This window comes from Phyllobates terribilis, unplaced genomic scaffold, assembly GCF_046119375.1.
Source record: "Phyllobates terribilis strain yellow unplaced genomic scaffold, ASM4611937v1 Scaffold_17__1_contigs__length_24005725, whole genome shotgun sequence".
Taxonomy (NCBI): domain Eukaryota; kingdom Metazoa; phylum Chordata; class Amphibia; order Anura; family Dendrobatidae; genus Phyllobates; species Phyllobates terribilis.
The window spans coordinates 14116531-14187999 of record NW_027362777.1 but is presented as its reverse complement, the minus strand read 5'-3'; the positions used below and the strand labels follow the sequence as shown (position 1 = coordinate 14187999).

General features: G+C 45.7%; 2 protein-coding genes across 6 annotated transcripts; both read left to right on the top strand.

The window, feature by feature from the left end:
- The first annotated feature begins 20757 nt into the window (after nucleotides 1-20757).
- Nucleotides 20758-31468, top strand: LOC141176099 (uncharacterized). 2 transcript variants are annotated; one of them, XM_073660091.1, is made up of 6 exons: nucleotides 20758-21506; nucleotides 21636-21812; nucleotides 21896-22019; nucleotides 22103-22200; nucleotides 22398-22488; nucleotides 25434-31468. In XM_073660091.1, exons 1-6 carry the CDS (start codon nucleotides 21414-21416, stop codon nucleotides 27122-27124), a joined length of 2274 nt encoding a protein of 757 aa, XP_073516192.1. In that variant the 5' UTR covers nucleotides 20758-21413; the 3' UTR covers nucleotides 27125-31468. The 2 variants fall into 2 exon arrangements, with proteins under 2 accessions (XP_073516192.1, XP_073516191.1); XM_073660090.1 differs by having other exon boundaries at nucleotides 25431-31468.
- A 2903-nt stretch (nucleotides 31469-34371) lies between these two features.
- LOC141176098 (uncharacterized) lies at nucleotides 34372-50273 on the top strand. 4 transcript variants are annotated; one of them, XM_073660086.1, is made up of 8 exons: nucleotides 34372-34448; nucleotides 35185-35265; nucleotides 35466-35616; nucleotides 38926-39105; nucleotides 39189-39312; nucleotides 39396-39493; nucleotides 39692-39782; nucleotides 46544-50273. In XM_073660086.1, exons 3-8 carry the CDS (start codon nucleotides 35539-35541, stop codon nucleotides 47785-47787), a joined length of 1815 nt encoding a protein of 604 aa, XP_073516187.1. In that variant the 5' UTR covers nucleotides 34372-34448; nucleotides 35185-35265; nucleotides 35466-35538; the 3' UTR covers nucleotides 47788-50273. The 4 variants fall into 4 exon arrangements, with proteins under 4 accessions (XP_073516187.1, XP_073516190.1, XP_073516189.1 ...); XM_073660089.1 differs by having other exon boundaries at nucleotides 34373-34448; nucleotides 35466-35688; XM_073660087.1 differs by lacking the exon at nucleotides 34372-34448 and adding an exon at nucleotides 34891-35026.
- The last annotated feature ends 21196 nt before the right edge of the window (nucleotides 50274-71469 follow it).

Here is a 71469-nt window from a genome sequence, read left to right as displayed (position 1 = left end):
GCACCCGTTATGCCCCTTATGCAGTATGTATGATGCCCCCCACAGTGTAATGCCTCCCATTATGCCCCTTATGCTGTATGGATGATACCCTCACACAGTATAATGTTCCCACAGTATCGCCTGAGGTCCTGCAGTTGGAATACGTCCTGAGGTTTTACAGTTGGAATAATCCCTCTGGAGTTGGTTTTCCCTCTGCCTGCTCCTCTACATGTACACCCTTGAGCATGTATACATGCATGTAGGGGAGCAGGCCTTACTAGATATCGAGGCTTTGTACAGTAATATATCGCATGAGGATTATATCTGAGGAGTAAGATGTTTATAGAAATCGAGATCAATAGAGTGTAGCAGACATAATGACTTCATGGACCATCTTCTAAAATTAATTCTTACTCATAACGTCTTTCTTTTGACAGGAAATACTTACCCGAGCTCAGGGGTACTGCGATGGGGAGCCCCTGTGCCCCCTCATTTGCTAATCTATTCCTGGGCTGGTGGGAGGAAACCAAAATACGCAGGGATGATTATAAGTGGTGGCAACCATATATTGGGGCATGATATAGATATATAGACAACAGTTTTATCATCTGGTCAAGAACGAGTGAACAATTTCTTGAATTTGTCAGGGAACTCAATATCCATAGAGTGGGCCTTAGATTTATATCAGAGTTTAATTATTACCAGTTGCCTTTCCTTGATGTACCAATCAAGAAAGTACGGGATGGGAGCCAGGGCTGTGGAGTCGGTAAGCCAAACCTTCGACTCCTACTCCTCAATTTCCATGACACCGTCTCCGACTTCACGACTCCGACTCCCTCATACATGGCTCATGTTTAAGTGATAAATTCACAGTAGGACACATTTTTCTCAGCTAAAGTCTAGACCCTTAGATCAGGAATAGGAAAGACATTTATAGGACATTTCATAACTTTCCCAAATTCTTATGAAAAAATATTCCTCACAAACTGCATTGAACTATTGTACCCAATTTATTACATATTTTAGGCGTCGGAGTGGGTCCATTTTATACCGACTCCAACTCCGACTCCACCAAAATCAGAGTGACCATATCTTTAATATCCTCAGAAAACTTTAGGATGTACTTGTGGCCGACCTGGACCTGAGGGTGCTGTGTGATCTACTCCCACAATAACTTTCAGAAAGGGTTGGTCAATTAGGCACCGTTTAATGCATAGTTTCTAAAAACACCTGCACCCAAGGGGACATGGCTAGATAGAAGAATCTGTGGTTTATTTAGATGTGTAGAAAGTTGTACATGTAATTGAATGAGACCATGTAAATCTTTCTCGAGTTCCTGTACAGGTGAAACCTTTTTCCAGAGGGATTATTCCAACTGTAAAACCTCAGGACTTGCATATGTGGCCACATGCCCCTACCTCCTAGATTATGTATGCACGACCAAGAGGCAGTCTAAGAGGAGTGTGGAGGGGGCATTTGGGCGAAATACGCCATGGTTGGGTGTCACGGGTGTGTCAGAGGTGACAGACAGTCGCCCTGCAGGGGTTTGCAAGAGATCTCCACATTTGGCAATGCAGACAGCTGCCTAGATGGGAGGCTGTGTTTAGGACCCAGATTCTACCTCCATTTAGTCTGGGTGTATGTATACCTGGTGTGTCTATGTTGGCGTCGCCGGGTATACTCATTTCTACTTGGAACTTGGCTGAAGCAGCATCACGTCCTCTTTGGAGTCTTGAGGCCGTGTGCCCTGTTGGAGTTTCTTCTAAAGCGAAGTTGTAATTCCCCTGTGTTGTCTTCCCCTTTTGTCTTTAGAATGCTAGCGGAGGTTGACTAGTGCTCATCTCCTTCCACCCCCAGCTATAGCCTTATGCCAGGGATAGTTGGGCGAGGCATGTGATGGGCGACAGCTGTGGAGGCTGTATAGGGATGTTAGGGAGAGACAGGGTGATGCTAGTCCAGATTAGGAGGTCACCTCTTCCCCCTTTTCCCTAGTATCTGGTCTCCCTTTCTCCTCTGTGTTGCACTCACACCTGGCGTGACTCTCTGCGTTGCACTCACACCTGGCGTGACATCAGGACACCCCATTAGTGAGACACATGAACAGTGCACATTGAGGTGAAAGAAGAGACATCTCCTTTTGCATCATTGAAGTGGTTAAACCCAATGTGAGAGGTGGTGATCTTAATAGATGTATCCTCAAAAAGGAAAGTGAGTGGATTTCCAGACTGAATTCCCTAGGCCCTAAGGGACTGAATGAGCTAATTTCCTATGCCTGTTTTGTATGAATACAGACCCATTCCGGATTACATTTTAGGATTTTATACTCTACCCATTGCTTCTCAGTTCCCTGTGAACGAGGTTCACATATTGTTTTACTTCATCAAGAGATCTGAGCTTCTATATCAGAATTATTTCTTATCAGTTATATCCCAATTTTACTATTTAGTAACTAACAAGTGTGGTGATCTTTCTATATCTCTAATTATGCAATAGTGGTCAAATATGACCATTTAGGAGTATACTGTGGGCCACCATCCCATATATTTTGTAGTGATAAAGTAGATCCACATGCCGATTGCATGATGGGAGGATGTGCAATACTTATTTTTAGTCTCCCATGATACTGATTTCAGAGAGAGGATTTTTCTGTTGGTGGAATGCAATCCAATACCATATGTGCTCCGGTGTGGAACGCAGACATCTGGGCATGCGCAATCGTGGACAATGATCTTAGATGCACGCCGGTGTGGAATTATAACTACGGGCATGCGCAGTCACAGGTATGAGTTGCGCGGCGGCAATCAGTTTATCTGGTGTTTTAGCAAAAAGCACGTCACTTCCGGACATGTACACTAGGTGATGGACATTATCGAACCTCTAGCTCATGAGAAGTAGTTTTAGGCGCAGTATATTATTGTAGACAGACTCTATTCTGTATATCCTGTGACAATTCACCTCTAGGAATGGGAATGAGCCTCCTAGTCTGGGAGGGGTTTTGGATGAAGTGGGATATTTAAACATGGACACCTGGCTATTAGGCACACTATGCTGAACATCATGAATTATCATTCCTCTATCAAGCCTCCTAATGAACCTGTTGGGAAAATGCGTTGAGGCGGATTATTGAAACATTCTCTGAGTACCATACCCTTTCCTTTATACATATTGTAGGGGTTTTACTCACTGGGGCACAATGGGAGGAATACAGGAGGCATGTTCCTTTAAAATTTCATGTGGGTTTATTACTTCATAAACCCAGAAGCCAAACAGAAAAGCAAACAGCCTTTAGATCAGGCAAACAAAGTAAATGTCCTTAGCAGGTCTCTGCTCAGCCAGGCCTGTGTGGCACACAAGCTGGGGTAGCGTCCAGTGTCCTGGCTTGGTCTGAAGACAAACATACACAGGAGGCCTTCTACCTCCAAACACAGACCATGGGCCAAACAGCCTTAGAATCATAGAATCATAGAATGGTAGAGTTGGAAGGGACCTCCTGGGTCATCTGGTCCAACCCCCTGCTCAAAGCAGGATTCACTAGATCATCTCAGACAGATGTCTGTCCAGCCTCTGTCCAGCCTTCATTTTATAGGCTGTTAACCACACCCAGAGGTGAGGTATGTGGGTAGCTGGACCCGCCCATTCTCTCCTAGCTACCCGTAACCCGGCTCCCAGGTGCACCAAACGATCCTCTTAGTGCTTATGTGCCCTAGAGAAACCCTCCGGGTTACATCACAGAGACCAACCATCTCTGTGACACATACCTCCCATCGACTACGCGACCATTAGCCACCTTACATACCCCCCCCCCCCCTCTGCCTAAGGCCGTGGGCTTGACACCTTTTACTGCCAGACAGGGGATTCTCGAGAGAGAATCGGCATTACCATGTAGCTTCCCTGCTCTATGTTCTACAGGGAAGTAGGAGTCCTGTAGGGCTAAAAACTCGAGGTTGACTCTGGCATTTTTTCACTTTTTTCCCTCATCCATCTGAGTGGAGCATAGTCGGATAATAATCTAAATTTTTGACCTAACAGATAGTACGGTAAGGTGTCCACTGCACACTTTATAGCAAAGCGTTCCTTCTCTATGACCGAATAATTTTTCTCACTGGAGGACAGCTTTCTACTCAGGTAGAGGACAGGGTGCTCCTCCCCGTGTATCTCCTGGGAAAGGACTGCTGCTATCCCGATATTTGAGGCATCTGTCTGGAGTATAAACTCTTTATTGAAGTCCGGGGCAACCAGGACCAGTTGCCTACACAGAGCCAGTTTCATCTTTTGAAAGGACGTCTCCGCCTCTGCAGTCCACTTGGCCTTGGCTGATTTTGTCCCTTTAAGGAGATCAGTCAGGGGTGCCGCCATCATGGCGAAGTTTGGGATGAATTTCCTGTAGTATCCCATGATTCCCAGGAAGGCTCTGACTTGCTTTTTCGACACCGGTCTCAGCCAATTTTAGATTGCTTCTACTTTAGTATTTTGGGGTTTTATCTCGACTCTACCCACTACATATCCGAAGTACTTGGCTTCTTATTTCCCCATGCCACATTTCTTAGAGTTTATTGAAAACCAACCCCACCTTCCTCAGAGCATCAAACACAGCCTGAATCTTTTCCATATGACTCTCCCAGTCTGGACTGAAGATAGTATTGTCCAGGTATGTTGTGCATATTTCTTATGGGATGCAAGGATGCAATCCATAGCTCTCTGGAATTTTGCAGGGGCCCCCTGCAGTCCAAACGGCATCCGGGCATGCTGGAAGCATCCGTCGGGCGCAGTATTCTCTTTGGCTACCTGTGCCATGGGGATCTGCCAATATCCCTTCGTCAGATCCAAGGTGGTTATGTGCCTTGCTGGCCCAAGCCTCTTGATCAGCTCGACGATGCCTGGCATTGGATATGCATCAAATTTGGAAACCTCATTCAACTTCCGATAGTCGTTGCAGAATCTCCACTCACCATTGGGATTTGGGACCAAGACGATCAGGCTCGACCAACTGCTCTTGGATTCTTCAATGACACTGAGCTTCAGCATACAAGCTACCTCTTTGGATATCAACTCTCGTTGGGCCTCAGGTATCAGATAGGGCTTCAAGTTCACCCGCACATGTGGATCCGTCAGAACCTTGTGTTCTGTGACCCTTGTGCAGCCCGACAATTCCGAGAACAGATCCCTGTTCTTCTGCATCAACTCCCGACACTGCTGTTTCTTGGCCTTCGTTAGTGTTTCCGCTATTGCGACTCCTCCAACGTCACCTTCTAGCTTGCCCAGCAAGCATGGAGCTTCCACAGCCTCTCTGTCTTGCCACGACTTGATGAGGTTGATGTGGTATATCTGGTACGGCTTACGTCGTCCCGGTTGACGAACCTTGTAGTTCACTTCACCCACTTTTTCCACCATCGTATAAGGCCCTTGCCACTTGGCCAAGCACTTACTTTCCACCGTAGGAATTAGCATGAGGACGCCGGTCTCTCGAATTGAATTGCCTCACTCTGGCTGACCGGTTGTAGACTCTGGCATAAGCTTCTTGTGCCTGGAGGAGATGTTCTTTTACGATGGGCATCACCTTCACAATCCTCTCCTGCATCAGAGCAACGTGCTCGATGACGCTCCTGTGGGGGGTGAATTCGGCTTCCCAGATTTCCTTTGTGACACCCAGAAGACCCCGCGAATGTCGGCCATACAGAAATTCGAATGGCGAGAACCCTGTAGAAACCTGTGAAACCTTTCGGTTGGAGAATAAACAGATACGGTAGGAGACAGTCCCAGTCTCTACTGTCCCTTTCTATGTCCTTCCTCAGTATACTCTTCAGAGTCTTGTTAAACCTTTCGAATAGGCTATCTGTCTGAGGATGGTATACTGAAGTCCTCAGTTGGGAGATTTGGAGGGCTTTGCATAACTCCCTCATCACCTTACTCATAGAGGGAATTTCCTGGTCTGTGAGTATCTCCCTTTGGTAAGCCTGTTGGGGAAAAAACGTGGACCAACTCACGGGATATATTCTTTGCGGAGGAGTTTCTCAGTGGAATCACTTCAGGATAGCGTGTGGCATAGTCCAGGATAACCAATATAAATTGATGCTAACGAGCAGATTCAACAAAAGGACTGACCAAGTCCATAGCAATTCTCTCCAACGGCACTTCAATAATGGGCAATGGCACGAGGGGACTTCAAAAGTGAGAGGTGGGGGCTGTTAACTGGCACGTAGGGCAAGACCTGCAATACTTAAATATTTCCCGGTGACATCCGGGCCAATAGAACCTTTGTAAAAGATAATGCCTTACCAACACCAGATGCAGCAAGCCTCCATGATAAAGGCGGGGCCAGCACATGTGCAAAATACTGATGCAGACAGCCACTCACTAACCTACCAATTCATGGAGGGGGTGGCTGTGTAGTATTATACATGCACACCGATGGAGTCTGCGCCAGTCACACAGATATGTGCGATGCACAGTTTCTGGCTTGCAGCTTGTTGATGACGCCCATACTATTAGATCAGGTGGGCTGCCCAGCACTATATACGTGCACCCCCACAAGACAGACGCCCCAATTCATCCAGCCAACACTAAAGAGGCCTGGCCGCATCCTGCAAAAAAGATGAAAAATAGTGTAGAAGATAAATACACCACATGAGGTATTGGTCGATATTTTGGCCAAAATACACAAGCTCGCAACCCAAACGTCAAGGGTCCTCATACTTGCGAGTCCTAACTCTAAACATTAAAAATGGTGAACATTGGACATAATTTCAAAAAACATCACAGTATGGCTGTATGCCCACTATCCGTTTTTTAAGCGTTTCCGCAGTGGCAATTCCACTGCAGAAACGCTTAAAAAACACTTGGTAGAAGGTCTGCCATGTTCCCCATTGATAATCCCATGTGCTGTGCACATGCTGCGGAAATTTCCGCTGCGGATTATCATTGCGGAAAAATCTGCAGCACTACCAATTATTTTGCTTTAGCGCGACGTTTTCGCCGCCATTGACTTGCATTGGAACGCATGGAATCCGCATCATAGCATCTGCAGATACGGAATCCATGCGTTTCAATGTGCGGATGGTACCCGGGTTTGGAGAAGAGGAGACTCTCCTCCGGACCCGGGTACCATAGAACCTGTAAAAAAAAGAATAAAATAAAAAATATACATTATACTTACCTTCTGATGGCCCCCTGTGTCCTTAGCGATGCGTTTCGGCTTGCCGGCAGCTCACGATGGTCTGAAAAGGACCTGCCATGATGTCAATTAGTCATGTGATGGGTCACGCGACCGCTGACGTCGGCAGGTCCTTTAGTCTACCGCGAGCTGCCGGTAAGCCAGGACGCATCGGATAAAGACACCGGGGGCCATCAGAAGTTAAGTATATATTTATTTTTTATTTTTTACCATTCTTTCGGTCACCCTATAAAAATCCATGCCGGTTGCATGTATTTATATAGTGTGACCAAGTTGTCAAGCACTTTCCAAGTGATGCTAAAATGGCTTGGAAAGTGCTTGACAACCCGCTTGCGGAAATGCATGTGAAGAACGCTTCACTTCCGTACAATCCGCATGCGTTTTTTCTGCCAGGGAGATGCAGAAACGCTCAGGAAAAAATCCGGAGCATTTCTGCATCGTGGGCACATAGCCTAAAAGATAATGCCTTACCAACACCAGGTTAGATTACCAATGCACTGCAGGATGCAGCAAGCCATAATGATAAAGGTGGGGCCAGCACATGTGCAAAATACTGATGCAGACAGCCACTCACTAACCTACCATTTCATGGAGGGAGTGGCTGTGTAGTATTATACATGCACACCAATGGAGTCTGCATAGGGCGCCAGTCACACAGATATGTGTGATGCACATTGTCTGGCTTGCAGCCTATTGATGACGCCCATACTATTAGATCAGACGGGCTGCCAAGCACTATATACATGCAAGCCCACGAGACATATGCCCCAATTCACCTAGCCAACACTAAAGAGGCCTGGTGGGGTATTTATCATGTGGTGTATTTATCTTATACACTATTTTTCATCTTTTTTGCACATTTTTTTGCACTGTGCTTCACACATATCTGTGTGACTGGCACCCGCCCTATGCAGACTCCATCGGTGTGCATGTATAATACTACACAGCCTCCCCCCTACCAATACATTAACTGGAACTAGTGGGAGCTTACCCGGAGCCGGATCTGTGGAGGGTTGTAGTCTCGTGGCGGTGACCCGGTCCGTGCCCAGGGAATCAAACTAGACGGCAGTCCATTAGTAGTAAATGGTTGATGACTACGCCACCCGTTGAGTGCAGCCAGGGGGCTGCTGCTGCAGGGCAGACCGCTGAGGCCGATGGTGGGATTGTGCAGCGTGATAGTATAACCCCCAACGGGAGGGGTATGGCCTCAGGGCAGCCGACGTGGATGATGGGGGTAGCAGGAACCACTCAGAGACGGTACGGTGTAGTTCAGGGTCTTTACTGGTAACAACAAAAGACCCTCCCGGAGTACTTGCTAGCGGATGGGGCCTGGTCAGTCCTTGAGCAGATGGGATCTCCCCTGGCCAGGCGTAGTTGTAGGCCTCCCAAACTGACTGTACTCTTCTGGCTACCTTGCTAGGAGCTGATGTAAGTAGCCCACGTCCCTGAGTGTACCGTGTGGTGCTCACCCGTATGGCCGGTGACTCGGGGCCTTCTAATGGCTTCCGCTCCACGATGGCGGTGCTGGTCCCACGCGTGTGACCGTGCCTTCGGGCTTCTGGGCCAGAGGACCTGAAATCCCCTGCCTGACGGATTCTGCTGCTGGGCAGGAATTAGTCCCCACAGCCTCGGACTCCGGGTCCGGTAAAAAGTCTTCTTAGTCAGGGCGAACTCTGCAGCTGCCAGCCCCTGACTCCTTGTAACTGCTGTTTCTTCCTATGCTGTCTCTACTTCTTCTCTTCTTCTACTCACTCACCCTGCCTCAGCCCCAGGTTTATATAGGGGAAGTTCTTCCCCTCCCAAGACTGGGCAGGAGGTGTGGCATGCACAGGATCCCTGACTAAAGGACCTCCCACCTGCTCTCAGACATAACATTACGTTACTGTGGCAACCAGACCCCTGGGGTGTCACATTCCCCCCTAGTAAAATTTAGTACTCCGGGACTAAACACATTTAGAAAACATAACAAGGCAAAACATTAATAATACAATAAGAAAACACATAAAGATGGTTACGGCGTGTCCGCAACCGGGTGCAGTCTCTGAAGAAAGCAAGGTGTCCATTTCACCAACACAGGGAGACGTAACCAGGTAGGGGTCTGTTCTACCCCGAGTCCTTGACAGTCTTTAGTCCATCCTGGGTTACGCTCCAACTATATACAAGGATTCCCGGTAAATCCACCAAGGATTCCTAAAGACAACTAGAAATACAAAATTACACACAAGCAACTATAGACAGGTAAACATTATAAAATAGCTTAAACATTTAGATCCTCCAACGTGCGGGTAACTGGCCTCTAGTGGCCCTAGTGGACCTACGGAGCTGACTGTCTGGCCCTGAACTACAGGGTGTAGGAGCTGTCAAGGGTAAACTGGGCAGCTGTCTACCGGCTCTTTGTCTCACTAGGGGTACGACAGGCTCACTATAAGCAGAGGGTTGATTCTCCTGTTCTACTTGTGTGGAGTCTTCTGCCTCCTGGACCGGCTGTTCTTCCAGCTCTACCCGTTGCTCCGTAGGTTCTTGGGATGATGGTTGGAGGAAGGTGAGTACGGGTACCACAACTGCACCATTGACTTGAGTCCAAGACCGAGGGAAGTCCCCGAGCACGGTACTAACCATATCTTCCCTTTCTCCCACGGGTCGATGGTCTTCTTGTTCCTCTTCAGGGTTCCTCAGTTGTTCGGGACACTTCTTCAGGTGGTCCCGGGATACAATGGCTGTGGTTTCCCCTCCGTCTTTACTGATGGTACAGACCTTCGGGTTCTCGTGGCTTGAGGGCAGTACGGTGTACGGGTCCTTCTCCCACTGGTCATCCAACTTGTGGAGCCGTCTTTTCCTCTTCAAGACCTGCTCTCCGGGTACCAGGGGAACAGCGGGAGCATACTGGTTATAAGTCTTCTCTTGTCTTTCCCTAGCCTGACAGAGACTTCGCTCCACGCTCTCCTGTACTCTCTGGTACTGCTGCTGCCTCTCTGTGTCCCAGTCTGTTTCTGGTGAAGTGTCCTCAGGTGTCAGGACTCCCATTTCCAGGTCAACAGGTAACTTACCAGGTCTCGCCCTCATTAGGTAAGCCGGGGTACAGTTGGTGGAACCTACCGGGATGTGGTTGTATAGGTCCACCAGATCGGGCAACTTCTCAGGCCACAGACTGCGTTCTTCCAGGGGCAATGTTTTTAGAAGATCCATTACCACCTGGTTCATTTTTTCACAAAGTCCATTAGTTTGCGGATGGTAGGGTGTCGTCCTTATCTTCCGGCAGCCATACAGATTGCAGAATTCCTGGAAGACCTCCGCTTCAAAGGCAGGTCCCTGGTCCGTCAGCACTTGGTCCGGGTACCCGTGTGGACGGCAGAAGTGCTGCTGGAAGGCCCTAGCTGCTGTTTGAGCCGTTAAGTCCTTGACGGGGACGACAACCAAGAACCGGGAGTAATGATCCACGATGGTTAACGCGTAGACGTAGCCACTTCTGCTTGGGGTCAGTTTTACATGATCCAAGGCTACCAGTTCCAACGGTTGCCGGGTGACGATGGACTGCAGGGGAGTCTTCTGGCTGGCCCGGTCCTTCCTTCTCAGATTGCACGGGCCACAGTCTCTGCACCACTTCTCGATGGTTCCCCTCATGCCTACCCAGTGGAACCGCTCGCGCAGCAGGAACTCCAGCTTTTTCCACCCGAAGTGTCCAGCTCCGTCGTGGTATGCCTCCATCACCATGGCTGCGTCTCTTCGGGGCACCACTACTTGCCAGAGTAGTTCATGCGTCCGGGAGTTGACCATTCTGCGGCACAACTTCCCCTTGTAAAGGAATAGTCGACTCTTCTCCGCCCATAGTTGTTTGGCTTCCTCCGGAGCGTCTGGTTCAAGGCGAGCCTCCGGCCGAGTCAGCATCTCCTTCACCAGTCGGACGGCAGGGTCGCTGTCTTGCGTTTCCGCCCAGTTGTAGTGGGGTAAGGGGTTCAACGTAGCAGCCTGCTTACCCCTTACCCGGTGGGAATACTGGATAGTCCCATGACGGTGGAACGCAGGGAGTTCAACTTCTTCCAGTCCCTCCGGATCTTCTCCTTCGTCCGGCAGGTTGGGCATCCTGGACAGGGCGTCCGCGTTAGTATTGGAGCGTCCTGCCCGGTATTTGATTGTGAACTCGTAGTTGGACAGACGGGCCATCCACCTCTGCTCCAGGGCACCGAGTCTTGCCGTGTCCAGGTGTGTCAACGGGTTGTTATCCGTGTATACGGTGAACCGGGAAGAAGCGAGGTAATGCCTAAAGCGCTCGGTGACTGCCCATACCACGGCCAGGAACTCTAGCTTAAATGAGCTGTAATTTTCGGGGTTCCTTTCGGTGGGTCGCAGTTTTCGGCTGGCATAGGAGATTACTCGTTCTCTCCCCTGCTGAATCTGGGACAGTACGGCTCCTAGCCCGATGTTACTGGCGTCGGTGTAGAGGATGAAGGGCTGGCTATAGTCCGGGTACGCCAAGATTTCATCCCCCGTGAGGGCCATCTTCAGCTGGCGGAAGGACTCTTCTTCTAGCTTTTCCCATTTGAAGGGCGGCTTCTGGTTCTTGGCCTTCCGGGACTGGCCTATCAGGAGGTCCTGCATAGGTGCTGCCTTTTTGGTGAAACCGGGAATAAACCTTCGGTAGTAGCCTACCAACCCTAGGAACTGCCGCACTTCTTTTACGCTGGAGGGGCTTGGCCATCCCTTAATTGCGGTGATCTTATCGGGGTCGGGAGCCACTCCGTCAGCGCTCACCACGTGTCCCAGGTATTGCACCTTTGGTTTCAGGAGGTGACACTTGGAGGGTTTCACCTTTAGGCCGTAACTCGCCAGAGCTTCGAACACCTCCGCCAGGTGTTTCAGGTGGTCCTCATAAGTTTTGGAGTATACGATGACATCGTCCAGGTACAACAGGACCGTCTCGAAGTTTCTGTGGCCCAGACAGCACTCCATTAATCGTTGGAAGGTTCCTGGGGCGTTGCAGAGTCCGAACGGCATGCAGGTGAACTCGCTAAGTCCCATCGGGGTGGTGAATGCGGTCTTCTCCCGGTCCGCCTCTGCTACAGGAACCTGCCAGTACCCGCTAGTGAGATCCAAGGTAGAGAAGAAGTTAGCAGATCTTAAAGCAGCCAATGACTCCTCTATCCTTGGTAAGGGGTACGCATCCTTGTGTGTGATACGGTTGATTTTCCGGTAATCTACACACATCCTCATGGTGTTGTCTTTCTTTTTGACTAAAACTAGTGGGGCTGCCCAGGGGCTACAGCTATCCCGGATTACCCCAGCCTCCTTCATGTCTCTAAGCATCCCCTTGGCGTGTTGGTAATGTGCAGGGGGTACGGGTCGATACCTCTCTTTTATGGGAGGATGATCTCCCGTGGGGATGCGGTGTTCTACCCCCTTGACTCGCCCGAAGTCTAACGGGTGTTTACTAAACACTCTCTCATACTCTTGAACCACCCGATAGACTCCTTGTTTCTGATGTGAGGGAGTGGAGTCAGTACCCAGATGTAGTTGCTGACACCAGTCCTCCATGTCTTTCTTAGAGCCGTTACCTTCCTCCGGGTGAGATGGAGGCAAGGGTTCCACAGATTGTATAGAATTTTGATTAGTGGTATATAATTTGGCTAGCGTGGCATACCGGGGCAGGTACACTTCCCTCTCCCCGATATTTATTATGCGAACGGGCACCCTCCCATGGCGTACATTGACCACCCCCCGTGCTGTCAAAATGGTGGGCCTACTGTCTGAGTAAACTGGTTCTACCATTGCCTGGTAATCTCTACCTCTCAGACCAATAGCTGCCCGGCACCAAATCATCATTTCACTTTTTGGGGGCATGGCAATAGGAAAAGGGTCACACATTCTTACGCTACCAATCTCACCGCCGGAGAGTTCCACTTGTTGCCGTTGCATCAGTGCCCGGATCTCTTTCTGGAGCACCCGCTGCTCGCCGGAGCTGGCGTTCTTGGCAACCTGCTGTAAAAGGAAAATCACCTCTGCAAGACAATTTTCAATTACGTTAGTTCCTAGAGTTATTTTTGGGTGACTCTCATGTTTATCAATATCTACAATGATCAGTCCCTGTGCGGCCAGTTCGACTCTACCGATTTTGAGGGTCACCTCTTTAAATCCGATCTGTGGCACGGGCTGGCCATTGCTGGCGATGATACTCAAGTCGTCGTCAGGGTAGCGGGTAATATCCGAGTCATTCCAGTACTGCTTGAAGAGCACGTACGGGATGGTGGTGACCTGTGACCCGGTATCCAGTAGGGCACTCATGGGAATGCCATCCAGTACCACAGGCAAGACTGGACGTCCTCCCACATATCTGTCGCGCCAGTTCGATGGGCCTGGTGATCTTTTTCCTGGGGGTTGGCCCTCTACCCCAGGTTGTGCCCGTTTAAAGAACAGTACCTTTCCATATGTCCGGGTTGATTGCAGCGGCGGCAGATGGGTCGTCCGTCCTCGCTGTATCGGTCACTGGGTCTTCCTCTGGCCGGTGGGGTCCTCCTTGGTCGACGCCACGGGATGTCCTCCGGTCCGGATGCCAGCTGGATCTTCCCTGGGGTGGAAACCTGTAAAGACTGCACAGTTCGGGTTAGCGCAGCAACGCTCTTAACTAGCTCTTGGACCTGATGGTGTAGGTCTGGAGCCGGGTCATTGTCCAAAGCCTGCGCATGAGCTCCCACAGGCCCTGTCGACAAGGGCGCCGCCTCCTGGTGGTAAGTGATAGCTGGGCGCCTGTGGGTCACAACGCCACCCGGTGCTGGTTCTCGGAGCACCCGGATAGCTCTATCCTTGAACTGTGCAAAGTCCAGATGGGGATCCTGTAAGGCCATTGCCCGCAACTGGGTTCGGTGGGCATTGCAATATAAACCCTCTATAAATTGTTCAGTCAACAGCCTGTCCTCGTTTCCCACCCCATCAGGGTCGGTCTGCTTTATGGCCCTCAGGGCCTCTTGTAGGTTTAGTGCATAGTCCCTTATACTCTCATGCGCTCGCTGCTTGCACCCGTAGAATCTAAGCTTGATCTCGGCTGAGGTGCGGGTATCGAAGGTGTCCCTCAGCCGGGTTAGTATCTCTGCGACAGTCCTCCTCCCAGGTGGCCAAGATTTTACTTCTCTTTTGGCTGCCCCGGTTAGTTGGGCCACCAGGATGCTCACTTTTTGCTCTTCTGTGAGGGGGTACACCTGGAAGAGGCTATCCAGCTTTTCTCTAAAGTCATGCAGGGTATGTGACTCCCCTGAGTACTGGGGTAGCCAAGCTGCTCCCGGGATATAGGGCATGGTGAAGGGCATAACTGCAGCAGCGGTAGCGCTGGCGGGGGTTGAGGCAGTGAAGCTCTCCTCCGTATCCGACATCTTCCTCCCCCCTAGTGGACCGTGGCCTACCTTGCGATGATCCTCTTCCGTAGGCCGCGGCTCCGCAGTGGATCGTCAGGGTTGAGGACCTTCCGTCGCGCTCCTGTGACGTCGGCGTCTGCTGGGCTCCTTCCAGGACCTTACGCAACGTCCGGACGTGAGGCGGGGCTTCAGTTCTCGCGCGCTTTCGGAGTCCACGCCCCTCTTCTTCCCGCGCGGCGTCCTCAAGATGGCGTCCAATGGCGGGAAAACTCCACGGATGGCGGGAAGAAGGTCGAAGATGGCGCCGGATGGCGGGAAAACTTCTCGGATGGCGGGAAGAAGGTAGAAGATGGCGCCGGATGGCGGGAAACCTCCACGGATAGCGGGAATCTTCACCACTGGTAAGTTTGAACAGTCTTTGCTTTTCAGGCACGCAGTACCCGGTGGTTGCGGGCACGAAATCCTGCCGACTACGCCAAAGTTGACGCGCCCCTGGGCCTGTGTCGCGCTGCGCTGCGCATGCGGGAGCTTACCCGGAGCCGGATCTGTGGAGGGTTGTAGTCTCGTGGCGGTGACCCGGTCCGTGCCCAGGGAGTCAAACTAGACGGCAGTCCATTAGTAGTAAATGGTTGATGACTACGCCACCCGTTGAGTGCAGCCAGGGGGCTGCTGCTGCAGGGCAGACCGCTGAGGCCGATGGTGGGATTGTGCAGCGTGATAGTATAACCCCCAACGGGAGGGGTATGGCCTCAGGGCAGCCGACGTGGATGATGGGGGTAGCAGGAACCACTCAGAGACGGTACGGTGTAGTTCAGGGTCTTTACTGGTAACAACAAAAGACCCTCCCGGAGTACTTGCTAGCGGATGGGGCCTGGTCAGTCCTTGAGCAGATGGGATCTCCCCTGGCCAGGCGTAGTTGTAGGCCTCCCAAACTGACTGTACTCTTCTGGCTACCTTGCTAGGAGCTGATGTAAGTAGCCCACGTCCCTGAGTGTACCGTGTGGTGCTCACCCGTATGGCCGGTGACTCGGGGCCTTCTAATGGCTTCCGCTCCACGATGGCGGTGCTGGTCCCACGCGTGTGACCGTGCCTTCGGGCTTCTGGGCCAGAGGACCTGAAATCCCCTGCCTGACGGATTCTGCTGCTGGGCAGGAATTAGTCCCCACAGCCTCGGACTCCGGGTCCGGTAAAAAGTCTTCTTAGTCAGGGCGAACTCTGCAGCTGCCAGCCCCTGACTCCTTGTAACTGCTGTTTCTTCCTATGCTGTCTCTACTTCTTCTCTTCTTCTACTCACTCACCCTGCCTCAGCCCCAGGTTTATATAGGGGAAGTTCTTCCCCTCCCAAGACTGGGCAGGAGGTGTGGCATGCACAGGATCCCTGACTAAAGGACCTCCCACCTGCTCTCAGACATAACATTACGTTACTGTGGCAACCAGATCCCTGGGGTGTCACACATGGATATAATCGAATTAAAATATAATGTAAGCACCAAATTTTTCCATAAGATAGAAAATAATAGAAGAGGCTATGCTTTATGAGAAAATATTTCACATGGGTCAAATTACAAACTTATGGATATAAACCTCATGGGAGGCCAAAGAGTCTACCAATACATTAACTGGAACTAGTGGTACATAAAACAAAGTTCATATTACCAGTTTGAGAAAGCTGTCTCACTCGGAGTTTAGAGAGCTGGAGGTATCCTATGTAATATAAGAATAGGGATTATACTTATAAGGCAACGTAACAGGTCAGCAATGGCTAGTATACAGGTGTAAAAGACACCTATGGTCCCATTCACTCACTAGCGGTATCTTACCTGTGCCTGGGGTGAGAGTGGATAAGGCTGCACGTGATGTGGGGGAAGTATGGAGTGCTGATTATTTTTATATCCAGTGCCGTAATCTCATTGGTGATTCCGGTGGGATTCCGGTGGGGGCGCGTTCTGCGTCAGCAGAGTGTGCATCACTGGTGGTTTGAGGACCTTCAGGTCCTACAGGTCACATGTATTACGACTTCCTGTCACATGACTCGTGACTTCCGGGAGCCGTGGAACGCATATGCGTTCCACAGCCTCCGCTACACATGAATTACGACTTCCTGTCACATGACTTTTGACTTCCGGGAGCCGTGGAACGCATATGCGTTCCACAGCCTCCGCTACACATGAATTACGACTTCCTGTCACATGACTCGTGACTTCCGGGAGCAGTGGAACGCATATGCTGATCAGGCATCCTGGAGTGCAGTGAGATGGGACTCTGGTGAGATTAATGAGTGACCTAAACATGAAGAAAAGAGAAAACAGATGAACGATATGGCTAATAAGTCTTAAATATGACAGATCGTATACAGTATGGACAAATAGACAATATAGGGAAGAGATCTCGGAATCTATTAATAGTATATTTCATGCATATTAATACTGATGATCAAAACAATGTTTCATATTCCCTATTGAGACCTTTGGGATATAGGGTCTGCACTCCAGGATGCCTGATCAGTAATGGATTTTCACTTCCTCATTCTTTAAGGACCGCACTTTCCACGTCCATTTATATGTTGTGATTATTCCCTTGGCACCCTGTGGATAGGTCCCCTTTTCCTTCTAACCACCGTGCACACACTCCCATACCACATTGGTGACTCAGTTCTTCACCCTTGTAATAATACGCTATGTAGTAGCGGAGGCTATGGAACGCCTATGCGTTCCACTGCTCCCGGAAGTCACGAGTCATGTGACAGGAAGTCGTAATTCATGTGTAGCGGAGGCTGTGGAACGCATATGCGTTCCACGGCTCCCGGAAGTCAAAAGTCATGTGACAGGAAGTCGTAATTCATGTGTAGCGGAGGCTGTGGAACGCATCACGGCTCCCGGAAGTCACAAGTCATGTGACAGGAAGTCGTAATACATGTGACCTGTAGGACCTGAAGGTCCTCAAACCACCAGTGATGCACACTCTGCTGACGCAGAACGCGCCCCCACCGGAATCCCACCGGAATCACCAATGAGATTACGGCACTGGATATAAAAATAATCAGCACTCCATACTTCCCCCACATCACGTGCAGCCTTATCCACTCTCACCCCAGGCACAGGTAAGATACCGCTAGTGAGTGAATGGGACCATAGGTGTCTTTTACACCTGTATACTAGCCATTGCTGACCTGTTACGTTGCCTTATAAGTATAATCCCTATTCTTATATTACATAGGATACCTCCAGCTCTCTAAACTCCGAGTGAGACAGCTTTCTCAAACTGGTAATATGAACTTTGTTTTATGTACCACTAGTTCCAGTTAATGTATTGGTAGACTCTTTGGCCTCCCATGAGGTTTATATCCATAAGTTTGTAATTTGACCCATGTGAAATATTTTCTCATAAAGCATAGCCTCTTCTATTATTTTCTATCTTATGGAAAAATTTGGTGCTTACATTATATTTTAATTCGATTATATCCATGCATTTTTCATCCTCCTGCTGTTTACACACTACATAATGGAATTCATTGTATATGGATTATTGCATTAATTATTCGTTTGTTTATACCTAGTGATGACCCTGAGAAAGACCGCCCTAAAGGTCGAAACGTTGGTCTGTTTTCCTTTACTTTGGGCTCATACCCTGTTCTGTGTAACAAGGGGCATATGTAAATAAAATTTATAATTTTTTCAAGCATAACTATTGGAGTGCCGAAGTTTTCTTGATACAGAGTGTACACCTTTTTTCTTCTGAGCACCCACTACAAAACAGTGAGCGACCCCTCATTCTTTTGCTACTAAAATTCTCGTTAGTCACCCCTAACTCTGGAATGGCAGACTCAGGAGGCACTACCTCCTCATCCCCCACAAGGACACAAAAAGGAAACCTGTCTGACTCTGGGTGTGGTGATACCTCATTAGGGTTAATTTTTTTCTTATCTGAGCCAGCGAACTCAGAACCCTTCCCCCACAGATCCCAAAACAAGCAAAAGTCCCAGCCTATAATAATAGGGTGCAACAAGTCCTGAACGACGCCGACCTCGTGGGACTCTGTACCGTGGGCCATTTCAATGTCCACTCTGGCCCGTAGGGTAGTCTTTAGCATCACCATGAATGCACTGAACGCCGACTTTTTTCCCTGTGATAATTTGGAGAGGAAGGGTGGCCCTCATAAGGGTCACCAGGCTCCCGGAGTCTAGCAGTGCCGTTACCTCCCATCTGTTCACCTTCACGTGACATGCTTGTGGCCCCTCGCTGGGTGGACAGTTCACACTGCAGGCCGGATAAGCATAATATGAACAACGTTGTCCTATGCTGCAGTCCATCGGCACAAGGGTCAGGGGACAATGGGCGGCTATATGGCCTGGGCCGTGGCACCTCCAGCAAACAACATCACCTGTATGGACCTTGGGCACCACCTCCCTCTTCCATTTGGACCTTGGAAGTCCCACCACCTTTTGGGCCTCCACCCCCTGTTGGGAATTCCAGTATGTAGTGGGCTGCCTTCCCAAGGAACCTTCAACACCCTGGTATCTCTCGATCAGTCCGACCAGTTCATCCGCATACCGGGGATCACCCTGGGCAACCCAAGGCTGTATGGGCCTCGGCAGGGAGTGCACAAACCGGTCCATCACCACCCACTCTACCAACTGCGCAGGCATTGAGGTCTCTGGCTGCGCCACTTCTGGACCAGGTGCTGCAGGTCAAACATTTGGGATGGAGGTGGTTTGTTCCGGTGATAAGAACCCGCTGTGCCCTGATAGTCATTGTCACCCCCAAGCGCGTGAGAATCTCAGTTTTTAGCTTGCCATACTCTTTGGCATCCTGCAAAGCTAAATCATAGTACGCCTACTACGCGTACTTCTGGGGCTCTCCAAGTCAAGTATGGCGACAGTACCTCTGCCCACTGCTCTTGTGGAAATTTCTCCCTCTCGATGACCCTTTGAAACACCATCAGGAAGGTCTCCACGTCATCCCCCAGGGTCATTTTCTGCAAAGCCCGTCATACCGCCTTCCGGACATGGGAGTCATCAGTCGGACCTAGGGTTGGAGTGCTCGTCCTGTCCTGGATGGCGGTTGCCAGAAGCTGCATCTGCTGATGTTGTTTCTGCTAGTGCTGCTGGATCTGCTGTAACTACAGCCTGTTGGTCTCCTGTTGATGCTGCTGCGACTGGAACAGGTGTTTCAGCAGGTCCTCCATTTTGTCTGGTGATGCTTGCTGGCTTGCGACAGACTTCACCCAGGGCATGCAGTCCACCCTGTAGCAGTCACACGTCTCAGCTGGGAATGCTGCCCGCAAGTCTAACACTAATTGTGGAGGTTTTACTCACTTGGGTGTGACAGGAGGAAAACAGGAGGCATGTTCCTTTAAAAGTTCATGTGGGTTTATTGCTTCATAAACCCAGAAGCCAGACAGAAAAGAAAATAGCCTTTAGATCAGGCAAACAAAGTAAATGTCCTTAGCAGGTCTCTGCTCAGCCAGGCCTGTGTGGCTCACAAGCTGGGGTAGTGTCCAGTGTCCTGGCTTGGTCTGAAGACAAACATACACAGAAGGCCTTCTCCCTCCAAATACACAGACCATGTGCCAAACAACAGCCTCCATTTTATAGGCTGTTAACCACACCCAGAGGTGAGGTACGTGGGTAGCTGGACCAGGTGCACCAAACGATCCTCTTAGTGCTTATCTGCCCTAGAGAAACACTCCGGGTTACATCACAGAGACTATCCATCTCTGTGACCCATGCCTCCCATTGACTACACAACCATTAACCACCTTAGAATACCTTGATACATATCTGGTTTTATGATTACCCCACGGCTGATGAAAGGGAATCTGTCACCCCCTGGGACTTATCTGACCTCTAATATTGGCATACAGGTGATAGAAATGTGAATCTATACATACCTTTATGCCTCATATTAGAGGTCTGTTTGCTGAGAAATGGCTTTTTACTCAGTGAAGATTCTGATGCTTGCTGGCCGTGGGGTAGTCGGTGGAGTGGATTCCCTTTAATAAATACTCACTTAGCCCCATTCTTCGTGCAGATACTAATAAATATTGGACCTATGAGATTTTTACCATATGATAGTTGGATAGTTAGGGGTGTATCATCCATAGCAGCAGCCCACAGGGCCACTATGGTGCCCGTGAAAAAACACAGAATTTGAGCTTGGTTTAAGTTGGTATCCATGCAACACATAAATGCATGTTTGCTATGGCCATAAATCAGAAAAAAACCTATAAGAAGAAAAATGATCATAAACACTGCTGTAAATAAATAAATAAAAACCAAAAGTGCATTTAAATAAAATAGGGTTCTTAGTAGCACTGTTTTTGATCAAAAATAGCATGAAAGCTATCCCACCATGGGCAAGATGAACCCATTCAGGATAGTCCTACTCTGCTTAATATTAAAAACCTTACCATGTATCAAAGCCTCAAACTTCTGTGTGTGAATCAGACATGAGATCTAACGTGATAGAAGATTACAATCCGGGGAAGACGGGAAACATTCATGTAGACAACAGGCGGAGATGTAGTCAGTGAAGAACTCTGGCCAAATATGTTTGTAGAGCCGTAGTAGAAGATGATGTCGTCGTCGTCCTCCTCATGAAGTAGTTATTTCTCATGTCACGTGTAATGAATATCTCCAGAAGTATTGCTAATGCCGATTGCAGTGTCGGTAAATGAGACGAGAATTAGCTTTATGGAAGATGAGTCTTTGAGAAACGTGTTCAGCTACAGACTCCAAGGAAGAAACTGCTTGTTGTATGTGGCCTAAAATATATAGGTTTTATTACTAGATGTAAAGCAGAAAACTAAATACTGTAAAATAATATATCTCCTCATATGTTTCCCCTTATTATCTCCAGTAATTGTATTATTACACAATATCAGATCCTCTCAGTGAAGATCTTCTATTTAAGAGAATTTTCCTTATGGACCCATCAAAGATGGATATGGATAGAGACAAGATGGCAGAGAGGATATTAAACCTCACCCTAGAGATCCTCTTTCGTCTTACTGGAGAGGTGAGAGATTCTGATGACGTCACATTGCATCATTCTTATATATGGGAATAACAGATGGACAGAACTGGAGAGGTGAGGACTCTGGAAATGTCTGTAGTGAGATTTATTAATGTGTCTCTCCATAACCAGGATTACATATTAGTGAAGACCTCTAGTGAGCGCTGTCAGGTCCATGTGTCTGAGGGATGGGAAAGACCCCTGAGCTCAATCACAGGGCCTCCATCTCACCCCTTTATACATGAGGACATCAATGACCAGAAGATCGTAGAACTCACCTACGAGATGATTGAGCTGCTGACTGGAGAGGTGACACTGCTTCGAATGCTGGGACTGTATACAGTAATGCTATGAAAGGATCGGGGGGATGACTGTATCATTGTATGTGTCAGGTTCCTATAAGATGTCAGGATGTCGCTGTCTATTTCTCCATGGAGGAGTGGGAGTATTTAGAAGGACACAAAGATTTGTACAAAGACGTCATGATGGAGGTTCCCCAGCCCCTCACATCACCAGGTAATAGACAGGACTAAATACACACAGCCCATAATTATCTGTATGTAAAGAATAAATTCCGCGACTGTATGTGTTTCTTCCAGATCTATCCAATAAGAGGACAACACCAGACAGATGTCCCCATCCTCTTCTTCCACAGGACTGTAAACAAGAAGATCCCAATGTTCCTCAGGATCATCAGGTAGATGGAGAGAAGGTGTCATGAGATCTCCCCTATGATGTGTAGACGACTGTGAAGGTCTTGTGTTCAGTCTTGTTTTATCCACCAATATTATGTGTTTTATACTTGTGTAATGAGAACGGGGGAGATGGCAGGATTAGAGTTGATCATAGATGTGACTTCTCATCTGTTTGTGACTTTTACAATATTTGTTTCAGGGTGAAGATCTCACCCATATTAATGCTATAGAGGCATATGTAAGGGGTGATGAGTGGTGTAAAGAGGAGATTCCTACATATGGCTACCCAGGTGAGTACTGACCACTAAATGCAGAGAAGTCACAGATTCTTCTCAGTCACCGGCTGTGGCTGCTTTATCGGTTGTGTAGTCCGGCTGTATCACAATCGTGTGATCACCATTTTGCCTCTAAACCACAACATTCTCTTCCACCCAAAACTGTTCAAATGATTTTGGGCATTGAAACCCTTTTCCATAGAACTTACAACCTGGAGGATCCACCTACTCACTGTGATTAGGAGACGCTACCTGCCCAAATCTGTAAACCACAAAGCCAGAAAATCACTTGAAGAATAATATTATGATGGATCTGTAAGAGAAAGTGGAGGGTAATGATGCTGTTGGCTTCCTAGAACCCTGATATCTTATTGGATGAATCTACCTTCTTTCCCTTCTGTGCTGCTGAATGTCCTCATATGGTCCCTACAAGACCACTTCCAGTCTTTCTGGCCAAACTTCACATTTATGATCTACAACATTAAATGTGCAGTGAGGCCAAGTGTGAATTTATGTACAATAACAGCAGAGTTTCCCTTTATCCTGACTGTTCAATTTCTTTTAAAACCGACTAACTTCAAACAGGCTTGTAATAAACTAAACAAGAAAAAACATTACACCTGTGCCACCATATATCTCTAAGCTAAATTTAAGACTCCTCATCTCTGCACTATTATAAAAAGTTCTCTTTGAATGTCTAATATTTCTTCTTGAAACTCATCTGACAGAAAATATTGTCCCTTACGATAGTTTAGATTGCCAAGAGCCACCGAGCCCCATACTCTAATTACCCCAGAGAGGTTTCACCACTAGTTACTCACTATTTACTGATGGAGACTGTTGAGTTTGATCATTTCAGTAGATGTGTTATTGTCTATAGTCACAGTTTTGACTATAGTAGTTAGTTCCCAAAATACTCTGATTTAACCCCTTCCCGCAGCCAGTTTTGTGTTCTTATCAGGGCCTCTTTTTTAAATCTGACGTGTGTCAGATTATATGGTGATAACTTTGGAATTCTTCACAAAGGATAATAGGAAACAAATGGACCTTAGAAATTATTTTCCACCTTCTATTGAATCCGACAATACCTTATATACGGTTGTATACTACTGTCTGGGCACATGGCAGGTTAAGAAGGGAAGGAGCGACATTTAGCTATTTGAATGCAGATTTTGCTGGGATAGTTTGCAGACACAATGTATTGGGGACACTGTTCATGGTCACCTGGCAGCTCAAAAGATGGCTACCAAAACTGGCTTGGCGTTATCTACTCCATTTTCCAGATCCCTGGGTTTGCTTTGCTCATCATCCTTTAACCCCTCTACATGTGTTTGGACTTAGACAGAGACCCCCCTAAGCTTGGGCCACAGTGTTACCTAATGTTCTGTGGTGTGAGATGGCAAGAAGAATAGTCAGATAGCCGGGTCAGAACCAGGGGGTCAGAGAAAATACAAAATCACACAAGAGTAGTCAGTAAACGGGCCGAGGTCACAACAGGAAACAAATACACAAGCTGGGAGCTGAGCACAGAGGACTGAACCAGAGGAGAACAAGGCTGTATCTGGCAGCTTCCGGCAATATCCTTCCAGCTTTAGTAGGGTGTGGTGCTCTCCAAATGGCTGAAGCAGGGAGCAGATTACTCCAGCTGGACAGCACACACACCCATACTGCCAGACTGGATGGGACTACAGGACCCAGGCAACCTAATCTTAGTGGCTGGACAGGGCCTTGGCCGCCCAGAGCTTCTGGTTCTGACGTCTCCTCCATCACCAGCGCCGTCTGCAGGATGAATAAGGCGGCTTCTGGTGACAGAAGCAGACGTCACAGGAGCAGATCCCAGAGGAGATGGGACCCACCATGTGACCAAATTGCAGAAAACCAGAGCAGTAGAAATCCCCATAAAGTGACTCCATTTTGGAAATTATAACCCTCAGTGAATTAATCTATAGGAGTAGTGACTATTTTGACTCCACAGGCCCTTTCCGGAAATTAGCACGCAGTGGATGTTGGAGAGTGAAAATTACAAATTTATAATTTCATTCCCCAACACATAGTGCCCAGATTGTGCTCCAGGAGACACACACCATCAATTAAGTGGGTTCTTCTCACTATAGTAATGTCAGATACATAGATGCACAATGTGTTTTGGGCACACTGCAAGGCTCAGAAGTGAGGGGAGATCTGATTTAGGGAGAGCAGATATTGCTGGATTGGTTTATGGAAGCCATGTTGCTTTTCAAAAGCCTTTGAGCCACTAATAATGTGGAAACCTCTGGTTTTCCATTGACAGATGATGGACCTGAGTGGGGACTTGTTTTTTGTGAGATGAGTAGAAGTTTTTATTGATATTATTTTTGCCTACATAACATTGTTTGGTGGCTTTTTATTCCATATTTTGGAGGCAGACTGAACTAACAGTTGGACACCACGCTCTACTGGTTCATCCTATGAGGTTTTCTATTAGACTGTGAAATGTTATTGTCTTGATGAATAATGATGGCTAACATGGGGCAAAATTTAAAAAAAATCACAGAAAAAGATACAGCCTTACTAACACCAATAATCGTACCAATTCATGGAGGGTGTGGTTGCCTAGTATTAAAGATGCACACAGATGAAGCTTGCATAGGACGCCAGTCACACAGGTAGGTTTGATGCACAGTGTCTGGCTTAGGATAGTGATGATGCCCATACTATTACATCAGGAAGGCTGCCCAGCACTATATAAGTGCACCCCACATGGACAGACACCCCAGTACACCCAACCAACACTAAAATGCTAATGCATTTGTTATCTGATTTGGTGTTGGTAAAGCTGATTTTTCTGTGATGTTTTCTTGGTAAATAATGATACTTTTACATAAAGTACATTTTTACGGAGAGTTTAAGTAGAAATATTCAACAATATAAATTTTAAGGATATGTTATTCATAAATAATAATTGGTTTTATTCTTAGCAGATGACTGTACCAGGAGATCAGAGGAACAGCTGACATCTTCAATTTTTAAATCAGATGATCTTGAGATCCCACAGGATACAATTGAAGTGAATGCCATTAACCCAGATATACCATCATCCTTTTCCAGCAAAGATCTGTCATTTGATCCTTTGAAACAGGACCTGTCTTCTGATTCATTACCGACTACTAAGGAAAATCAAAGTCACAAAATAAGCATTAAAAAACAAATTGCTCCTAAAGCAAAGAAGCCATTTTCATGTTCAGAATATGGAAATAGTTTTTCCCTCGAAAAGTCTTTTCTTAAACATCAAAGCATTTACACAGCGGAGAATAGATTTTTTTGTTTCAACTGTGGGAAATTTTTTAACCAGAAATCAAATCTTGTTAATCACCAGAGAAGTCACACAGAGGAGAAGCCATTTTCTTGTTCAGAAAGTGGAAATTGTTTTACAGAGAAATCAAGTTTAATCAGACATCAGATAACTCACACAGGGGAGAAGCCTTTTTCCTGTTCAAAATGTGGAAAATGTTTTAGCCGGAAATCAGGTTTGGTTAAACACAAGAGAACTCACACAGAGGAGAAGCCTTTTTCCTGTTCAGAATGTGGGAAATGTTTTAACCAGAAATCAGATTTGGTTAAGCACAAGAGAACTCACACAGGGGAGAAGCCTTTTTCCTGTTCAGAATGTGGAAAATGCTTTAGCCGGAAATCAGATTTGGTTAAGCACAAGAGAACTCACACAGGGGAGAAGCCTTTTTCCTGTTCAGAATGTGGAAAATGTTGTAGCCGGAAATCAGGTTTGGTTAAGCACAAGAGAACTCACACAGGGGAGAAGCCTTTTTCCTGTTCAGAATGTGGGAAATGTTTTAACCAGAAATCAGATTTGGTTAAGCACCAGAGAACTCACACACATGAGAAGCCTTTTTCCTGTTCAGAATGTGGAAAATGTTTTAGCTGGAAATCAGATTTGGTTAAGCACCAGAGAATTCACACAGGGGAGAAGCCTTTTTGCTGTTCAGAATGTGGGAAATGTTTTAACCAGAAATCAGATTTGGTTAATCACCAGAGAACTCACACAGGGGAAAAGCCTTTTTCCTGTTCAGAATGTGGGAAATGTTTTAACCTGAAATCAGATTTGGTTAAGCACCAGAGAACTCACACAGGGGAGAAACCTTTTTGCTGTTCAGAATGTGGGAAATGTTTTAAAGATAAATCAGTTTTGGTTAAGCACAACAGAACTCACACAGGGGAGAAGCCTTTTTTTTGTTCAGAATGTGGGAAATGTTTTAACCAGAAATCAGATTTGGTTAAGCACCAGCGAATTCACACAGGGGAGAAGCCTTTTTGCTGTTCAGAATGTGGGAAATGTTTTAACCATAAATCCGATTTGGTTAATCACCAGAGAACTCACACAGGGGAGAAGCCTTTTTCCTGTTCAGAATGTGGGAAATGTTTTATCCAGAAATCGGATTTGGTTAAGCACCAGAGAACTCACACAGGGGAGAAACCTTTTTCCTGTTCAGAATGTGGGAAATGTTTTAAAGATAAATCAGATTTGGTTAAGCACCAGAGAACTCACACAGGGGAGAAACCTTTTTCCTATTCAGAATGTGGGAAATTTTTTGTGAAGAAATCACTTCTTAGTCACCAGAGAACTCACACAGACGAGAAGCCATTTTCATGTTCTTAATGTGGGAAATGTTTTACACGGAAATCAACTCTTAACAAACTTCAGTGAAATCACACAGGGGAGAAGCCTTTTTCATTTTTAACCAAAAATTGTATCTTCATAAAGGGGTTGTCCACTACTAGGACAACTCCTTCTCATTCCTTATGTTTGGCCTTGTTAAAATAAAAACACACATACGCACTCCCTGTTCTGGCGCTTTTTCCATCGCGTTTCCGTAAGGATTTTACATCACACAAGATTGTTACATCACACAATCCTGCTCCCAATCACCGCCACCTTCAGACGTATTGTACATCAACAGGAAGGACATGGCCTGGACATAGCACCAAGAGAATGCACACACTGAATGCACTCTCTTCAGACCGTGTTCCTGGGGGAATTATAAGCAATTTACAGCCTCAAACATGCTGTCCGATATGGGAAAGAAAGAAGAGATCAGAGTTTAATCTGAGGTCCTCCACCTATGTCAGCATGTCTGGTATGCAGCGTTTCTTATGGAAGGTCTTATCTTCCTGCTCCGGAGCTATTACTGCCTCACCTCAGCATGGAAAAAGAAGCAGTCTTAACCCTCATGATGCCAGGCAGCTCCAGCCTGTAAGTCCTGCACCAACTTCTCTCTTAATGTAGGCCTCACAGGAAAACAGCTCCACAAATCTCCCTGTACTCTCACCAAAGCCCCCATGCTGAGCAGTGCTTGCTTCACAGGGACATTTACCCCCCAGCCACAGGTTATTCTGATATGGGGAACAACATAACTGATTTGTATATCAGATTGCGTCTATCCCTACTAAAGAAGATATGGAGCAATATATTCAGAGTCTGGAGACCACATCCAATACTGAAATACGTCCCCTCACTTCTATCCTGTCACAGCTTACTGACAAGGTACAGAGATTAGAGGATAATGTCGTCCAAGTTAGAGGCCATCATGATGCTCAGAAACTAACACTGGATCTTCACAGCCAGTAAATAAACCACCTGTTTAATATGGTTGATGATCAAGAAAATCACAATAATATCTGGATAAGGGGTATACCTGAAAGCATCAATGCACAAGTGATTATGCCAACACTGCGATCATTATTCACTAATATTCTTGGTGATCCTATTGATAAGGAGGTCGAAATTTAAAAGGCGCACCGTACAATAGGCAATCATGGCCCAGATCCTGAGTGTCCAAGGGACATTATCTGTCGCATACATTTTTTCAATGTAAAAGAGGCCATTGTGAGGAAAGCAGAGGAGTTGGATCCTGGTGATTTCAATGGAAAACGCATATAATTGCTCACATATCTATCCTGAATGACACTTGCTAAAAGAAGGGTATTGAAACCATTACTTGATGCCATCCGGGAAAATGGCCTGATGTACTCCTGGGGGTACCCATTACAGCTGTATATTTTCAAAGATCCAAGCAACATGAGACCTATTTGTGATGCCCTGGACATTCCATATATCTGACTGGCCACCTGCTCCACCATTGCCACAGAGAGTTCCAGCAGGTCGCAGAAGGCGTTCAATGGATCAGGAACTTGATGGTGATGCAGCCAGATGGGAGAGGAACCTGCCAATCATATGAGCTCCTGAAATGAATCTTGTCTCCCTGATGAGAGACAGTTTGCAGATGCTTACTTATTTCTTTAAGCATATAATTAGATATATCTAAATAGAGCATTAGGAGCCACTCTTCCGCTATATAGAATGTCTAAGTTCATATAAGATCTTAGACCAGCATATAAGTTGAGTTCACATGATACTACTGTAATATCAGGCTGTATTACATTACTTGCTTTATATTCCATGGTTCCCCCTAATAGGAATCCTAGAACTGAAAGTTTGACTTACGCCTGTAAAGACAACCCCCAGTTAGGGACTTGCATTGGGATCTGCTTGTTTCGCAATTTCCTACTGTTTTGATATATTCATAATCTATACTTCTTAGACACTGAGAGGTAGACGTTACTATCTACCGTCTATACTTCCTCTTTTCTCTTAACCTTTCTCTCTTCCATTCCCCCTTTTTTTCATATAATATGGCACAACTCAAAACTTGTTCATTGAATGTCAGAGGACTTAATGTTCCAGAGAAAGGAGCTCAAGTGTTTTATCATAGGAATAAACAGCACGTACATTTTCTCTTTCTTCAGTAGTCACACTTTAGAGGCGATCATATACTGTACCTCAGATTATTAATAGATATTATTCATCTTGGCGTCCCAGAAAAATGCAGTTTTGAAGTCTAAGGTCCTGAGTATTAGCTGCCACAGATCACTGCCGCATACTATTGTAGAAACACTGTCTGACACGGAGAGGAGGTTCGTGTTTGTTAAGATCTCCATCTACTAAAAATTTTGACTTTAGAAAACTTCTATCTCCCTAATTGTGACCAAATTAAGGCATGCCGTGATTACTTAAACTAAAATATTTTGTGGAGGACCTTATCATCATTGGAGGTGACTTTAATTTTGTCTTGGATCCTTCTTTAGACGCGTCCCTGGGCTGGAGTCACCAATCTAAAACACAAACAAAAGTTTTGCTAATTGTGCTTTGATCTCAACCGGGCGATGTATGGAGGATACTACATCCCGACGTAAAGGATTATACCTACTATTCTCCTTTACACAATATGCATAGCCATATAGTCCTTTTCTTAATTAGCCGTCACTTGCCTACATGGCAACCTACATGTCAGGTAGGAACTGCTGTATGGTCAGATCATGCTCCTGTATATTGTAATCTGACTATGCCGGACTCCACCAAGGATTCAGATGTAGGAACCTAAATGATAATCTGCTGAAAGACTCGCTCTGTGTCTCAGACCTTCTTGAGACTATAGGCTCCTTCAAATATATGAGCATGATGAAACTGCCTTACCATTTAAATGGGAAGCACTCACATGTGTCCTCAGAGGGATAATAATAAAACATAGATAAAGGCTAAAAAAAAGGAGAGAACAGCTAGTCTCCCATTTGCTTGAGCGGATTGATCTACTTGACAAACAACATAAATGATCTGCTTCTCTCCAGGTATATGTAGATCTGCTTAACACTAGAAGGGAGCTAAAGTAGTTTCATGGATGGGGTACTTGAAAATATTGTGTAATTTCAGGGCACCTACTTATGGAAGGAACCAAGTGGAAGCTTCCATTCTCGGTACTAGATATGGGGCCTCCTCGAGAAAATGACTTAAAATGTCGTACACTAAAGTTAACATATAAGGCGCGGGATAGGGGTAAAAATATTCTGTGAATTGGAAAGTACACAAATTATACTCCTTTATGGCACAGCTATAACTTACCAGAGCTACATAAACTAAAAAATGTTAGTGAGTGGAAGGATAGGGGTATATGTTTGGTGTCACAACTCTTGAGGGATGGATTATTCAAGAGCTTTGAACAAATAAAGGCAGGTTTTAACCTTCCGCATAGGGTGTTTTATCAACATCTTCAAATACATCTTGCATATAGTACACAACTAGAATAAACGCCATACTGATTGACATCACCCAATAGACACCATTACTACATCGTTGGATACAAAAGGTCTATTAACCCTTATTTATAGGCAATTACTGGCCCTACATTTGGATAACTATCTTTTGATAGATAAGACATGGGAGGGGGGTGAGGGTCCCTTATCTGAGGAGCAATGGGGGAAATACTGGATTTGACACTGAAACTTTCATTATCAGAGTCACAAAGATTGTCCCGAATTCTTCTCATTCATAGAGTATATAGACCCCCAAGTATTTTATTTAAAATTGAAATACAAATGGAGGACACATGTCCTAGATGTGGTCAAAAGGACGCCCACTTGATGCATATGATGTGGGAATGTGTAAATATTGGTGACTACTGGAAGGGAGTGATCGCTCTTGTACTATCTGTATTTGGGATACAAGTTCAGTTGGAACCTAAAATCTGTATCCTAGGACTCCTGAGAGAGGATGTAGATCCTGACTACCATATGGCAATAGATAGCTCAGGAATATTATTCCAAGCCAGAACGTTGTTGGCACTACATTGGATAGACAATTCTCCCCCAACGATAACAGAACTAAAATCCAGGATAAAAAACACTCTATGCTTGGAAAGTGGAGCTTATATTAAAGGAACGCTCTCAAGAAATCCATACACATATGGGAGCAATGGTTAATTACCCCAGGTATTGCTTCAGAAATACTATACTGGACCATTTGTACATATCCCTGCAGTAAACCAGGAATTTATATCCTGATACCTAAGGTGTCCGCAAATAATAATTGTCTCAGTCCACACAATTGCCCCTTCTTAGAGATATTCTTTTCCTTTTGATGTCGCAATAGGGAAAAAAAAGCCGTCAGGAAGTATTCAGATATTTATGTGCAAATGTAAAATTACTATTCCAAAACATTGTACTATAGAGTAATATTGGGTTTTATATCATTGTAAACCGGTTGTTGTATTGTTTACTGGTTTTCTTTCTTTTTATTTTTTTTTCACAGAGTTTATATGACAAAAACAAAATGTTGGTCTTTCTTTTGTTAAATAAAAATTATCTGATTGAAAAAAAGAAAGGAGCGAAGATCTTTAATAGATCAAACATATACAAAATATCAAGATCGCATGTGAAGGTACTCGTACGAATTCACAGATAAATGTGGTCTCTCATTGACAAGGAAGTTACATCCACGGATGCAAAGGACATACTGCTCCGGCAAAGATTAAGAGACCACTGAACAGTTTTCTATTGGAAAGACTGGTGGAAAGCATGGCAAGAGGAATGAAAGCTGTGATTAAAAATCATGGTTAGTCCACCAAATATTGATTTCACATTTAAAACATGAGTAATTTGAGGTCTGAAAACACTTGTTTCTTTTTAATATTTTGACACTTTATCATTTGCTGCAAATAAATACAAAATTTTTAGCTTTGAATTTCGGAGACAAGTTGTCAGTAGTTTATAGACTAAAACAACAATGTACATTTTACTCTATAATATACCTATAAAGAGAAAAATCAGAGAAACTGAAAATTTTGCAGTGGTCTCTTAATTTTTGCCAGAGCCGTATGTATCCAAAACAAAAGGAGCACGACTGCTATAAATTCCTAACCCCACTGACATAGCTGACGCATTTCATTGCTGTTATAGCTCACTTCATAATATTCATGGAAAATATATACATTTTCTTGAAACAATAATTGACAAATATATTTTGGACACTACCGTTCCTTCCTTACAGACCCCTGAGCAGGAGATACTAGACAAATCTTTCACTGAACAACAGATAGGGAATGATTTAATGGCCTGTCCTATCGGGAAGAGCCCTGGGCCAGATGGATTCAATAATAGATTTTATAACATGTTTAACCTCTGTTATTACCATTAGTGTTCAATAATATCTCACAAGACTCCCCCTTTTGCCCCCCAATCACTTGAGGCTCACAACAGTTTTATCAAAGCCTGGAAAAGAACTAAATGCCTGCCCTAATGTTCATCCAATTTCATTAATTAATATATACATGAAAATATTCTCTAATATACCGTAATTGCACCATGGCTCTCCCACTACCTACCCTCAATTGTTAGCAACGATCAGGTTGGCTTCGTTAAGGGTAGAGAAGTGCGTGATAATACCAATAAAACGTTGTTAGTTTCACGTGCAAAAAAACGGGATCCCAATGTGCCTTGTTTCTTTGGACGCTGAAAAAGTGTTTGACAGAATGCACTGGACTTTCTTGAAGAGCACCTTACGAAAAATTGGGTTAGGCTCTTTCTTGTTATCTAAAATTCTATCCTTCTACACTGACCCTAAAGCTATAGGGTAAACGGCCTTCTATCTGACACATTTTCTATTAAAAATGAGACAAAGCAAGAGTGTCCCTTATCACCTCTCCTATACACATTGGTGATGGAACATTTCGCGGTAGCATTACAAAAAAATCCAGATATTAGTGGAGTTGCTATAGGCTCACATCACTATAAACTAGCTCTATACGCAGATGACTTGTTGCTCTATTTTCAAACCCAATTATCTCATTTCCTTCTATACTAAAGGAATTCGAAGAATTTGGTCAAGTAAGCGATTTTAAAGTCAACTGCTCTAAATCAGAAGCAATAACATAAGACAACAGCTAATTTTTAACTTTCCCTTTAAGTGGCAGAAAGACACACCTAAGTACCTCAGTACACAAATTCCAGGCAACATGGATGATCTGTATAGCTTAAATTATATCACTGTCCTTGAACAAACTCTTTAAAATGTAATGAATTATAACTCCAAACCCTTGTCCTGGTTTGGTTGTATTTATGTGATAAAATGGACATTTTGCCAAAACTTCTTTATATATTCCAGACCGTTCCTGTCTGCGTTCCTCAGACCTTTTTCTCCCATCTCGACAACGCTATTAGGTAGTATGGGGAACGTCGAGGTCTAGGATATGTTTTAAAATATTGTGATGTTCCAAAAATAAAGGGGGGTACTAGTATGCCCGTTCTAAAAAAAATTACCATCAATCTTTGATTCTTATGAGAGCAGTGGACTGGTTCACATCTGTGGAACATAAGCAATGGGTGAAACTGGAAGAGGACCTCTATCCGTGGATACTCACATCTCTACCTTGAATTGACTAAATACATGTACAAACTAAACAATTATCAATACCCATTCAACACTTTTTGAAAACATGGGATCAAGTCTTAATCTCTTCATCTATATCACGTAGGTTGGGTCCATTAATGCCCTTGTTTGACAACCCAGATTTTCCCTCTGCTTCAGGTACGGACTCATTTCTAATCTGGGACTGATCTGATGGGGTTAGATTGAGACACGTTCTCATGGGATCAGGCTCTTTTCCTTCCTTTATAGAACTTCGTGGCTCCTTTCCAATTAGGAGTCTATCCTGCCTGGCTTATTTCCAGCTCAGGTCATTTATAAATTCTCACATGTTACTAGTATAAAAGATGAACTCACTCCTTTTGAACCCTTAATCACGCAAGTAGGTCCTTGTACTAAACTTCTATCTTGCATACACAAAGCAACACAAATGGACACCAGCGATGACCCTCTACCCTTTACTGGGGTTGGGAGAAGGAATTGGGTAGTCAAATTTCAGAGAAGGATAGGCAAAAAACATACATAATGCCAGAAATGTCACTGACTGCGGAGACATCTCCATGTAGCGTCTTCACTCCGGATATCACTGTACAGGAGCCGCACAGTTCACACTGCGCATTCACTGAGGCCCCTGATCATGTGACCCCTGACTCCTCCCCTCCTGTGACCTCATCACAGGTCCTGTGCGCACAGAGCAGCCATATATGTGGTGGCGGATCTGCAGGTGGAGGTATGTGGAGATTCCCCATTACTGGGCGCAGGGGGCATTAACCCCTTCAGCACGGAGACTCTTTTGGGGTCTCTGTGTGGTGTAAACAGTGAGGTAACAGCTGTGGACAGAATGCGGTTTAGCTGGTTCCCGTCCACATTAGATCCATTCAGACGACAGCAGGATGAAGGACAGAAGCCCAGAGAAGTCCTCACACAACGCCATTATTCATCTCCTAGTACTATCACAGTAATGTAGATAGTAGTGATAACCGTCCACATATTCTCTTTATACCCTCCGGTGCGATGGATTTGGCCTCAGTGTCCAGGAAGCTTCACGGTTCAGCAATGCCCCTCCGCCATCTCCCCTCCACCTGAACTATTTACCCTTTCAATGCCACAAAACCGAAAGTTCTTTCAGTCACCAGTGTGTTCTCTTAGGAAATGTGTGGAAATGTTGGAGGGGTTAATGGCCGCGGGATTAGTGGGGTCTCCTATGTGCTCATTAATTCTCTGCCTTATTTACGGGAGGAGCAGCCGACATATCTGACATTACATCCCAGACACTGAATACAATATACTACAAATTCTCTGCTGCAGGTGATACATTGTGTAATGAAATGTTTTATTTAATGTGATTAAATCTATTTCTTGTGTTCGGCATATTTACATGGTGGACATTTATCAATGCCGCATCTGTGAAACCCCAGAGGTGTAAGCCAGGTTCTCATTATGTGTTTCTCTAACGATTAATTTAGGAGACAGGAGTTGTGAAAGGGTCGGGGCCGAGAACAAACAACCATCTCATAAAACCATCAGACCACCATCTTGTGAGAAAGGTATTCAGCTGCAGACTCCGAGGAAGAAACTGTTTGTTGTCTGTGGCCTAAAATATATAGATTTTATTACTAGATGTAAAGAAGAAAACTAAACACTGTAAAATAATAAATCTCCTCATATGTTTCCCCTTATTATCTCCAGTAATTGTATTATTACCCAGGATTTTTATGTTATATCTGCTCATCATCTTCTCATTCAGGTCTCTACAATATCGGATCCTGTCAGTGAAGATCTTCTATATAAGAGAATTTTCTTGATTTTACCCATCAAAGATGGATATGGACAGAGACAAGATGGCGGAGAGGATATTACACCTCACCCTAGAGATCCTCTTCCGGCTTACTGGAGAGGTGAGAGATTCTGATGACGTCACATTACATCCTTCTTATCTATGGAAATAATAGAAGGACAGAACTGGAGAGGTGAGGACTCTGGAAATGTCTGTAGTGAGATTTATTAACCCTTTAACAACATTTGACGTACTAATGCGCGTCTGTGCCCTGGGACTTAAGAGCCAGACCCGTATTAGTACGTGATGGCGATCGTGCGCGCACACAGGCTGTGCGGGCGCGATCGCCGCCGGGTGTCAGCTGATTGTCACAGCTGACACCCGGTACTATATGCAGGGAGCGGTTACGCACCGCTCCAGCACATTAACCCCCGCGATGCTGCGATCGAAGTCGATCGCAGCATTGCGGTGGCAAGGGGAGGTGATCGCAGATACTCACCTCCTCTTCTGGCTTCCAGCGCAGTGCATCTCCAAACAATCTTCTCCCTGTCCAGCGCTGACAGCCTGCATGGCACAGGGATGGTGCTGCATTCCTGTGCCATGCAGGCGATCAGAGAAAAAAAAAGTGAAAGTCCCATAGTGGGACAAAGTAATAAAGTATAAAAACTATCAGAAAGTGAAAAAAAAATGAAAAAAAAATTGCAAAAATATAAAAAAATAAAATAAAAAAAATAATCCACCAAAAATAAAAATATAATGTACCCATCAATAAATATTATAATAAAAAACAAACAAACAATAAAAGTACACATATTTGCTATCGCCGTGTCCGGAACAACCTGACCTATAAAACTGTCCCACTAGTTAACCCTTTCAGTGAACATGGTTAAAAAAAAAAAAACGAAGCAAAAAACAATGCTTTATCACCATACCGCCAAACAAAAAATGTAATAACACGCGATAAAAAAGACAAATATAAATAAAAATGGTACCACTGAAAACGTCATCTCGTCCCGCAAAAAACAAGCCGCCATACTGCTCCATCAGCCGAAAAATAAAAAAGTTATAGCTCTCAGAATAAAGCTATGCTAAAAAATAATTTTTTCTATAAAATTGCTTTTATTATGTAAAAGTGCAAAACATAGAAAAACTATATAAATGTGGTACCGCTGTAAACGTACTGACCCGAAGAATAAAGCTGCCTTATCAATTTTACCACACGCGGAACAGAATTAAAAAAAACAAAAAAAATAATTCCTGAATTGTTGGTTTTTGTTTATTCTGCCTCCCAAAAATCGGAATAGAAAGCGATCAAAAAATGTCACGTGCCTGAAAATGGCACCAATAACAACGTCAACTCATCCCGCAAAAAACGAGCCATCACATGACTGTCTGCCAAAATCTGGAAAAATTATAGCTCTCAAAATATGGCGATGCAAAAACTAGATTTTACGAAAAATGCGTCTTTTAGTGTGTGACAGCTGTCAGTCATAAAACCCCCATATGATTCTGTTATTGCTGTAATCACACCAACCCGAAGAATAAAGTCGTCTAATCACTTATACCGCACGAGGAACGGCGTAAAAAATAAACTCTCGGGTTAGGGTTAGGGCTAGGGTTAGGGCTAGGGTTAGGCCTGGGTTTGGGGTTAGGGTTGTGATGGGGTTGGGATTTTTTTCAAAAGTAAGAAAAAAAGATGACGATATGGCGACTAGTGTTGAGCGCAAGTGCTCGGTACTTGAGTTTGCATCGGGTGCTCTGGTATGCATTGAGTATCGTGGGTATTTGAGTGACATGCTCGAGTCTCCTCCCCATATGCTTCGCGGCCAGAAAAACTTTGCGGGGATTGCCTGCCATGCACGAGCGATCCCCGCATGTTTTTTTTTTTGGGTGTCTAATAACCGTGAAACATGCGGAGCAGGGACTCGAGCATGTCACTCGAGCACACGCTGTACATGGTGCATACGTGAGTACCCGATGCAAACTCAAGTAGCGAGCACTTGCGCTCAAGAGTAATGACAACTTATTCAATATGATGACCTAATGTTATCAAATTCTGTGTCGTACCTCTGGGTTCAAAATGTTCACTATACACCTTAATAAAATCCTTGAGGGGTCTAGTTTCCAAAATGGGGTCACTTGTGGGGGAGCTCCACTGTTTAGGCACATCAGGGGCTCTCCAAACGCGACATGGTGTCCGCTAACAAATTGAATTGAAAATCGGCTCAAATAGCGGACGCCATGTTGCGTTTGGAGAGCCCCTGCGTGCCTAAACATTGGAGCTGCCCCACAAGTGACCCCATTTTGGAAACTAGACCCCCCAAGGCACCTATCTAGATGCATAGTGAGCACTTGGAACCCCCAGGTGCTTCACAAATTGATTCATAAAAATGAAAAAGTTTTTTTTTTTTTCACTTTTTCATTTTTACCAATCAATTTGTGAAGCACCTAGGGGTTCCAAGTGCTCACTATGCATCTAGATAGGTGCCTTGGGGGGTCTAGTTTCCAAAATGGGGTCACTTGTGGGGGAGCTCCAATGTTTGGGCACACAGGGGCTCTCCAAAGACAACATGGCGTCCGCTAATTATTCAAGCAAATTTTACAATCAAAAAGTCAAATTGCGATCCTTCCCTTCCGAGTCCTGCCTTGCGCCCAAACAGTGTTTTTTCCCCACATATGGGGTATCTGCGTGCCCAGGGGAAATTGCACAACAAATTTTGGGGTCCATTTTTTCTTGTTACCCCTGTGAAAATAAAAAAAATTGGGTCTAAATTAACATTTTTGTGAAAAAAGTTAAATGTTAATTTTTTTCTTCCACATTCCAAAAATTCCTGTGAAGCACCTGAAGGGTTAATAAAGTTCTTGAATGTGGTTTTGAGCACCTTGAGGGGTGCAGTTTTAAGAATGGTGTCACTTTTGGGTATTTTCTGTCATAAAGACCTCTCAAAGTGACTTCAAATGTGATGTGGTCCCTAAAAAAATGGTTTTTTAAATTTTGTTGGAAAAATGAGAAATCGCTGGTCAACTTTTAACCCTTATAGCTGCCTAACAAAAAAATTTTGGTTCCAGAATTGTGCTGATGTAAAGTAGACATGTGGGAAATGTTATTTATTAACTCTTTTGTGTGACATATCTCTCTGATTTAAGGGCATAAAAATTAAAATTTTGAAAATTGCAAAATTTTCAAAATTTTTGCCAAATTTCCGTTTTTTTCACAAATAAACGCAAGTGATATCGAAGAAATTTTACCACAATCATGAAGTACAATATGTCACAAAAAAACAATCTCAGAATCAGGGGGATCCGCTGAAGCGTTCCAGAGTAATTACCTCATAAAGTGACAGTGGTCAGAATTGTAAAAATTGGCCTGGTCATTAACGTGCAAACCACCCTTGGGGGTTAAGGGGTTAATGTCTCTCTCCATAACCAGGATTACACAGTAGTGAAGAAGACCTCTAGAGAGCGCTGTGAAGACCCTGTGTCTGAGGGATGGGGAAGACCCCTGAGCCCAATCACGTGGCCTGCACCTTATCCTCTGATATATGAGGACATCAATGACCAGAAGATCCTAGAACTCACCTACAAGATGATTGAGCTGCTGACTGGAGAGGTGACACTGCTGGGAATGCTGGGACTTTATACAGTAATGCTATGAAAGGATCGGGGGGATGACTGCATCATTGTATGTGTCAGGTTCCTATAAGATGTCAGGATGTCGCTGTCTATTTCTCCATGGAGGAGTGGGAGTATTTAGAAGAACACAAAGATCTGTACAAGGACGTCATGATGGAGGTTCCCCAGCCCCTCACATCACCAGGTAATAGACAGGACTAAATACACACGGCCTATAATTATCTGTATGTAAAGAATGAATTCAGTCCCTGTATGTGTTTCCTCCAGATCTATCCAGTAAGAGGACAACACCAGAGAGATCTCCCCGTCCTCTTCTTCCACATGACTGTAAACAAGAAGATCTCAATATTCCTCAGGATCATCAGGTAGATGGAGAGAAGGTGTCATGAGATCTCCCCTATGATGTGTAGACGGCTGTGAAGGTCTTGTGTTCCATCTTGTTTTATCCACCAGTATTATATGTTTTATACTTGTGTAATGAGAACATTGGAGATGGCAGGATTAGAGCTGATCATAGATGTGACTTCTCCATCAGCCTGTGACTTTTACAATATTTGTTTCAGGGTGAATATCTGACCCATATTAATACTACAGAGACATATGTGAGCGGTGATGAGCGGTGTAAAGAGGAGATTCCTACATATGACTACCCAGGTGAGTAGTAACCACTAAATGTAGAGAAGTTACCAATTCATCTCAGTCACCGGCTGTGGCTGCTTTATCGGTGGTGTAGTCCGGCCGTACCACAATCATGTGATCACCATTTTACTTCTAGACCACAACATTCTCCTCCATCCAAAACTGTTTAAATGACTTTGGGCATTGAAAGCCCTAATCTATAGAACTTCCAACCAGAAGGATCCACCTACCCTTTGAGATTAGGAGATGCTGACTCTTACCTGCCCAGATCTTTAAACTACAAAGCCAAATGACAGCGTACATAGAATTTGCTGACAAGTTAGAAAATCACATGAATAATAATATTATGACGGGCCTGTAAGAGAAAGCGGAGGGTAATGATGCTGTTGGCTTCCTAGAACCCTGATATCTTATTGGATGAATCTACCTTCCCTCCCTTCTGTGCTGCTGAATGTGCTCATATGGTCCCTACAAGACCAGGTCCAGTGTTTCTGGAAAAGTTTCATTTTTATGATCGACAACATTAAATGTGCAGTGAGGACCAAGTGTGAATTTCTGTACAATAACAACAGAGTTTCCCTTTATCCTGACTTTTCAATTTCTTTTAAAACTGACTAACTTCAAGGAGGATTATGATAAACTACATAAAAAAGCATTACCCCTGTGCCATGATATATCTCTGTGATGCTGAGTCACTTTTCATGGCCAAGCCGTGAGACAGGATAGTCAAGGAGTCCTGTAACATCCCTGGCGGCATGCTTACATGGTTTACCACCTCCCACCATGCAAGACCGCAATCTTACCTATCAGTCCAGGCTGCACACTTTGCTCCAGTGCCTTCTGTTTGCATGTCTCTTGTCTGATTGCTTAGGGCGGCGGCGGCGCTGTTGCTTTCTGATTCTTATAGTTGCAGTGTGTGCACTCCTAATGCGTCTCCAACCTATTGCTGTGAGTCACTGGATACTTACACCCCCTCCACCCAGTAGGAGGTGCCTGAGCAACTCTTTCATTCAGTGTGTTCTGTGCAACTGAGTTGCCAGGTCTTGTCCTGTATCTTGCCTGTTTCTGCCACCCTGGGGGCTGTATACCCAGGCCTGTTACCTGTGACTTCTAGTCAGTTTCCGCCATCCTGGGGGCTGAGTTCCCAGGCTCGTTCCTGTATCTTGTTCCTGGTTCGGATCCTGTCTGAACAGTGTCCTAGCCCTTTACCTATTTGTCTCTATGTCTGTACCTTCCCTTTTCCTGCAGTGTCTGAACCTGCACCTAACTCCAACTCGTTGTCTCTGTACTTCTGTTTGTGAGTTTTGTGTCCACTCGCTACTTCATTGTAAGTACCTTGTGTGTATCTGGTTCTGCTCGTTCTGTTTCCCTGTCTCCTTATCTACTCCTGTGTTCCAGCTATCTTCTTGTGTTTTCCAGTCTGTTCCATGTGAACAGAGCCCTGTCCTGTCTACCGCATCTGCGGGTTTTGTTCTGCTCTGCTTGTCTACCGCATCTTTGGGTTTTGCTCTGCTCTGCTTGTCCATCGCACCTGTAGTTTTGCTCTGCTCTGCTTGTCCACCGCACCTGCGGTTTTGCTCTGCTCTGCTTGTCCACTGCACCTGCGGCTTTGCTCTGCTCTGCTTGTCCACCGCACCTGCGGTTTTGCTTTGCTCTGCTTGTCTACCGCACCTGCGGGTTTTGCTCTGCTCTGCTTGTCTACCGCTTCTGCGGATTTTGCTCTGCTCTGCTTGTCTACCGCACCTGCGGGTTTTGCTCTGCTCTGCTTGTCTATCGCATCTGCGGCTCTGTTCCTGTATCATAGTCTGTACTGGTTCCTATTTTGCCTGCATTCCTACCTGCCAGTACCCACCTGTCTGCATATCAGCTGTGCCTGCCAGTACCCACCTGTCTGCATATCAGCTGTGCCTGCCAGTACCCACCTGTCTGTATGCCAGCCTAACCTGCCTGTTCCTGCATTCCCCGGTGTGGGTCAACAGCTGTGACCGGGGTCTGACCTGGAGTAGCAACTGGTCCCTCTGCTCGGTTCCTCCCTGGTTTACAGAGTCGATTGAGCCGCCGTGCGACCTTGGTCGAACCGGGTTGATACTTAGTCACGCCCCTCCAGGCACTCCTCGGTTCATGATCCAGTGGGATCACTAATCACGCTCACGCCAGTCAGTCCGGGCGTGAGCCTAACAAGTCCGAAGTCAAAAGCCAGGAGGGTACATCATAAACAAAAGAAAGAAAGAAGTAGACAGGTAACATTCCGTTCATCAGAATACCAGGAGGATAGCGAATCAGAGCATAAGGGGTTAAACATACGGATGGTCAGAACAAGGTCAGGCAACAGAAGATCAATTCACAGAACATAAGGCACAGAGACAAACCTCACACAAGCTGAATGTACATCTGGCAGAAACAGCCCAGTTAAGTAGCCTGGCAATCACCTAGGATAATGAACACTTCGAGATAGCCAGTTCCTTTTAGTCTCAGATTGTACGGCTGAGCTGTCAATCAACACACTGACAGCTCAGCACAACCCTGCACCAGACTGGATGACCGAGTTGTCAGTAACTGCATCCCAGACACACTGAGTGGTAGAACCGTGACAGTACCCCCTCTTCTAATGGAGGCCACCGGACCCCCAAGCTTCCCAAGAAATTTTAGATGGAAGGTCCTGACTAACCAATCTGCCTTCACATCTCAAGCTATGACCCACGTTCTCTCCTCTGGTCCATATTCCTTCCAATGGATGAGGTATTGGAGGGAATTTCGGACCCTATGAGAATCCATAACCCACTGAAACTCATACTCCAAGCCACCGTCGACTGAAACCAGAGGAGGCGGGGAAGAGGGAGACAATGCCGAAGGGACAAACTCCTTTAATAGGGATTTATGAAAGACTTTAGTGATGCGAAGAGATGGAGGAAGCTTTAATCTGAATGCCACTGGATTGACCACCTCTAGGATCTCATATTGACCAATAAAATTTGGACCCAACTTTGTCGACAGCACTTTAAGTTTAATGTTCCTATGACAACCAAACCTTATCCCCGATCTTAAAAACAGGACTCACTGAACGTCTTCTATTGGCCTTCTGTTTTTTGGCGAATCTGAGCAGTCCCAATATTCTTTTGAACATCCTTTCAGACATTCCCAAATCTTAGTATTGTGACCTCCACCCCAAGCCATTCAGAAATAATCCTAGGAAATTCACCAAAATAGGGATGAAAACCGTAATTACAGAACAATGGTGAGGTTCCAGTAAACTGATTCACTCAGCTGTTAAATGGAAACTCGGCAAGTGTAAAAACGAAGACCTCCTGCTGAGCCGCCACAAAGCATCTTAAAACTTATTCCAAAGATTGATTTGTCCTGTCAGTCTGACCATTGGTTTGAGGGTGGTAAACAGATGAAAATGATAAGTCAATCCTGAGTTTACTACAAAAAGCTCTCCAGAATTTAGAGACAAATTGTACTCCCCTATCAGACACAATGTTAAGAGTGATCCCATGTAACCTTACAATATGAGAAAAACAACCTGGAGAGTGTCTCTGCATTAGGTAATCCTGACAAAGGAACAAAATTAGCTTGCTTGCTGAATTGGTCAACTACCGCTCTGATAGCAGTTTTCCCACGAGACAGAGGAAAATCCGTGATGAAATCCATAGACAGATGAGTCCACTGGCTTTCTGGAATTGTCAATGGATTCAATTCCCCAGCCGGCCGGCTATGACTGACTTTATCATGGGCGCAAATTTCACAAACAGATACAAAAATCTTTGATATTATTATGCATGCACGGCCACCAAAAAATCTAGCAATTGCTTTCTGTGCAGCAATAACCCCAGGATGACCACTCAAGATGGAATCCTGAAATTCTTGTAACACACACAATCTTAGGTACACAGGCACAAATAATTTAGATCCTGGAGTAGCGGAAGGAGCCAACGACTGGACTTTATGGATCTACTCCTCCAATTTCAAGGTTACCATAGAATCCACAATACCGTGAGGAATAATGGAGGATGCAGGTTCTGGAGGAGAAACTGAATCGAGACTACAAGATAATGTGTCAGCTTTCACATTCTTAGACCTTGGCCAGACATAATGTGACGCTGTGTCACCTTTCATGGCCAAGTCGTGAAGCAGGATAGTGAGGGAGTCTGAAGTCAGAAGCCAGGAGGATGCATCCTAAACAGAAGGAAGAGACAATGGCGTGGTCAGGTAACGTTCCGCTGGTCAGAATGCCAGGAGTATAGCGGATCAGAGCACAACTAGGTCCAAGGTCAGGCAACAGAAGATAAATTCACAGAACACAAGGGGCAGAGACAAACCTCACCCAAGCTGAATGTACGTCTGGCAGAGGTCTAGGAGAAACAGCCCAGTTAAGTATACTGGCAATCACCTGGGATAATGAACACTTCGAGATAGCCAGCGCCTCCCAGTCTCAGATTGGACGGCTGAGCTGTCAATCAAAGTACTGACAGCTTCAGCACGCCCCTTTACCAGATTTAACGGTTGAGTTGGCAGCAACTGCATCCCAGTCACACTGAGGGGTGGAACTGTGACAATCTCTAAGCCTTCACTGACTTGCCTCTTATTTTACATAATGCATTTAGTAGTGCAGGGTTAGGTAAAATAGGAGGCAGGTCAGTGAGCGATCAGTGAGCTGTCATAAGAGCATACAGATGAATATGTAAGCAGAGCACCAGATAGCGCACCCCCCACAGGCCGCCCCGGAGCAAATGTATATCATTATCTCCAAACTGAAAGTAAAGATAACACAGCAACCACAGGACGGATTTCATCAACCAAGGTATCATATTAATCAGTGTAATGGTGCCCACCAGACAGTGTATGTAGTTTACTGAGCACAATCCCGCTGACAGGTGCGCTTTAAGATCTAGGAAGAGCTGACAATTAAACTCCTTTCGGAAGACCTTGCAATAGAACATATGGGGAAGTGAGAGATAATGGTTTAACTTCTTTTGAAGCATAGGAACCCTGTAGTGTACAGGTAATTAAACAAGAAAGTTATTTTAGGAGAAAACATGCCAAAAGGAGAGGGGTTTACTGCAGGAGAAGTGTGCTTTCCCAGGCACAGAACTTTTATTCATGCAGCACAGATTGTAGTCAACCCGGCTCCGGGGTTCAGACCGGAATATTGGGGTTGGTATCGATCCGATATGTATGAGATATAGATTTTCAGCATTATAACGAAGGGCGGATGTGATGCATTAACTCACATCAGCGGGGGGGTGCACTAGAATCACTCCAATTGAATAACGGTCTGATAGATGGTGCGAACAAGGTCATATTTGATCTTTATGTACAGGTAAAATCATGATAAAAAAATATGATATGCTCTCCTAAAATCCTTAAAGGCTGAGAACATCTCACAAACAGCCACACATGAGTTCATAAAGGAGAAGTGTGTGGGCGTAACTTAGGAGCTAATAAAAAGCAAATCCTGGGTCTGGATCATTGTCAGCACCTAGGAAGACATACAGTAGTTCGCTGTGAAGGTTCTGTCCAATTCCAAATCAAAGTGCTTCCCTTCGCTAAGCTCTGAGCCAGTTCTGTGACCAAGTTTAGCAAGTTTCTTGTGTTTATACCTTTTATGTATTTGTATATATTCTGCTGTTTTGTTCCCCTTTTGTATTATCTTGTATATTTTTTAAACACTGCCTATATTTTGGATTAAATATATAGCTTAATAATTCTGTTCCTTTTGCTTTGTAAACCTCACCCGAAGCCATATGCTACCTGTAATGGGTGTCCAGTTGGCCCGTATAAATGATTTGTGCTGTTAGTTTCCTAATAACCGGCCTAGTAGTGGAAGCAGCCGCAGTTTCGTCCATCAGTCATTGATCAATTGCGTATTTTCCTTACGATTTGGAGGCAGCGGAGTTGCGCTCCCTTGACAAAGTGATAACAGTGGGTGGATCTGCGTGACCCCTCTGGCTATGTATCTTTGACACCGTGCCTAATGACAGAAGCAGACTTCGCAGGAGCAGATCCCAGAGGAGATGGGACACACCATTTACAGAAGCCCTAATTTGACAAAATGGCAGAAAACCAGAGCAGTAGAAATCCTCATAAAGTGACTCCATTTTGGAAATTATAACCCTCGGTGAATTAATCTATAGGAGTAGTGACTATTTTGACTCCACAGGCACTTTCCAGAAATTAGCACGCAGTGGATGTTGGAGAGTAAAAATTGCACATTTGCCATTTTACTGGTTCCCAGATTGTGCTCCAGGAGACACACACCGTAAATTAAGTGGGTTCTTCTCACTATAGTAATGTCAAATACATGGATGCTAAATGTGGTTTGGGCGCACTGCGAGGCTCAGGAGCGAGGGGGAGATTTGACTTTAAGAGAGCGAATATTGCTGGATTAGTTTATGGAAGCCATGTTGCTTTTCAAAAGCATTTGAGCCACTAATAATATGGAAACCTGTTTTTCCATTGACAGATGATGGACCTGAGTGTGGGCATGTTTTTTGCTTGATGAGTAGAAGTTTTTATTGGTATTATTTTTGACTGCAGAACATTGTTTGGTGGCTTTTTATTCCATATTTGTGAGGCAGAATGAACAAATAGTTGAACGCCACGCTCCACTGGTTCATCCTATGAGGATTTGCATTAGACTGTGAACTGTCATTAATTTGTGAATAATTCAATTTTTTAACATAACTTTTTATAGACAATTTAAGTACAAATGTTCAAAAATATAAAAATCAAGCATATATTATTCAAAAATATTAATGGTTTCTTTTTGTTGCCAGATGACTGTACCAGGAAATCAGAGGGACAACTGACATCTTCAATTTTTAAATCAGATGATCTTGAGACCCCACAGGATACAATTGAAGTGAATGCCATTACTCCAAATATACCATCATCCCTTCACAGCAAAGATCTGTCATCTGATCCTTTGAAACACGTCCTGTCTTCTGATCCATTACCGACTACTATGGAAAATCCAAGTCGCATTAAACAACTAACTGCTCCTAAAGCAAAGAAGTCATTTTCATGTTCAGAATCTGGAAATAGGTTTCCTCTCAAAAAGTGTTTTCTGAAACATCAAAAAAATCACACAGCAGAGAGCAGATTTTCTTGTTCCAAGTGTGGGAAATGTTTTAACTACAAATCACAGCTTGTTAGTCACCAGAGACGTCACACAGGGGAGAAGCCATTTTCATGTTCCGAATGTGAGAAATGTTTTACAAAGAAATCAAGTCTTATCAGACATCAAAGATTTCACACAGGGGAAAAGCCTTTTTCATGTTCAGAATGTGGGAAATGTTTTGTAGATAAATCAACTCTTGTTAGTCACCAGAGAACTCACACTGGGGAGAAACCATTTTCATGTTCAGAATGTGGAAAATGTTTTGTGAAGAAATCATCTCTTCTTAGTCACCAGCACTGTCACACAGGGGAGAAGCCCTTTTCCTGTTTAGAATGTGGGAAATATTTTAGACAGAAATGTAATCTTGTTATACACCAACTAACTCACACAGGAGAGAAGCCTTTTTCATGTTCAGAATGTGGAAAATGTTTTAACCGGAAAGCTAATCTTAATAGCCACCAGAGGATCCACAGAGGGGAGAAACCTTTTTCATGTTCAGAATGTGGGAAATGTTTTAACTGGAAATCAGATGTTATTATACATCAAAGAACCCACACACGGGAGAAGCCTTTTTCATGTTTAGAATGTAGGAAATGTTTTAAACGGAAAGTGCTTCTTGATAGCCACCAGAAAACCCACAAAGGGGAGAAGCCTTTTTCATGTTCAGAATGTGGGAAATGTTTTAGCTGGAAATCGCTTCTTGATAGCCACCAGAAAACCCACAAAGGGGAGAAGCCATTTTCATGTTCAGAATGTGGAAAATGTTTTAATCGGAAAGCGTATCTTGATGGCCACCATAAAACCCACACAGGGGAGAAGCCTTTTTCATGTTCAGAATGTGGGAAATGTTTTAATCGGAAAGCGCATCTTGATAAACACCAGAGAACCCACACAGGGTAGAAGCCTATTTCATTTTAAGAATGTAGGAAATGTTTTAAACGGAAAGTGCTTCTTGATAGCCACCAGAGACCCCACACATGGGTGAATCCTTTTTCATGTTCAGAATGTGGGAAATGTTTTAACCGGAAAGCGCATCTTGATAAACACCAGAGAACCCACACAGGCTAGAAGCCTTTTTCATGTTCAGAATGTGGGGAATGTTTTGTGAAGAAATCACATCTTCTTAGTCACCAGAGCAGTCACACAGGGGAGAAGCCTTTTTCATGTTCTTAATGTGGGATATGTTTTACACTGAAATCATCTTTTAAAGGGAACCTGCCACCAGAAAAAACGCTATTAACCTGCAAAAATGGGCTTAATCTGCAGGTTAATAGCGTTACTAACTTGCCCTGCACCTGCACATAGCCAAACACTGCTGGGAGAAAATTAACTTTATTCTCCTCGGCAGCATTCAATTTCAGTCACGAGGGCAGTGCCTGTGCGGATTTTGTTACCGCTCGGAGAATACAGAACGGCTGTTGTAAACAAACCCCCAACTCTGACTACCACTGACTCTGCATGGGGGCCGGCTGTCAGTCAGTGCTGCGGTGCTGTTACAGTCACCGCTCCTTATACTCAGAGCGGTGACTGAACCAGCGACAGCACCGCCCCTGTGACTGAAACCGAATGCTGCTGAGGAGAATAAAGTTAATTTTCTCCCAGCAGCGTTTGGCTATGTGCAGGTGCCGGGCACGATAGTAACGTTACTAACCTGCAGATTAAGCCCATATCTGCAGATTAATAATGTTTTTGGTTGTGACAGGTTCTGATTAATAAGTATCTGAGAAGTCACACAGGAAAGAAGCCTTTTTCATGTTCAGAATGTTGGAAATGTCTTAACCGAAAATTGTATAATCTTTAAGGGGTTGTGCAATACTAGGACAACCCATTGTCATTCTTCATGTTTGGCCTCGTTAAAGTAAAAACACTCATTCTCAGCTCCTGTGCTGGCGCCATTCCAGGCGTTTCTGGGCTCGCCTTTTCGGTGTTCATGTGAGGTTGTTACATCTCACAAGCCCTGCACCCAATCAGTGTCGGCTTCACTGTCCCTGACTTTGAATGTATTGAATATCAACAGGAAGCCAGGGCTGTGGTTGCTCTCTGACTTCCTCATGATGTCTGAAAGTGGTGTGAGGCAGTGAGTGGGATCATATTCGAGGGACGGTATATATTCGCTAGGATGCGCATAGAGGCATATTGAACCCGCTGAAGTGCACTGCAGTCACAAAAACACCTGTGGTTGCAGTGCAAAATAAAAGTAAAGTTTGGACTTGGTCAAACTATTTGACCAAGTCGGATTTAATAAAACCCGGCATGGGATTTTATTTTTGAAGTGATCTACAGGTGGCAGTGGGACGGGTCACTCCTATTCCATTTAAACCTTTAGCAAAGGTTTGGTTGTGTCAATGTTTTATTTGCAAGTTGCAGAGCAGGAAGCTCTGTGCACTGCAAGCCTGAGTGAAGGCATAACACAGGCTTGTGAAGGAAGCCCAGAAGGTGCACCCCAGACTGGAATGGCGCGGCCGTCCCCCACGGCATCAAATTTACACGGACTGTTTGGATATCACAGCTGCGATCTGGAGGACAGCTTTTGCATTTGAGTTGGGAGTTTTGGCAAATAAAGACATTTAAGTTGAACTTTCCTTGGGTCACTGCCTCATTACCGCATAGTGTGAACACCGCCGCACTACAGTGGGGACATTGACATCAGTACTGATTGGGCACAGGGCTCACGTGACATACCAATCTCACATGAGTCCCGGAAGTGCAAGTGCTGACACCGCTGGAATGGCGCCGGCATGGAAAGTTTGTATTTTTTGTTTTATTTTAACAGGACCAAACATGAGGAATGAAAAAGGCTTGTCCAAGTAGTGGACAACTTTTTTATACATAAAAAAAATGAATTACTGGAAAGTTGTATTTTGTTGACCATCAAAAAGACTCCTATGGGGAGAAACTATATATGTTATTGACAAATTATACAAAAACATATAACACACAGTTGTATAATTAAATGAGAAAGGGAAATTACTTTAGAACTTACCATATTTTTTGACCTATAAGACACTTTTTAGCAATAAAAAAATATTGCTAATAAGTGAGTGTGTCTTATAGACTGGAGGCTGCTTCCTGTGACAGAGGAGAACAATGAGACAGTTTCCTTCCTGATCACTGAGATAGCTGCTCTCTCTCCTCCAGCCCATACTTATCTAATTGATTGGTTTTAGAGCATAAGGGGACGGTACCGGGACCTGCTCAGAGGCTGTACGTCCTGAGTGAGCAGCTTAAGAACCTTCCACCCAATTAGCTCATAGATGTTTCAGATCATGTAACACTATTTTACATATTTTCAAACTTTCTCAGGTTTAGTTATGAAATGAGCCATTTCTTATGATTTTGACCTTCTGCATTCAAATATGACAATGAAAATTTTTAGTTGTCTCTTATTTCTATGATATCAAAGAGTTTTCCTTTTACTGCTACATATAATTAATGCATAAAAGTTTCAACACTTTGAAACAGTATTATTTTTGAAAATATAAAGATTCAGAATATTTTGTTATTCCAATTTTCTGATATTTACTTAGAGGAAACTTGGCAAGAATTCAAAAACCTAAAATCTGTCTAAACACTATTGTGAATCATCAACAGTTAAAGAAATTGCATTACAAAATTCGGTACTCATTCAGTGACAACTCTTTTTTGCTTGTCTCTTGTATTCCATCAGCTCTTCTCTTACAATTGTCCTTCAATAATCTGCAAGCATTGATGGATTCCATTTTCTTTGATGTCTTTTTTCCATAGCTGCAATATCTTGGTGAAGTCTCTCAGCTTGCTTGTCGCTCACTGCTCCGCAGTTTGGTGGACGAAGGTGATGTAAGAAATTAATCTTTAATTATGGGACCAAGATAGAGAAGGTGGCTTGTATGCCGATGATTTGCTCTTCTTCCTAGGGAAGGCTAGGGGGGGTCTCTGGAGAGCATGATGTCGACTATCTCCAGCTGACTTATTCCGTCCAAAGACCATACTGAGGAATAGAGGGCACTTATTACAGGTGGAAGAATGGCCAATCAAGCAAACAGGCAAGAGTTCTTTACAGTTAGAGCAGTCAGACTGTGGAACGCCTACCACGAGATGTAGTAATGGCAGACACTATTGTGAAGACCCTAGGTCTTCCGTGGGTGTAACACTACTCAGACAACACAGGGTGAGGGTAAAACAGTGTGGTAATACTTTATTGAACCACAAAGCGGACAGTAAACAGATAGAATAGTCCCAGCAAGTACCCTATATGGTGCAAATGACAAAGTCCTCACCATTTCGCTGGCCTGCCGGGAATAGAGAAGCTGTGATTTCGGGGCTTCCAGGATCGACTACACCCACCACTGGCACACCACTTTTGTAAGGCCCCCAACGAGAGAAGGTAACGAAAAGCTTAGAAAACTATCCGAGAGCAGTGAAGTCAGGGGCCAGGTGACCTGGATTCTTCAAGATGTCTCTGAGGGTTCAGCAATGGTCAATGGAGCAGATCTGTATTCCTCCAGCTGGGGCCAAAGTCCCCTAAGCTGGCCAGCTGTAGAGTGACACTGAATAGAGGCAGAGACCCCTTTTTATAGATCACAGTTGTCCTTTCAGCCACCATTCAAAGGTCAGAGATCAAGGTGGAAGGGGCTCATGACTCATTGTTTGAGCATTTAATCAACTTCCATAGTTTGTCCTCCATTTCTCAGCAAATCAGCAACTCCCTGGGCTGGTGTAATACGTAATCAGCATATTATCAAACTGTATTGCTTGATGACCCTATCTTGCAAGATTTACAGACAGTTCAAGTGCTTCTCACTAAATTAGAATATCATCAAAAAGTTAATTTATTTCAGTTCTTCAATATAAAGAGTGAAACTCATATGATATAGAGTCATTACAAGCAGAGTGATCTATTTCAAGTGTTTATTTCTGTTAATGTTGATGATTATGGCTTACTGCCAACGAAAACACAAAAGTCATTATCTCACTAAATTAGAATAATTTACAAAAAACACATGCAAAGGCTTCCTAAGTGTAACATCCCTGGCGGCGTGCTTGCATGGTGCACCACCGCCCACCATGCAAGACCGCAATCTTATCTGTCAGTCCATTCTGCACTCTTTGCTCCAGTACCTGCTGTGTCCATGTCTCTTGTCTGATTGCTTAGGGCGTCGGCGTGGCTTTCTGTTTGTTTCTTATAGCTACTGTGTGCACAGTCCTAATGCGTCCCCAGCCTATTGCTGTGAGTCACTGGATACTTAAACCCCCTCCACCCAGTAGGAGGTGCCTGAGCAACACTTTCACTCAGTTTGTCTTTTGCAACTGAGTTGCCAGGTCCTGTCCTGTATCTAGTCTGTTCTGCCACCTTGGGGGCTGAGTACCCAGGGACGCTACCTGTATCTCTGACTTCTAGTCTGTTTCTGCCACCCTGGGGGCTGAGTTCCCAGGCTCGTTCCTGTATCTTGTTCCTGGTTCAGACCCTGTCTGAACAGTGTCCTAGTCCGTTACTTGTTTTTCTCTATGTCTATATCTTCCCTTTTTCCAGCAGTATCTGAACCTGCACCTAACTCCAACTCGTTGTCTCTGTACTTCTGTTTGTGAGTTTTGTGTCCACTCGCTACTTCATTGCAAGTAGCTTGTGTGTATCTGGTTCTGCTTGTTCTGTTTGCCTGCCTCTGTATCTAACTCCTGTGTTCCAGCTATCTTCTTGTGTTTTCTAGTCTGTTCCATGTGAACAGAGCCCTGTCCTGTCTACCGCATCTGCGGGTTTTGCTTTGCTCTGCTTGTTCACCGCACCTGTGGTTTTGCTCTGCTTTGCTTGTTCACCGCATCTGCGGGTTTTGCTCTGCTTTGCTTGTTTACCGCATCTGCTGTTTTGTTCTGCTTTGCTTGTTCACCGCATTTGCGGGTTTTGCTCTGCTTTGCTTGTTCACATCTCCGGTTTTGCTCTGCTTTGCTTGTTCACCACATCTGCGGGTTTTGCTCTGCTTTGCTTGTTCACCGCATCTGCGGGTTTTGCTCTGCTTTACTTGTTCACCGCATCTCCGGTTTTGCTCTGCTTTGCTTGTTTACCACATCTGCGGTTTTGCTCTGCTTTGCTTGTTCACCGCATCTGCTGGTTTTGCTCTGCTTTGCTTGTTCATTGCATCTGCGGTTTTGCTCTGCTTTGCTTGTTCACCGCATTTGCGGGTTTTGCTCTGCTTTGCTTGTTCACCGCATCTGCGGGTTTTGCTCTGCTTTGCTTGTTCACCGCATCTGCGGTTTTTGCTCTGCTTTGCTTGTTCACCGCATCTGCGGTTTTGCTCTGCTTTGCTTGTTTACCGCATCTGCGGTTTTGCTCTGCTTTGCTTGTTTACCGCATCTGCGGTTTTGCTCTGCTTTGCTTGTTCACCGCATCTGCAGGTTTTGCTCTGCTTTGCTTGTTCATTGCATCTGCGGTTTTGCTCTGCTTTGCTTGTTCACCGCATCTGCGGGTTTTGCTCTGCTTTGCTTGTTCACCGCATCTGCGGGTTTTGCTCTGCTTTGCTTGTTCACCCCATCTGCGGGTTTTGCTCTGCTTTGCTTGTTCACCGCATCTACGGTTTTGCTCTGCTTTGCTTGTTCACCGCATCTGCGGGTTTTGCCCCGCTCTGCTTGTCTACCGCACCTGCGTCTCTGTTCCTGTATCCCAGTCTGTACTGGTACCTATCCTGCCTACGTTTCTACCTGCCAGTACCCGCCTGTCTGCATGTCAGCCGTGCCTGCCTGTGCCCACCTGTCTGCATGCCAGCCGTGCCTGCCAGTGCCCACCTGTCTGCATACCAGCTGTGCCTGTCAATATCCACCTGTCTGCATACCAGCCGTGCCTGCCAGTATCCACCTGCCAATATGCCAGTCTAACCTGACTGTTCCTGCATTCCCCGGTGTGGGTCAACAGCTGTGACCGGGGTCTGACCTGGAGTAGCACCTGGTCCCTCTGCTCGGTTTCACCCTTGTTCACGGAGTCGACTGAGCCGCCGTGCGACCTTGGTCGGATTGGGTTGATACTTAGTTACGCCCCTCCAGGCACTCCTCGGTTCATGGTACAGTGGGATCACTAATCACGCTCATGCCAGTCTGCCCGGGCGTGTGCATAACACTAAGCATTTAAAAAGGTTCCTTAGTGTGTTTCAGTAGGCTCCTCAATCATGGGGAAGACTGCTGACTTGACAGATGTCCAGAAGGCAGTCATTGACACACTCCATATGGAGGGTAAGCCACAAAAGGTCCACTCTGTCCGCATCTACTTTCCCTCCAACCTCCAAGTGGCTGTCATATACCGACCTCCAGGTCCGGTCACTGCCTTTATTGACCAATTCAGAACCTGGCTTCTTTACTTTCTCTCACCTGACATTCCCACAATCTTCATGGGCGATTTCAACATCCCCACTGACACTCGCCAGCCAGCAGCATCCAAACTTCTGTCGCTTACTTCATCCTTTGGACTTACTTAGTGGTCCTCCTCAGCCACCCACACAGACAGACACACACTAGACCTCATCTTAACCAAACTCTGCTCCCAATCTAACCTTACAAACTCCCCCCTACCCCTATCTGACCATCATCTACTCACGTTCTCATCCCTGTCCTCCTCACCTGTCACCCATGTCCAGCAACTAGCACACTCCCGCAGAAACCTTGCAAATATAGACACTCGCACACTCTCTGACTCTATTCTACCACTGACATCCATATCTTCACTCCACGACACAGACAGCGCCACTGCTTTCTACAATGCCACTCTTGCATCTATTGACTCGGTCGCCCCTCTTATGCTTGGCAGAGCGCGACGAGTCAATAGGCAACCCTGGCACAACAACCTCATTAACAGCTTCAACAAGCGTCCAGGGTTGCGGAGCGTCGTTGGAAGAAAACACATTCTCAAGAGGACTTCACTACATTCAAACAAGCAACACTCGCATTCAAATCAGCCCTCACCTCTGCTAAACAGACCTACTTCACAACCTTCATATCTTCCTTATCCTACAACCCCAAACAGCTATTCAACACTTTTAATCTATCCTCCGCCCTCCACTGCCCCCTTCGACCTCCGTCATCTCTGCTGAGGAGTTTGCCACACACTTCAAAAACAAGATTGACCAAACAAGGCAAGTTTTTACTGCCCAACCACCACAACCTCTTTGTTTTCCAGACCATTGCCCTTCCCACATAACCTCCCTTCCCAACATCACAGAAGACCTCACTCGTCTCCTCTCCAAATCACACCTCACCACTTGTGCACTCGACCACATCACATCCCACCTCCTCCCCAACCTCACCCCACACTCATCCCATCCCTAACCCATCTCTTCAACCTATCACTAACTTCTGGTACCTTCCCTGCTGCCTTCACACATGCCACAATCACGCCCATCCTCAAAAAGCCATCCCTTTACCCAGCCGCCTTATCGAGCTATTGCCCCATATTGCTGCTCCCATTTGCCTTCAAACTCCTTGAGCAACACGTTCACGCTGAACTTTCCTCTCACTTCTCGTCTAACTCTCTCTTTGACAACCGACAATCCGGCTTGTGTCCCCACCATTCCACTGAAACTGCCCTTACCAAAATCACCAATGACTTACTTACAGCCAAAGCTAACAGACAATTCTCTGTACTCCTTCTTGACCTGTCCTCTGCTTTCGACACAGTTAACCACTGCCTCCTACTAGAGATCCTCTCTTCTTTTGGTGTCAAAAACGTTGCCCTATCCTGAATCTCCTCATACCTTTCTAACTGCACATTTAGCGTCTCCCACTCCTACACTACCTCCTCACCTCGCCCCCTCTCTGTTGGAGTCCCTCAAGGCTCTGTCCTAGGACCCCTACTCTTCTCAATCTATACCCTTGGCCTGGCACAGCTCATAAAATCCCATGGCTTCCAGTACTATCTGTACGCTGATGACACCCAGATCTACCTCTCTGGCCCAGATGTCACCTCTCTGCTGGCCAAAATCTCAGCATGTCTAGCAGCCATATTCTCCTTCTTCTCCTCCCACTCCCTCAAGGTCAATGTGGACAAAACTGAACTCATCATCTTTCCCCATCTCGCATGTCTTCCCCACCTGGCCTCGGCGTAACCCTTGACTCTGCCCTGTCCTTCAAACCCCCCATCCAAGCTCTCGCCACCTCCTGTCGCCTCCAGCTCAAAAATATTTCCAGAATCCGTGCTTTCCTCAACCCTCAATCTACTAAACTGCTTGTGCATTCCCTCATCATCTCCCGCCTCAACTACTGCAACATCTTCCTCTGTGGCCGTCCTGCTAACACTCTTGCACCCCTACAGTCCATCCTTAACTCTGCTGCATGACTAGTTCATCTCTCACCTCGCTACTCCTCTGTTATCCCCCTTTGCAAATCCCTTCACTGGCTCTCAATTTCCCAGCGTATCCAGTTCAAACTACTAACACTGACCTACAAAGCCATTCATAACCTCTCTCCTCTGTTCACCTCTGAACTAATCCTCCCGATACATTCCCTTACGTAATCTCCGATCCTCCCAAGACCTCCTTCTCTCCTCCACACTTATTCGTTCCTTCCCAATCGCCTCCAAGATTTCTCCCGAATATCCCCCATCCTATGGAATTCTGTGCCTCAACACGTCCGATTAGCTTGCACATTTGGATCCTTCAGATGGAACCTGAAAACCCATCTCTTCAAACAAGCTTACAGCCTGTCATGACCTTGCCTGCTGCCACCTCAACAACACCGGAGCTACCGCAACCCCCCAACCTACTGTCTCCTTCCCCATTCCAGTAGAATGTAAGCCCGCAAGGGCAGGGTCCTCTTCCCTCTGTACCAGTTGTAAGGTTGCGGTGTTCACACCATGCAGTAACTGAGGCAGTGATCCAAGCAAGTCCAACATAAACAGCTTTTATTCAGCAACTCACGGGTAAACAGAAATTCCTCCGGTTTGCAGCCGGGTTAACATGAGTCCATAAACAGCGGTTGCCGTGGGCAACGGCCACACCGGGCCGCTCAGAGCCTGATGGGTGCAGAGCCTTCCCGGGCGTGGCTTCAGCTACTCTCAGGTCCGCAGAGCTTTCCTGCTATGCTCCTTGCAGGACCCAATACTGAACAACATTAATCCTTAATGCAGGGTTTTTAAAGGACCTGTGGCAAGAGCCACTGGAAAACCCGGGTTGGAGGGAGGAGGCTGCCCCACTGCCTTCCTGTAGCCTCCTCCAAGAAATGAAGGCCCTTCCGGGTTTTTCTAATCTGCCTTAGCCAGATAGCCTGACCAGGTCAATGCTCACCTTCATTCCTGCATTGCAGCCGTAGGTGTGTCTGTGACTGCAATGCACTCCAATGGATTTAATAAGACTCTGTACACATTCTGGGGATATAGAACGTCCCTCTTATACAATCCCAGTCACTGCCTCAGATATCCCCTCCCTATGTTCAAACTTGTGGGGTTGAACATTTGTCACCATACAGGGTGCCCGGGACAGGGCATCCGTGTTTGCCTGCGACTTCTACAGAGAGACTGAAATTTTGCAGTGACAGAAACCGCCTGGTGACTCGCACATTCCTCGATGACTCCTAACTGGAGCATTTGTTTTACCTCAGCCGTGCCGGCTTGCCAACGGGCTTCGGGTACCCGGTACGGTCTTATTCGTACCCTTACCCTAGGTTCGGTGACAATGTCATGCTGGAGAACCACAGTCCTACCGGTAGCTTTGAGAACACGTCGGTATTCCACTGTACCAGCGAGCGAGCCTCCCGTCGCTGCTGTTTAATGAGAGCATCACTTATCCTGACCTCTCCCCCGGACGCACCCCTGGCTGAGGGTGCACGTACTACCACCCAATCGCCCTTGTTAAAAGACCTGACAGTGGCTCTTTTATTATATGTGCGCCTCCGTGCTGTCTGGGCATCTAACAGATGTTCTTTCACGATGGGCATGACCGCCGCGATCCGGTCCTGCATACTAGCCACGTGTTCAATTATACTCCAGTGTGGAGTCAGCTCTTGTCCCCACGTCTCTTTGGCTACGTCCAACAGACTCCTAGGGTGTCTGCCGTACAATAACTCAAAGGGAGAGAACCCTGTTGAAGCCTGGGGTACCTCACGGACGGCGAACATCAAATAGGCTAGTAACATGTCCCAATCCCTTCCGTCCTTAGAAACCACCTTTTTTAACATGGACTTGAGGGTTTTATTGAACTGTTCTACTGTCCCGTCGATTTGAGGGTGGTACGCTGAGGTGCGCAATTGTTTTATTTTTAGCAGTTTGCACAGTTCTCTCGTCACCTGTGACATAAAAGGGGTCCCTTGATTCATCAGGATCTCCTTAGGTAGCCCAAGGCGACAGAACATGGCAAACAGCTTCCATGCAATCAGTTTCGCCGAGGTGTGGCGTAGTGGTATAGCCTCCGGGTACCCGGTGGCATAGTCGATGACCACAAGTATATGTTGGTGGCCAAGAGCAGATTTTTACAATGGGCCCTACCAAGTCTATTGCAATCCGTTCAAAAGGTACCTCTATCACTGGCGGAGGTACCAATGGGCTATGGAAGCTTGCGGTGGGTGTGGCCAGCTGACACTCGGGGCAGGATTCTCAGTACTATTGAACCTCCGCGTAAATCCCTGGCCAAAAGAACCTCTGCAAGATACGCTCTTGCGTCTTTTTAACCCCTAAGTGTCCACCCAGCAGCTGTGTGTGTGCCATCTCCAGAACCACCCGGAGGTACGACTGAGGTACCACTAACTGTTCCACGACCTCGTCCCTGATTTTGTCTACCCAATAGAGCAACTCACCGTTGATCACCATGTGTGGAACCACAGTATCTGCACCGGGTTGTTGAGCTACACCATTTACCTCTAAAACCCTTTTCCGCGCCCGAGTCAGGGTGGGATCCTGTAGCTGAGCTGTCCCAAGTGTGCCCTGGGACACCTCCAGCTCGGGGATCAATGGGGTCTCCTCGACCTCTCCTGCCAGCACCTCTAGGGGAAACCTATCGGGGTTACACTCTGTCCCTAGGTTGAACACCCCTACGGCAGGTACCCCTGACTCAGGTTCTTTGGGTACAGCGCCCGTAATAAATTTTAGCGGGGAAGAGTGATTTTTGTTTTCCCACAGAGTCCAGAACAGGGGCAAGTCTCTTCCCAACCCAATCCCATAGGGAAGAGGTTTTTCCACCCCCACCACATGTTTCCTGTCACCACATGGCGTGGACAACACTGCCTCCGTGGTTGGGTATTCTCGGAGGTCCCCATGGATACACTCAACCCCGAATGTCCGTCCACTGGGGTTGTCTCCTGCCACCAGTGACTCATGTATCAAAGTCACTAGGCTACCCGAGTCTAAGAGGGCCTCTGTTGGGTACCCATTAACCAGTACCTGGCACAGTTGGGGTTCACTGTCTGGGGGGTCGGCACTCGCAGAGCACACGGTCTGGATGTACAGTGAGACCCGGCGGTTATACCCGCAATCCATGGGCTCTGTAGTCAGGGGGCAGTTAGCAACCACATGTCCCGGCCCCTGACACCGCCAGCACCTAATGGTGGAGGTACTGTTAGATCTTGTGACCTTTTGGGAGGGAACCGGTCTCCTGCCACTCTCACTCCGGGGTTCCCCTTCAGCCCAGGTACGGTGCTGACTGTCCTCAGCAGAGGGACGCGACCCCTTTCCCGGTTCCTGATCTGGCACGGTCCAGCGTGACAGCCGCAAGGGGGCAGAGTTCCGTATAAAGTCCTGAGTGGCCGAGTACCGCTCGATCAGGCCGACCACCTGGTCGAGGGTGCCGGGGTCCCCTTGCCCCACCCAACGTTGGATAGAGTCCTCACGAGCCAGTTGACCACCACCCTCTCCACCATCTGGGCTGGAGTCAAGACTCAGGCTGGAGCCACCTCTTGACCAGCTGCAAAAAGTCAAAAGCCTGAGACCGGGCAGGTTGGGTCTCCACAAAGGCCCATGAAAACATGCGCTGAGCCCTCACGTACATATTGACCCCCAGCCAGGCAAGGCTCTCACCTTTGAGCCTCTGGTAGTCCTGGGCGTCCTCCCGACCGAGGTCGAAGTAGACCTTCTGGGCATCACTGACCAAAAATGGAGCCACCACTTCCACCCACTGGCCAACTGGTAGGTTTTCCCGCTCTGCTCTGCGTTCGTAGATGGTCAGGAAGGCTTCCACGTCGTCCTCCGGTCCCATCTTCCTCAACGCTGAGCGAACCTTGTCCCGGGCCTCTCGACGTTCCGGAATCGGTGTTGTGGCCATTTCCCGCAGGGCAGCAATCTGTTGCAGCATCAGTTCATTTGTTTTTTGCTGCTGCTGGTACAGTAGCTGCTGCTGCTGATTATGCTGCTGTTCCCACTCCTGCTGTTGCCGCTGGAGACTCAGGTACTGCTCCTGCTGTTGCCGCTGGGTGAGTACCAGCTGCTTTAACAGCTCTTCCATTTTGTCCACGGGGTGGGGATGAAAGGTGGCAGGCCGGATTGTGGTCATGCAGCTGCCGGTGGGGTATGCCTCAGTCACAATGCCTGCATTCTCCACCAAGCTGTAAGGCGGCGTTGTTCACACCGTGCAGTAACTGAGGCAGTGACCCAAGCAAGTCCAACATAAACAGCTTTTATTCAGCAACTCACGGGTAAACAAAAAGTCCTCCGGTTTGCAGCCGGGTTAACATGAGTCCACAAACAATGGTTGCCGTGGGCAACGGCCGCACCAGACCGCTCAGAGCCTGACGGGTGCAGAGCCTTCCCAGGCGTGGGTTCAGCTACTCACAGGTCCGCAGAGCTTTCCTGCTATGCTCCTAGCAGGACCCAACACTGAACAACATTAATCCCCAATGCAGGGTTTTTAAAGGACCTGTGGCAAGAGCCACTGGAAAACCTGGGTTGGAGGGATGAGGCCGCCCCACTGCCTTCCTGTAGCCTCCTCCAAGAAATGAAGGCCCTGCTGGGTTTTTCTAATCTGCCTTAGCCAGATAGCCTGACCAGGTCAATGCTCACCTTCATTGCAGCCGCAGCTGTGTCTGTGACTGCAATGCACTCCAATGGATTTAATAGGTCTCTGTACACATTCTGGGGATATATAATGTCCCTCTTATACAATCCCAGTCACTGCCTCACACAGTCTATCATTGTTAGTTTGTTTACTGTAAGTTATATCTGTATTTGGTATGTATCCCCACCTTACATACAGCGCCATGGAATCAATGGCGCTATATAAATAGCAATAAAATAACAATAATTATAATAATTATTACAGAGTGCTGTATCCAAGCATATTAATGGAAATTTGAGTGGAAGGAAAACGTGTGGTAGAAAAAGGTGCACAAGCAACTGGGATAACCGCAGCCTTGAAAGGATTGTTAAGAAAAGGCTATTCAAAAATTTGGGGGAGATTCACAAGGAGTGGACTGCTGCTGGAGTCATTGCTTCAAGAGCCACCACACACAGACGTATCCAGGACATGGCCTACAAGTGTTGCATTCCTTGTATCAAGCCACTCAAGACCAATAGACAACGCCAGAAGTGTCTTACGTGGGCCAAGAAAAAAAAGACCTGGACTGTTGCTCAGTGGTCCAAGGTGTTGTTTTCAGATTAAAGTAAATTTTGCATTTCATTTGGAAATCAAGGTCCCAGAGTCTGGAGGAAGAGTGGAGAGGCCACAATCCAAGCTGCTTGAGGTCTAGTGTGAAGTTTCCACAATCAGTGATGGTTTGGGGAGCCATGTCATCTGCTGGTGTAGGTCCACTGTGTTTTATCAAGACCAAAGTCAGCGCAGCCGTCTACCAGAAAATTTTAGAGCACTTCATGTTTCCCTCTGCCGACAATCTTTTTGGAGATGGAAATTTCATTCTCCAGCAGAACTTGGCACCTGTCCACACTGCCAAAAGTACCAGTACCAGGTTTAAAAACAACAGTATGACTGTGCTTGATTGGCCAGCAAACTCGCCTGACCTTAACCCCATAGAGAATCTATTATAGAGAATCTATGGGGCATGGTCAAGAGGAAGATGAGAGACACCAGACCCAACAATGCGGACGAGCTGAAGGTTGCTATCATAGCAACCTGGGCTTCCATAACACCTCAGCAGTGCCACAGTCTGATCGCCTCCATGCCACGTCACATTGATGCAGCAATTGATGCAAAAGGAGCCCCGACCAAGTATTGAGTGCATTTACTGAACATACATTTCAGTTGGCCAATATTTCGGATTTTAAAATAATTTTTCAAGCTGGTGTTATAAAGTATTCTAATTTACTGAAATAATGACTTTTGTGTTTTCATTGGCTGTAAGCCATAATCATCAACATTACCAGAAATAAATACTTGAAATAGATTACTCTGTAATGACTCTATATATGAGTTTCACATTTTGTATTGAAAAACTGATATAAATGAACTTTGTGATGAGTGTCTCAGCATTAGGTAACCCTGACAAAATGAGCCTATTTACTGAATCAGCCAAACACCACCCAAATAACAGTCTTCCCACCAGACAAAGGCAAATCTGTGATGAAATCCATGGACTGATGTGCCCACTGTCTTTCTGGAATTGGCAATGGAGCATATTCCCTGGCCGGCCAGTTATGACAGACTTTAGTGCATGTACAAACTTCACAAGCGGATACAAATTCTTTAATATAATTATTCAGAGATGGCCACCAAAGAAGCCTAGTGATAGCTTTCCGCATATCTGTGACCTCAGTATGACCACTCAAGATGGAATCATGAAACTCCCGCAACAGACGCAATCTTAGGTGCATAACTACAAATAATTTGGACCCGAGGAGTGGTGAAAGGAGCCAAAGACTGCACTTTACGGAAGTCACCTTCTAACTCTGAGGATGCCACAACCACAATACCCTAAGGTAGAATGGAGGATGGAGGTTCTGGAGTAGAAACTGAACTAAAAGTTTAGTGAAAAAGAAATTGAATCTAAAGAAAAATAAGGATCATCTGACCTGTCTAGGAGTTAGCTGTTTAGCTGTTTCAATATATACTATATTCTCATTGTAACTGAAGCAGAAACAAATTTATTATCAAGAGGTTTAAACTTTGCCCCCACAAATAATAACCTGGACATTTTTTCCACACTATCAGACATAAATAAATTTGTGCGAGATCCAACAGTCAGAAATTTGGCATGCTGAGACTTCTAGTACTAAGGAAAAGCCTCTAGTACATGAAAACATCTTTAAGGGGTGATTTTTTGGGGAACAAACGAGTTTGGCGTGCTTAACCGCTTCCCGACCGCCCACTGTATATAAATGTCGGCGCTGCCTGGGCTCTGTGCAGCGCCGATGTTTATAAACGGTTGGTGGTCCCGCAGCGCTCAGGACCCCCAGGGTTCTGCAGGCGCTACGGTTGCGGTTCAGATCAGTAGCAGTGACAGGGGACATCATCGGGACCTGATTGGATCAGGTCCCAATGATGTTAACCCTTTGCTATCTTCTAGATGCCGCGATCTATAGCGATTGAGGCATTTAGAAGATAGTGATAGGAGAGGGGGTCATCCACTTACCTCTCCGACGGCCCCCTGATGTCTGAGAGTACCTGCCGTTGTCATGGCAGAGCTTCCGGGTCTGCCATGTACGGTGTACTGCTAGACTCAGCCTGCAGCTGAAGTCTAGCAGGAGACACTGACAGTGTGAAATTGTCAGCAGAGCTCTCATGCAATGCAATACATGTCTATTACATTACATGAGAACAGTGATTAGAAAAATAAAAATTAATGTCCCATACAGGGACTAAGTAAAAATGTAAAAAAAAAGTCTAAAAAATGTTTTCAAACTGTTAAAAAAAATCACAAAATAACTAAAAATAAAATATTAAACCAATAAATCCGTATATTTATGCAAAAACAAAAAAAGTACACATATTTGGTATCGCCGCATCCGAAACAACCCGATCTATAAAACTGTCACACTAATTAACTCCTTCTGTGCATACCATAATAAAAATAAAAAACGGAGCAAAAAACTATGCTTTTTCATCATATCGCCAAACAAAAAGTGGAATAAAATGCGATCAAAAAGCAAAATGGAAATAAAAATGGTACCGCTGAAAACGTCATCTTGTTCCGCAAAAAAAAGCCACCATACAGCTCCATCAGCAGAAAAATAAAAAAGTTATAGCTCTCAGAATAAAGCGACGTAAAAATTATTTTTTCTATAAAATTGTTTTATTGTGTAAAAGCACCAAAACATAAAAAAATATACAGTAGGTGTAGTATCGCTGTAAACGTACTGACCTGAAGAATAATGCTGCGTTATCACTTTTACCACACGCAGAACGGCATAAAAAAAACCTCAAAAAACAATTCCTGAATTGTTGGTTTTTGTTAATTTTACCTCCCAAAAAACGGAATAGAAAGCGATCAAAAAATGTCACGTACCCAAAAATGGTACCAATAAAAATGTCAACTCGTCCCGCAAAAAACAAGCCATCACATGACTCTGTCGGCCGAAATATGGAACAATTATAGCTCTCAAAATATGGCGATGCAAAAACTAGATTTTGCAAAAAAAAGCATCTTTTAGTGTGTGACAGCTGTCAGTCATAAAAACCCGATATAAATCTGGTATCTCCCCCTGACGAATGGAAGACCGAAACGCGCGTCGGGGCATCCCTGCTCCGCGTGTGCTGCCCCCTGGACGAACCTCTGCCCTCCTATTACCTCTGTCTGTACCTTCTACTCACATCCCTGGTATGTATACAGTGGTGATTGTTTTCTATATATTATATATGAATGGGGACTCATTACCCATGATATAGACAGTTGCATTAGGGTTGCGTACATCAATAATATTACTAGATATACTATTTATCAATATGTATCTATGATATTTATATGAGGATATTAGGATGATTTTGATAATGTTGGTGTACGGACATTATGTCTTAATATCTAGTTGTTATCCTTTTTTATTGCTAGTCTTTCCTCGGTGGTAGCCATGCGTTGAGGGTTGTTGTGGTTTTTGCCTCATACCTCTTTTTGTGCTCCTATATATGTCTGATTAACCATTTCGTTCTTTTTTTTTGTGTGTATGTTTATGGTTTGACGATGGAGCACTATTGGTCCAAAATAGGATAGTATAATGACATTTTGAATAGTAATGTATAATATACAGTGCTATATATACTATCCGCCCATGAATTGTGTTATTTATCTCTGTAATCGCACTGACCCGAAGAATAAAGTAATCTCATCACTTATACCGCACGAGGAAGGGCGTAAAAAATAAATAAAACCAATTCTTCACCTGCTACTGATTTGTTTATTATGTCTCCCAAAGATTGCAGTAAGGCTCTGCTCACATTTATCCTGCGCTCTGCGCTGAGCACTTCCGCCAGAGTTTCCAGGTAAATCTCTGAAATACATGATTCAGACGGAACCCATGACGGAAGATTCCCTGTAATGAGGCAGATATAGTCCTCTGTGGATGCCGTCTGGCCTGTGATCCCACGGTGTCAGTTTTTTTAGGCATGCATAAAAGTGCGGTTACCCACAGTTTTGTGCACTTCTGAAAAAAGGACACCGCTAAACCGAGGCCAGACGGAGTCCAGAGTAACTCTGCTGCCTCATTACAGTGAATGGATCCGGCAGGGGTTTCATCTGAATTACATCACTTGGAAATTTAGATGGAAACCTCGATGTAAGTGCTCAGCCTCGAGCGCCGGATAAATGTTACGTAAAATGTACCCAATAAAAGCTTCAACTCAGTCCTCAAAAAAAGCTAGTCCCCACTCAGGTCCGTTATCTGTTATAAATATAAGGGACTTCCAAGTTACTGGTAGCAGAAAAAACAAAGGGGTGGGGTGGAGAAGCGCTGTGCTTGTGTGAACCTGTTTAATTGATGGAATACATATGCAGATACCAAATGGCTGCTCACCTTGATGGGTTTAGAGGCCTCTGGTGTTTAAAGTGTTACCGCCGCGTCCACTGTGTCTCCTCTAAAACCGCTGCCGGAGCTTCCGATCACGTGGTTCCGAGTGTAGATTACGCGGACGGTGACATCATCACAGGTCCTAGTTGCTGAAAGTGCATCCAGTTCCCTGCAGCTCCGAGCCACGATTCCCAGTGGGAAAGATAAGACAATGTGCAAAGTATTGTGGTCAATTCGGGGGCTGGACACTGAATTAAGCACCTGGGAAAGATTACTTAAAAGAAACAAACCTCTTTATTTAGACACTCTTATGCCCACGACGCGTTTCTGCAGCGGTCTGCTGCCTTCATCAGGTAGAATTATCCACGTGATGAAGGCAGCAGACTGCTTCAGAAACGCGTGTTTCAGTGTCCGGCGCCCGAATTGAGCACAATACTTTGCACATTGACTGGTAGCAGAAAGGCTCTGGAAAAGCGAAATGGCCCTTGCCCCCCCAAAAAAATTCAGAAAATTTTGTGCTCCCAAATCCAAATACCTATTCTATAATAATTTGTTCTCCAATTGTCAAATAGCGCTCCGTCCCCCCCAGATCTCGCCGTATGGCTGAGCGGTACGATACAGCCACATATGGGGTATTGCCACTTTTAGAAGAAATTGTGTGACACATTTCGGCACCATTTTTACCCATTGCCCTGTGTGAAAATGTAAAATCTGAGGGTAAAACATTTTTTTGTGGTAAAAATATAATTATGTTTTCTTCACTGCCCAATGGTATAAATTTAAAAATTAAAAAATACTCACTACTTCCCTAGATGAATTCCTTGAGAGGTGTAGTTTACAAAATGGGGTCACTTGTGGGGGTCTCTGCTGTTTCGGCATGTCAGCGACTCTTCAAATGTGACATGGTGTCTGCAACCTATCCCAGCCAACATAGAGCTCCTTTCTCTTCCGAACCCTGTCGTACACCAAAGCAGTGGTTTTCCCCCACATATGGGGTATCGGCGTACTCAGTAGAAATTGCACAACAAATTTCATGGTGCAATTTCTCGTGTTATCCTTATGATAATGCAAAATTAGGGGATGAAAAACATTTTTTGTGGGAAAAATGTGAAAATTTTATTTTTACGGCTCAATATTATAAACTTCTATGAAGCACCTGGGGGTGCAAGGTGCTCACTAGTGTTGAGCCACCCCCGTAGTGTTCGAGTTCGGTTCGTCGAACACCCGTGTGTTCGCCGAACTGTTCGTCGAACTGTTCGTCGAACACCTTCGAACACCGTTAAAACCAATGGCAGGCAAACAAAAACACATAGAAACACATAGAAAACACCTTCAAAGGTGTCCAAAAGCTGACAAACTGCTCAGAAGACACAACTAACACATGGAAAAGTGACAAGTACATATAGTCATGCGAAAAGAAAAGAGGTGGAGGAGTAAAAGGAGGGGGAGACACAGATATAGGCATGTCATGCCCTTCTAAAATCCAAAAAGTGAGAAGCCGACACGTTCAGTCCGCTCCTGCCCGTGCCACTTCCGCGTCGCCGGGTTTGTGCCAGAGCCGCGGTGAACCCTGACGGCCAGCCCCCCTCTCCCAATACTGGTGCCTGTCCGCTGGTGGGTCGAGTGAGCCCCCCTGTGGTGGAGGCAGCTCTAAGCTTTTTAATTTAAATTGTCTCTCTAATTTGAATGAATACACTTTAAATCCATTTACAAGGATCTATTGGAGGGCAAGTCTCATGCCAGCAGCCGCGTAATTCCAGCTCCAGTAGCGTCCACTAAAGCTGCTGCAGTTAAAAAGCTTTTATAAGGATCGAGCTCGGCTGTCCACCGCAAGGCATCCTACTGCCAGTCCCAGCCCCTATGCCTTGGGGTGCCTCCTGATGCTCTTCACTGAGTATCCCGTGGTCCCGAAGCATTTCCTTTGAAAAAATTAAGTGTCCAAACTACAGGTGGTGTAGCTTGCTTAACAGCCGGGATAATCCGCTGACTAGCAGACACTGCTACTAGGCACAAAGTATTTCCTGGGCTAGATGCAGTTAAAAATTTGTAATTAGATACTCTCGTTGGATGCTGAGAAAGCATTCCATAGAGTCTCCTGGCACGCCATATATGATTCTCTTAAAAAGCTTGGGGTAGGGGTCTAGGGGACCCTTTTATAGCCAAAATCACGGCCCTGTATCGCAATACGTCACCTAGGCTGAAGATAAATGGAACTGTAGCACCCTGAGGGCTCGGTTGCTACACAGGTATTGCACCTCACCCAGAGGTGTGATATCTCACTCTCAGGTAAGGATGTAGTGTGGATCAGGACCCGACACCTGCATGCATTACACCACATTGCCGTGGGGCAGGGCGACCAATATGCCCCTGAGATGGGCACGACAGTCCCTGTCCCTGGCTGGAGTGGGGGGAGGGAACACTGAGGAAGGGGAACCCTGTAGTGCAGGAGCAGGGAGGAAGCAGTTCCTGGGTGCATTGAGAAGGGAGTATAAAAGGTGGGCACCATCTTAGTTCAGTGCAGAGAAGTCTGAGCAGAAGTGGCAGGGAGCAGGGGCTCTGCATGAGCTCTGCTCCGGAGGCGGGCCTAGTAACAGAGGCCCAGGCCTGGAAGAGGGAGAAGGAAGGAAGAGGAGCGGAGAAGGCTCCAGGAACGAGGAACGAAGGGATCCCAGGGGTGCGGACGGGCGAGTCGCCACCGCACGCCCGAATCCACCTGCGTGGAGGGGTCAGGCCAAAGGGGGAGACCGGTCCCCGAAACTAGTGGAGGCAGGAAACGACCCTCAGCTAGAAACAGGAGGCTGTGACATTTTATGTGGCGCAGCCCCTCGCTACACCCGCTAGGAAGGCACCACATAGGGTCAGGGAAACTGGCGCCAAGTTTACCAAGAGGAGGCCCGAGGCAGCCGGACAGAAGGGTTGGTAAGAAAGGCCAGACAAAGGACACACAAAGGGGGTCCTGTGAAGCGCTCCAAAGTTATCTGGGAGTTGTGTGAGCCCCTTACCTGGTGAGCACAGTACGACGTGGGCAGCCGTTACCTGCAGACGTGGTCTGGATAATAAGAACTGTGAGTAAAGGCCCTGGACTGCATCACTGACTCCGTGTCGTTACTGCTGCTGCCCTGCACCATCAACCCCATCCTCCGCATACACTGCCCTGAGGCTATACTCCTCCCGTGGGGAGTTATGCTACGCTCTGCTGCACCCACAACACCAGCCTCAGCGGTCTGCCCTGGAGCGGCGGTTCACTCTGACCGCAATCCACGGGTGGCGTAGTCGGACATTTAAACATCAAAACCACATAAATAGTTCCGCCACTGGTTTGACTGCCCTGAGCCACGGAACCGGGTCGCCGCCACGGAGACTACAACCACCAGCATCCACCAAAAAGGGTCCGGCTCCGGGTGTCCCAAGGCCCAGGGGGCGCGTCAGAACATTTTCATCACCTTTCACAATCACCAATGGGACAAGGCAGGGATGTTCTCTGTCCCCTCTCTTATACATCCTAGTGACGGAGCACCTGCTCTCATCAATTCGCCATAACCCCAATATTAGGTGGATTGAGGTGGGAGGCACCGAGTACAAGTGCTCTCTATTTGCTGATGATGTCCTAGTATATATCACTCAATCACATATATCCATCCATGCTGTTATGGCTGAAATAGATCACTTTGTTACATGGTCAAATTTTAAAATCAATGCAGCGAAGTCTGAGGCCCTCGATGTCTCCCTCCCCAAATCCATATAGGATTCCATCCAGTCCAACTTTCCCTTTGCCTGGCCCTCACAGGGTATCAAATACTTAGGAATTCCTATTCATAGAGACCTCTCCCATCTATGTTATCTTAATTTTGGGCCCTTTATTGAACAACTCCATACAGACCACGGTTGGCAAGTTAGAACTGTAAGATTCACTACGTGAACCACTGGTGTTTTGTGGAAAAGCACATGTACACTGTGTTCCAAATTATTATGCAAAAAGTGTTTAGGAGTGATAAGGGAAGAATTTGTTTGTTTGTCAGTTAAACTCATTGATGGTGATGTGTGTCAGGGCTCTTTATATCACTGTAAGCAATTGCAGACACCTGTGCTAATTAGTTTGGCAGGTGTGTCCAATGAAAGGCAAGACTACTTAAGAAGGCTGTCTCACATTATTAAGCAGCCTACATTTTCTGCCAAAATGGGAAAGAAAAAGGATGTGTCGGCTGCTGAGAAGCAACAAATTGTGGAGTGTTTAGGTCAAGGCATGACTACAATCAACATTGTGCGATGATCAGGATGAAGTGTCTTGGCAATCAAGAAGTATGTAGCTGATTCACAGTACACACGTGTGCGTGCTGATAAGGGCAAATTGAGGACTCTTTCCTACAGGCAATTACGTCAGGTTGAAAGAGCAGCGGCAAAAAAGCCTTGTCATAGCAGCAGACAAGTTTTTGAAGCTGCTGGTGCCTCCAACGTCCCCCGAACAACAAGATGCAGGGTCCTTCAGAGGTTTGCAGCTGTGCATACGCCATCCTGTCGACCTCCTCTATCCACTTCACACAAGCAGAAACGGCTCCAGTGGGCCAAACATTACATGAAGACTGATTTCAAAACTGTTTTGTTCACGGATGAGTGCCGTGCAGCGCTCGATGGTCCAGATGGATGGAGTGGAGGATGGCTGGTTGATGGACACCCCACGCAAACACGGCTACAGCGCCAACAAGGAGGAGGTGGAGTAATGTTTTGGGCTGGAATCATGGGGAGAGAGATTGTCGGCCCCTTTAGGATCCCTGAAGGCGCTAAAGATGAACTCCATAATGTATGTGGATTTTCTCAAACAGCACTTCCTGCCATGGTTCAAGAAGAAGAACCGTGTATTTCACAGCAAGATCATTTTTTTGCATGATAATGCACCATCTCATGCTGCACATAAAACATCTGCATCTCTGGCTGATATGGGCATAAAAGGGGACAAACTTATGGTGTGACCCCCATGCTCCCCTGACCTCTACCCCATTCATAACCTTTGGAGCATCATTAAAAGGAGTGTCTATGATGGCGGGAGGCAGTTCACATCTAAGCAACAGCTCTGGGAGGGTATTCTGTCCTCATGCAAAACAATTGAAGCAGAAACCATCCAAAACCTGACAAATTCAATGGACGAGAGAGTTCAGAAGCTCCTTTCGAACAAGGGGTCCTATGTGAAAATGTAACATCACCTAGAATAAAGTTTTGAGTTGAAAACTGTTTGATTTCAGTTTCTAACAACCTGCTAATGCTTATAATTTCAAAAATGACCATTTTTTTGGTCTTTATTAAAATGAAAAGGTTGATCGAAAAGTTTGGGGGATCTAAGAGTGTGGCAACCCAGTAGTCATGATTACTTCGAATTCTGACAATATGAGGGTCATGCTGCAGGTAGTGCAGCAAGAAGGCACTTATGTGTCTTGCGCATCTCGGAGCCCCAAAATTATTTTCCGGGCTAGATGCAGCTAAAAATTATTATTAATTTTAAATCTGGTGAAGTTTTAGTATAGATGGCCTAATAGGATCAGTGCTGCACACTGCTACAAAGCCCAAATTATTTTCCAGTCAAGATACAGATAAACATGATTAGTAATTTTAAATTTGGTGGAGCTTATTATAGATGGCCTAATAGAATCAGTGCTGCACACTGCTACAAAGCCCAAATTATTTTCCAGCCAAGATACAGATAAACATGATTAGTAATTTGAAAGCTTAAAACGGTTGGTAGGGTGATTTTAACCAATCATCAAGCTTTT

What these genes read in the sequence shown, in the direction of transcription:
- LOC141176099 (XM_073660090.1), top strand. Translation starts at nt 21,414, where the DNA reads ATGGACCCATCAAAGATGGATATGGATAGAGACAAGATGGCAGAGAGG. An exon ending in TCTTTCGTCTTACTGGAGAG is followed by an intron (nt 21,507 to 21,635) that starts GTGAGAGATTCT and finishes CTCCATAACCAG; the next exon opens with GATTACATATTAGTGAAGAC. An exon ending in TTGAGCTGCTGACTGGAGAG is followed by an intron (nt 21,813 to 21,895) that starts GTGACACTGCTT and finishes TGTATGTGTCAG; the next exon opens with GTTCCTATAAGATGTCAGGA.
- LOC141176098 (XM_073660086.1), top strand. Translation starts at nt 35,539, where the DNA reads ATGGATATGGACAGAGACAAGATGGCGGAGAGGATATTACACCTCACC. An exon ending in TCTTCCGGCTTACTGGAGAG is followed by an intron (nt 35,617 to 38,925) that starts GTGAGAGATTCT and finishes CTCCATAACCAG; the next exon opens with GATTACACAGTAGTGAAGAA. An exon ending in TTGAGCTGCTGACTGGAGAG is followed by an intron (nt 39,106 to 39,188) that starts GTGACACTGCTG and finishes TGTATGTGTCAG; the next exon opens with GTTCCTATAAGATGTCAGGA.